Source organism: Notechis scutatus, chromosome 2, assembly GCF_049901735.1.
Source record: "Notechis scutatus isolate UNSWTSFEM ecotype Mainland chromosome 2, rNotScu1.2, whole genome shotgun sequence".
Classification (NCBI taxonomy): domain Eukaryota; kingdom Metazoa; phylum Chordata; class Lepidosauria; order Squamata; family Elapidae; genus Notechis; species Notechis scutatus.
In genome coordinates, this window is record NC_142010.1 from 129,742,755 (window position 1) to 129,811,895 (window position 69,141).

Sequence of the window (69,141 nt, forward strand, 5' to 3'; positions counted from 1 at the left end):
GATCCAAATTGTTTGCGAAATTGGCCATTGTAGTCCTACATTTTAAAGATAGAGCCATGTAGTTGATTAAGAATCTGCTCTCCTACAGATGGAAGCAAACCTGTGGCTCAGTTGTGAATACAACTGGAATGTCCTATTTTGGGTCCAATAGAATTTGCTTGTAAGCAAATAGGAATAGGATTGCAACTTTTAAATTACAACAAATGCTGTAATGGTCTGTGTCTAGAGAGATGTAAAATCAAGCCCCAGAAATTTCCTCTCAGAATATTATTGGCTTTCTCCAGATGAAGGAACAGTGGAGGTACATCATTGCATGAATAACCCCAACCCTTCTGTTAAAAATGTGCACATGGAAACAGTGTTCACAACTGAGACCCTAGCCTTCTAAAGTGCAAGCTGTGATTTAAATAGAGCAGCAGTTATACATATGGGAGGGGATGTTTAGACTCAGTATTTGTGTTGCTACACTCCACAGTTACCAGACACTATAATAAAATCACTTGCATCAGAGGAAAGCTGACCACACATTTTAGCACTTTTCATAGCTCGAACTTAATCACGGCAGGAAGCTTTCCTGCTACTGGGGGAACATATTGCGTCACTAGAACATCTGACACGGGTATCTTATGTCAATCACTTTGCTTAAGGTCATTAAAAATATTAGGGGGTGTTCTCTTACAATATAAAGCTGTGGCACAGAGTGACAATTAGCAGGACATACAGCAATGCTAAATCAGTGGACAGAGGATTTAAAAACCCACTATTATTCAGAATGAGGGCAGTGGTTAACATCTGCAAGGCAGAGGGGGTCAGTCCCATACTAAAGCAATAATTCTGATCAAGCTTCAACTAGGGAAACAAAGACAGCATGTTCTGGCTGTAATAAACTTTTTTTTTTCCCTGCTGGAATTTTGTTTAGCCCAGCAATTTGACTGGGTGTATTGTAAAATTCAGGTGCACTGAAACACCAGCCAACCATCTGAACGGCACGTGAGTATAGAAGACAGAAATAATTCTCCCAAGGATGATATTATAGAGTTAGCCTTTTTTTTTTTTTTGACCCAAACTTTCAGCTCAATATCATTCAAGGCTTTTTCAGGTTTGGATCAGGTTTCAAACTCTGAATGACATGGTGGGCCAAGGGTGATTGAACAAGAACCCTTATGCAGACATGTATAACAGACGGTAGCTCTTTTGCAATATGTATGTCCTGTTCATTGTCGCTCTGTGCCACAGCTTTATATTGTAAGAGCATACCCCTTAATATTTTAATGACCTTAAGCAAAGTGATCTCTTATTGGCCATTTATTTAGGCAAAATGAGTATAAGAAGCATAATTCAACAAAAAATGAATTAGGGAGGGATGATTGCTGGAAATGAAATAGCTTTCTATGCACTGGTGGGCTTGCTCAGGAAGAGCAAATGGGGGGATTTCTTTTTCAGATGTCCTTCAATTCTTTGTGAATGTTCCCTTGTTTGTTGACTTTAGTTTCATGGAGACATAATGAGTAAAGGGCAAAAATAACTACTTGGTGTATCTTTTGATTGGTTGGACTAGAGCTGTCAATCTGGAAATATTCCAACTGCGCACCTCAATGTGGCTATCATAGGAGTACTCCCAAAACAAATGATGGAGGGAATAACATCAACAATCCTTTAAAAGTATCCCCAAATTATACATTATTTATCCATGCTCAATTATTAATTTCTACGTCTACATCTCCATGTATACCAAATGATATTAACTTGTTTTCATATTGATTCTACTAGGATCTCTCTGGTTCAGTGCACAATTCACCAAATGGACAGAGCCATATACTATGAAGAAAAGTCCACCCTACTTCCATTCAGGAATCAAATACTCTAATACAGAATCTCCCCTGCATTGGATAAAGCTGGGTTATCAGAAAGATTTCCTCTACTCTCCTAAAACAATCAGAGATGAGCATTCCCACTCAGTTAGATTCCCTTTCTGTCTCAAGAGCTCACTTTGTGAATTAAATTAACAGCTTTCCTGGAAAACTGGCTCATGACATGATTTCCTTGTGAACTCCATCCACCTGTCATGTCAGAGCTTGGAAAGTTGCCAGAATTGGCAGGAAATAATAGGCAGCAGGATACTGGTGTGTGTCAATGGCCCTGACCCTCCCATTCCTGAACATGAATAAGTTTGATGCTTGCAAGGCGTCAGAGCCCATCAGCTTCTGGATTCACAGAAGCCTATGGGTGGGATGCACAGCTCTTGAAATAACATCCAGCCAGTAGAAAGCTTTGCAGCTTGGGAAGCAGAAGGGGCTGCATTCTCTTTGGCTGGAATTCCCATACATCCCTTTGTTCTTTGGCTTAATAAGATTCCAACTGGTTCTAATTGAAGAACGAAACACAATCCTAATGTGAGCGGTTGCTTGACAAGCTAAAATAAAAGTTCACTCAAGGGAAACATGAAAGCAGTGGTTCATAATTTTCCACCTTTCAAAACATTTCTTTAAAAGGAAATGCGGTCAGTTGGGATGCTGAAAAATACCCACATGGAAATTTATTTCCCATTGATCGGTGAGTGGGTTTAAAAAGAAAAAAACAAGTCATCAATTTGATTACATTTAGTGAATGAAATTCTTTACTAGGGTGAAGCATTTCCTGAGTACTACAGTTCACATATTGGGGTATCTATGCCTTCAGAATAAATATGGTATCTCGCATATGTTGTGGCAATAGATCATTGATAGTATTTATTGTAATTATGGTGCAATAGTCAATCCAAGGTTTCTGATGACATGTATCTGCAAAAAAGGTGTCATTCTTGTTTCTAACTAATGTATATCCCATGTTTACCTTACCCATTTTTACTCCACATAAGCAGTAGGCTGTTTCATATTGGAAATGCAATTATTTAAATGAATTTTAATGTTCATACTTGATAAAGTGACTTGATAGCCCAGTTTCCATAGTATATCAATTGGTTCTTGCAGTATCGATTAAAGTATTGAGTAATGGCTGCTGAATTTGCCACCTAAATACTGTATAATTTCAGGTATGAAGACATAGCATCTTCAAACAGACTGGAACCCATAAAGGGTAAGTGTTTGGCAGCATCCATTGATTGATTTATTTTTTACTTTGGAACTGATACCTTTGGAAACTTGCTTGTGCAAAAAGTGACCTTTCCTTTTCTAGGAAGGAATCCATATATTTACTGGCAATGGCATCCATCTCGCTATATAAACCAGATTAGCATTGAAAAATCTTTCAATAGTGCCAGTAAATAAGTCACGACTGAAAGATTGCTTCTTGTATATAGACTTTTTTATATATATATTGAAAGAATCAAGATTTAAATTACTGGGAAAATTTTCCTCTACTTTCCCAAGGTTATTATACTGCAAATGGAAAGTGCATTTCCTGGTTTACCTGGAAGGGCCTCATGCTTCCTGCTGGTGGGATAGATAGGGCTGCTCAGCCGAACAGGAGGGGCTGGGAAGCCCCCAACCACCCTATGGATCCGAGATGTCCAACCTTGGCAACTTTAAGACCTGTGGGAAAATGGCTGGCTGGGGAATTCTGGGAATTGAAGTCCTCAAGTCTTAAAATTGCCAAATGTTGGTATAAATTCCCTTGCTGTAGATTCTGCTGGTATTCTTCACATCAGGCTGCCAAGATTGGTGCTGGAGGGGCGGTGAGGGAGGGCTGGTAGCAAGAGAAACAGGTTGACCTGCCAGCATCTATCAGCCAGCCTGAGAAGCAGCTGACAGGCTGGATTAAGACTGATATGACGAAGTGAGTGAGGTCCTGCTTCACCACATAGACCCTGAAGGTATTTTTTTCAGCTCATTTTAGAACTGTTACTGTCAGCATTTTATATAATTTATCATTACTTGTACCATTCTAAAACAGAATACAATGGTGGGCCGATGTTAGTTGTGGTGGAAGAACTCCTTCCATTATCTCACTATAATTTTCCTTCTCCTGTGCCTTATGCTCTTTATTTCTAAAATTCTCTGGCTAATGAAGCCACGTTTATAATGAACCTGAACAAGGATCAAGATGAACCATGTTCAAAAGAAGGAGCTCTCCTACTCCATCCATTCCACAAAGTTTTCTGCTCGTTCTCCGTTTTTCTAGAATCTAGATATTTTTAGCCCCACCTTTAATATTTAGAAATAACTCCAGGCAGCAAACATACCTAATGCTCGTTCTTTCTCCCATTTCCCCCACATTCACACCTGTGAGGTGAATTGGGCTGAGAGCGACTGGTTCAGTGTCACCCAGATGGATTTTTATGCTTTAGGCAGAAACCAGAACTCAGTCTCTCAGTTTCTAGCCTGGTTGCCTTAACCATTAGAGGGCATCGATGGCGAAACCTTTGGGCCTAGGCCACTGTGAACAGCACTAGCAGCACCGAAGCTGGGCCTGAGGTTGACGCCAGGCCTCAACTTTGGTTCTAGCACCACCGCTGCCACTTAAAAAGGAAGCTTTGTGTGGTTCCCCAAGGTGTACAAGTCTTGAGGAGTGGTGCAATTGCGTCACAGTCTAGTGTTTCCCAAGATCTTCCACTGATGTACCTTCAGGCAATGTTCCCTGACAAGCCCTGCGGCCTACTTCTCCAGATACGTCACACAAGACCTTCTTTCTTAAAGCAGCTTCAGAGTATGCGCTTCTGCGGCCTCTGAAACCTGGAAAAATACATCCAATTCTCACACAATTCTCTGAGAACGGAGAGCACTTTCAAGAATAGTTGTTGCCAGATGTTGGTGAATGCTGGCATTGTAACATGTCATCTTTGACACACATGTCATAGGTTCATCACCACTGCTCTAAACCAAACTTTTCTAGAGCCCATCACAGTATTTTGTAAGTTGCTGATTTTGAGCGGGACTGGGTGGGGGGCAGAATCCATCCCCCAGTAGCAAAACAGTAAATCTGTGTTCTGATAAAGGAAAATACTCAGAGGTGCTATTTGACCGGTTCGCACCTATTCAGGCAAACCGGTAGCGGTTATTTGGCATGGGTCACCCAACCGTGGCAATCCCTGGCTGGCCATGCCCCCAACCCGGTCGCCCAGTCACTCACTTGTGATCGCTCTTCTAGCTTTCCGTTCCCCACGTCCTCTTTCTCCCCGGGGAAAAGGAAGAAAGGCACGGATGCTGTAAGTATCACTTTCCCCATGTGAGTTAAAGTGTCTGGAGTGAGAAAGAGTGCAGTCTGACAGAGGGGGTGGGGGTGAATCGAGCCTTGGAGCACTTTTGCAACGTAAAAGAAATGCATTTTGGAAGCAGGTCTTTTAAAAACTTCTCCAAGGATTCCCCATGGATGCTGCAAGCATCTCTTTCCCCTTGTGAGTTAAAGTGCTGGAGTGAGAAGGAGTGCGGTCTGACAGAGGGGGTGGGGGTGAATCGAGCCTTGGAGAAATTTAAAGGAGCTGCTTCCAAAATGCTTGTCTGTTAAATGCTCTGTGTGTGTGTGTGTGTGTGTGTGTGTGTGTGTATGAGAGAGAGAAAGAAAGAAAGGAAAGAGGAGAGAGAGAGAGAGAGAGAGAGAGAGAGAGAGAGAGAGAAAGAAAGAAAGAAAGAAAGAAAGAAAGAAAGAAAGAAAGAAAGAAAGAAAGAAAGAAAGAAAGAAAGAAAGAAAGAGGAAGGTAAAGAAAGAAAAAAAATAGGAAGAAACAGAGAGATAAAACTCTGTGCTATTATTTTTAATTGTTCCATTATTTATCATGTGTTAATATTTTACACCGTCCCTACACCTAGGGTGATTTTTCTGCCTTTCTTTTGCCCAGGGCTACTACATATTTTTCAGGGTTTACATGCATTCAATGTCAATAATCCAGAGCATAAAATACACATGTGTTTAACAAGAGTTGAAAGGGACCTTGGAGGTCTTCTAGTCCAACCCCCAGCTCAGGCAAGAAAACTGAGGATGCCAAACTCTGAGTAGAAATCCTGGGAAAGGTGTCAGAATAATACTTAGAAGGGACCTTGGGGTGAACCCTATACCATTTCAGAGAAATGGCTGTCCAGTCTTTAAAACTTCCAGTGATTGAGCACCCAGAACTTCTGGAGACAGGCAGTTCCACTGGGTAATTGTTCTCACTATCAAGAAGTTTCTCCTTAGTTTTAGGTTGCTTCTCTCTGTTCAGTTTCCATCCATTGCTTTTTGTTTGCATTCTGCTTCTTTGGAAAATACATTGTCCCCCTTTCTTTGTGGCAGCCCCTTAAAAGCCTGTTGCCTATCACACTCTTGAGTAAAGCATGTGAGCCATTTCCTCCTTTCAGTGGTCCATGAAAGTACATCTATAGTATGTAGATAATAAAGTCAAAAAAGGTGAACAACATTTTTACAGAACTATAGATAAGTTGAGGCTGGGTGACAAGGAATGGCTGGGAGGGCAGGGGCCAGGTGAGGCACCCCTTGATGTGAGTGACATTGAGTTGGCCACGCCCACCCAGTCACATGACCACCAAGCATGCCCACCCAGTCACATGACCACTAAGCCACACCCACCAAATAAGCCATGCCCACAGAACCGGTAGTAAAAAAAAATTCCACCACTGAAAATACTGTGATATAAAGTTATAAAGGTATATTATGACATATTTCACTTTCTTAATTTTTGACTTACTAGAGACTTTTCTACCAATGTTGGAAAAGACTTCAGCATTGCCACCCACTAGTTAATAAATAATGTTTATATAGCTATTATGACAATCTGAGTTTGAGACTCCTGAACTAGATGCATGCTGCCGTTATTATTACTTATTAGACTTTTTTCTGGGCAATTTTTTTGGAAGTGTTGGTTGCCATTGCCTTCTGTCTAGGGCTAAGAGAAAATAACTGGTTCCAAATCACTCAGCTGGTTTCATGCCCAAGGTGGACACATCGCCTCAGCCTTGAGTCGCTGTGAGTAGGTGAAAATATAAATGTTCCAAATAAAATCTCTTCATTTCTAGCCTAAAATGTATTGATTTTTTTATAGACTGGGACATAGAATCTTTAAAATGTTTATAAACTGCAGGAAGTAAATATACAGAAATAAAGCACAGTTATTTTGTCATATCAGCTACTATTAATTTGAAGGCAGGCTTCTGATGATTCGGTAAAACTCCTAAATTTTCCAACATTACAGTAAAACTCCTAAATCTTCTAACATTATGCTCTGCTGTGAATATAGTAGCCATCAAAAAGGGGAAATTAATAGATGAAACAATTAGGAGTGAGATCCAACTAGAAAAAAAAACAATTAGAAATAATGTTACTGAATATTATCAATTCTTTTTGTTCTAATATATCAGGGTTTTGTTTTGTTTTTGCAAAGGGGTCTGTTTAAAAGGCACATTGAGTAGAAAACAATTTCTTTTTCAGGAAGAAAAAACAGCCATACATGGGTTGAATTCGGAGCAACTAACACTGCATAAACAACATTGTTCACTCAAAACCACCTGTTACATAACACACAGCTTGCTTTTTAGTTTTTGGATCTTCATACATCATGGTTCTCTTTAAAGATGCTTCAGTTAGCTCAGCCCACCATCTGTATTTTATTCTCCAACAGTGTTCTTGATGAGCATTGCTCTTATTCTCCTTTACATTAATCACCCTCCAAATGTTCCTTATAATTTGGAAGCCTTTATTATGTACTATTCCTCGAGGAAGCTTAATCTTTATCAGTGAATTTATTTTGGATGGACCTGCATGAACCTATGATGATAAACTCATCACACATGAGTTTAAATATTATTGTCTCCTTGTTCAATGAGTCTTATAGGATAGACTAAGAATAGGAATACAATTTTGGAGTAATATGTGACAACATTTCCCATCAAAAACTGGAATGGATTTTATTTTTTATTTATTTATTTATTTTATTTGTCAATCGTTTACAAGATTATGGGTATAAGTATAATGAGTAAGAATACAGGAAATAGATACAAATAAATGGGGACAATGGGACAAGGACGAGAGGTATGATGGTGCACTTAGGCACGCCTCTTACAGACCTCTTAGGAATGGTTCTTAGGAATTTGCTTTGAATTCTGGAGGGGAGAAAGTTCTTCATTTTTTCCAGACCAAGACAAATAGCTCCAAGTTGGACATGCAAAGCATGCAATTGAAAAAGACCCCTTATTTCCGGGGCTAGTGGAAGAGAGCCAGAATATTTGGAATGGCATCTTGGGATTGCAGCTGAAAGGAAACTGTTTGTTTGTAAGCAAGTCATCCTCCCACTTTTACTCCTGCTGATAAAGAAAGCTTCATCTGCAATCCTTGTTCTGGGAAACCTCCTGAGGGTTTCTTTGAGAAAAAGTCAAAATGAACTCAGATTACTTCTGAGTAATAGTTATTTCAACTAGTTATTTTTCCTAAACTGCTTTTGCTTTTTGAACTGTGATAAATAGCAACCAATAGATATAAAATACATAAAATATTATAAAATATAAAAAGTATCCTTAAAATACATGTCATAAAAGTAATCCAGGGAAAATGTTGCGCTAAGTTCTTTAAACTTTCCTTGATGAACAAAAATGTATTTATTTTTATCCCGCTTTTATTATTTTTTATAAATAACTCAAGCCTCCCTGAACAGGCATCGTTCTTTCAAGATTACGTTTCTTGCCTTCCTGATGAAACTATAAATTCCCAATTGGATCAAACAAACCTTTGTAAGGCATTTTCAACTCTTCACACAATGTAATAAAAGTGTACAAATAATAGACAGAGTGCAGCCAACATTTCCTTAGTCCAGTTCAGCAGCACTCACTGGTTTTGATGGAAAAGTTAAATATTGGGTTACGGTTGCAATTTCATGTAGACTGATTTCAGGGAACCAAATTCCACTGAACACAGGAAACTTTCCTTTTAAACGATATGCAAAGGATGTGATGATTAATGTATCTTCCTAATATCGTGGTTCAATCTGTTTAGAAACCCTCTGAATCTTGGTATTTCATTTTGAAAGAAGTTACTTTTAAGTTATCTGTTTCCCATAATTTAAGGGCTTTGCCAGCTCCATTAACTTTAAGATCCAATGGTTACAACCCATTAAATCTTGAGCATCACTTTTTAAAAAATATATATTTTAGGTCCTTTCATATTTTCTATCAAATAAAACACCAATATTCCTCACTTCAGTTTAAAAGAAATAAACAATGGTAATTAAAAAAAATAGATGTCAATATGCTTTATGAAAAGCCTTCTCTGCATCCGGTGACAAGGCAGGCAGAAACTACTTGATAATGGTGTATATTTTTTATTAAAACTTTTAAATAAAAAGATAAAAACTAACACAAATTAACAAAGTAAGGAAGAAAAAAGAAAGGAAAAATCAAACAAAAGGGAAAAAGTGCAAGAAAAGAAAAGTTGAAGAAAAATAGAAAAGAAAGAAAGAAGTTCCAATATTCACCACAACAGTTATAAATTCAAGTATATTTTAACCTCTCTGCAATATTTCTAATCACCTCAACTTCTTCATCCCAGAATGAATAAGTTCCATCTTTAAGCATTGCAGCAGGTTTTTGTAACTGAATCTAAGTATTTCCCTGCAGAGATTACAACATTCATAAAATTATATATACATCAGTATATGCTTCAGTTTAAATGTTATTTCCACTGTTGCTCAGAGAGAAGAAAAGAATTGGAATGTCAAAATTAAATGAGAGGATTAAGCTTTTATTAAGTTTTTTAGACTTTTATAAAGAATTGCAAAGTAGGAATGGAGCAAATTACAACATGATATTATATTAATATATGTATTTAAAATATGGGGAAAATAGGTAAAATCCGGGCATATCAGCAATATGAGACTTTATTGCAGTAATTCAGGATTACCATAATATATTGCCTAAAGTCTTCATATTATTAGTGTTTAGTTATGGTTCTATCTTCTTATTCTATCTTCATATGTTTTGTACAAATTTCTGAAATTGTGGATTAGTGCGGGATTCTTGTGCTTTTGGTTTACATTACATATTTCTAAGAATTTGCTGAGCTAAAGAATATTTAAATCTATTAAAAGATACTCCAATCCATATCAACTTTACAACAAAATAGTTAATTACCCCAAAATAGATGTCTTTGCATAAAACTAATTAGGGGATTGAAAGGGAATATTAATTGTAGAATAAACATGCATTTATAATACATGCATCTTAAAAAAATTAAATGTAGCTTTGGACTGTCCCTACACACTACTTTTGGGAGTGATGTCTCAAAAATATCACTCAATGGCAAAGTTCAGTCTCTGGCCAAAGAAAAATGATGTATCTATACGGCCTTCCTAATTCATAGGCACTTCCACATTGGCACTGTTTTCACTTTCCAAATTCTCAGGATCAGTTTGAAGGAAGATAAAAGACATCCTTGACAAATTCCATGTCACATCTTAATTATAGTGGAAATATTTCCATCAGTATTTATGCAAGCAGGAGTAGCATAATAAATGTTCATCCATGAAAGAAAATGTGATGGAGATTCAAGGTTCTTTTTTTTTTTAATAGATTGTTCTAAAAACTTAATTGGCATCACATCAAGGACATCTAACAAAGCCGTTCCAGTTGTTTCATTACTATCCGAATACTCTGCCAACATGTTTACCAATAATATAATCCTGTCAGAGGCTTCACATCCTTTCATTAAAACCAGACTATGCTGGCTAAATTATGAAAAGTCATATTGCTATAAGCTTCATGCCAAAGTAGCTGTCAAAATCTTGGCAACTACATTTACCAAAGCTATCAGATTCTAACATACACTGTTTATGGGCTCCTCTCCCTTTTGAAAGTCACAGTTCTGTAAAGCTCAGAATACAATAAGATCAATAGCCTTTTTTTCAAAAGATTTGTTTGTTAGGTATCTCTAATAAGACAGGAGCTAGGCTTTCCTTGCTTTGTTGATTTCCTATCCCTTGGTAGGAATCCTATCCAGTCCAAGGATCTTTACAGGTTTCATTTCATTGCTTTAATATTACTAAATATGTAAGACAAATTTCAAGTTTCAGCAAAATTCCTCAACTGAGCATACAACATGATTGGAAGAAGTATTCATTTCAACAAGTCTTCTACGATTCAATGTCATGGGCCAGATTCCCAGGAGGGAAAAGGGCTGTCTTCCAGAGGAGTAAGAGACAGCTTAGTTCAGATAATTTGTGTGAGAAAAAGAGGGTGAAGTCCGTTCCTCCCTAATAGTTCACAGAATATTTATTTGCTTGTTTGTATCCCGCCTTTATTATTTTTAAAAATAATTTAACTTGGCAAATATATCCAACACATCTTCATATGCTTCATATAGATACTGATATGCTTCATTTTGACAAGATTCTTGCCTATAAGCATGGAACAATAAAGAAATATCCTTGTAAGAATCACTAGATGTCTTTCTTGGTTGTTGGAGCCTGATACCCTCCATCTGCTTAATAAATACCTCTGTATTTTGTTTATGACAAATTGATTTCTTTGCCCAGTTGATGTATACCAAGAAATAAAAAGAATGTCTTCTTTATTAGAAGAGGAGGAGGAGGAGGAGGAGGAGGAGGAGGAGGCGGGCTGGGTCTGTCCCCTCCTTTAAATTGAACTGGGCTCCTGATGACTTCAGGGTCATATCCATATATATTTTTGTGCCAGCAATATAGAAATGGTTTGGCAGTGAGTTCTAGAACATTATTTTGATCTCCAATATAGAACCATTGCCATAATCTTTCCTAGTAATAGCCAGTAATTCTGCTTACTTTTTAATCCAGATAAGTTCAGTGGAATACTGTCATCTGCTGATACACACAATATTAGGTGGGTTTCCTAGGTAGGAATTTGGGAACTATATCCCAAACACTTCTAGTGGATCGAGAATGGGGAGAGGCTGCCCAGTCTAGTTTCAGCTTTTAAAATATTTCCAGGCATTTGGTTGAAATGAAACTGATATTATAATAACATATCATTTCAAGACATCTGAAGGTAGCCACCTTACAATGGAAGTTCTTCCTAAAATACAGTTGGGCAATCAATAAGGAGGGAAAAAAACACAGTTTCATGGTCAAAAGAAGTAAAACTACCATTTCAACGAAGCTGAAGTAGCTGGTGCTAAAATGAATCATTGCAAGTTTCTGAAATACAGTGATAGTTTGAAGATTCAAGGTTTACTGCCAGCATGAAACATTCACAGGGTTGTTTAAAATCATATCTGAATTTTACTCCTAATATCAGGAAGTAGAATTTCAACTTCTGAACTAAAATGTCAACACTGACCTGTTTGGAATTGTTTTTTTTAATATGCATTTATAAGTCATCATTTGAAATAGATTTTATTTTCTTTAATTTTATTTATGTTAGCACAAATATTACGCCCATTATGTACCTCTTTTCTATCCAATCTTGTACTATACAATATTAGGAATGCAAGATATGGGAAGAAGGATTGGAGCTTGAATACTTGCTTCTTTACGCACTGTCAAGATCCTTGCAGATAGAAAAAAAAAATAGTAGAGAAAAGGGATGCATTTATTTTCTTTATGATAGCTTATAAAAGGCGCATTTAAAGAGAGTTTTGCTCAATTTTAGTCTAAAAAGAGATAGAAGGAATTATTACTTGACTACTGGTTGCATAAAGTGAATCTGCTTATTTAAAAATATATTCATAGAATAAACACCTTTTATAGCCTTGCATATTCTAGCAAAACCAGGGAGAGCCATGTTTCTTATCATAATTCCAACAGTGCTCTGTATGGGGAATCATAGACTTCTGGCAATTAATTAAGGTCTAGCGTCGATGTAAATACATTAGAGGACAAAAAATATGTTGGGCTGCCAATTATAAGCAGAATGGAAATAATATTAACTCACTAGCTGACCTTTTTTATTGTATGCATGTTAGCATAACAGAAAAATAGTTAATACATCCAGCTAACCCACTCTTCATTCTTCACTTTGCGTATTAGCCAAAAAGGATGGTGGCCAGACTTTCCAAGGGTAGACATGCTAAGATCACCAAAGGGTATGAGTAGCTGGCCTACTAAGGAATATTTGTTGTTCCTACTGTTACGAATAATGTAAGTATTGGCTAAGAAGTACAGTAATGCCTTCACCTTTCCAACTTTAGTTTAAATAGGGATATTTCAGTAAATTCTTTTGTGGCAGCTTTAAAAAGAAGTTTGTCCATCATTGCCAGAAGTGCATAGCAAACAGTGGTGATTATATAGTGAAGTAAATACAGGTCACAACAACAACACCCACACATATCAATTATTATTTTCTCATTGCGGTAATTAAACTATTCCTATTTAAAATTATGAGATGGAAGAATTAACGTTTCATTCAACCCTTGTACAAACAAGATGGGGCTTGCACTACAATGTACAACACTGCTTTAGCCATTTTGGCAAAAGCACAGGATAAATACCTCCGTTGCCACTGTAGCCAGCTGGGTATAGGCTGCTAGTTCTGCATCAGGCTTTTTGAGGTACCATTCCAGTGAAATCTTTTGCCTCTTGACTAGCCCCTTAGGAGGGGCCAGGGAACCATGATTTATTCCAGGTATTCCAGATGTGCCCACAGAGTAATTCTCAGTCATGTGCCAGCATGACATCACAGAGCACTGTTACCATCCCACCAAAGTGGTACCTATTTATCTACATGTATTTGCATGCTTTCAAATTATATATATACATCCTGACAATGTCAGGTAGCTAGTGCTGTTTGGGCAGCTGTGGAAAAACTTGAATAAAAGACATGATCATCTTATTATTTTCAGGCTTACTGGGTATGGTAAAATGTTTCATACAAGTGGTATGTGTGTGTGTAGTGGAACACAGTCTGGATTCCCAGGAGGGAAATGTTGGAGAACTCTTCTTGTGAAATATTTCTGGACTTTTTCAACTGTGTTTATATCAGATACATGATATGGGTTCCAGACTGATGAGCTGTATTCAAGTATAGGTCTAGCAAATGTTTTGAATGCTCTAGTTAGTAGTGTGATATTACCAGAGAAGAACCTACGTAGGATTCGATTAACAACTCTTAATGCCTTTTTGGCTATGTGGTTACAGTGGGCTCTAGCACTTAGATCAGGGGTCCCCAACCACCGGGCCGTGGACCGGTACCGGGCCGCGGAACAACTCCTACCGGGCCGCTGGCTTGCTGGGCGCCGCCATATTTTTTTCATGAAAAAGTGCTTCCGGTGAGCTTTTCCGGTAGAAAGCTCACCGGAAGCACGTTTCATCAAAAAGATGGCGCCAGCGCTTCCGTGAGCTTTTGCAGAAAGCCATTTCTACCCGGAAAGCTCACCGAGCGCTAGCGCCGCCATCTTTTTGATGAAACGTGCTTCCGTGAGGTCACCGGAAGCACTTTTCGTCAAAAGATGGCGGCGCCCAGCTGATGCCGGTACCGGGCCGTGGCGCCCAGCTGATGCCAGTACCGGGCCGCGGCGTCAAAAAGGTTGGGGATCACTGACTTAGATCATTAGAGATGAGTACTCCAAGGTCCTTGACAGAGTCTGGATCCTCATTTTAAGACTCTAGGGAACGGGGCAACCCCTGGATCATCTCACAGAGGACAGTAGAAGTTTACTGAGAAGGTTCTGAGAAGATTCTGAGAAGTTTACAAATTTTAAAACCCAAAATTAATCTCCAAACTTATCTGACTTACATAAAGTAAATGCCCAAATTCAACGGAGTTAGATTTTCAGGGGAAAAAAATCTTCTGAGACAGGCACTGACAGACTTTTCTGAACCAGGCACCTTTCCATAATCATAAACAACAATAAAATAAATAATAGAAAATTATCAACAGGATTTCAGCATTGTTTTACAAGATTATCAAAGGCTTATGACATTTGTAGATCTCATTTGGTCAGATTTCAACTAGTGGATCAACTAGTCTCTTTGAAGTGCTTTCTCCCCAGAATTCTCAGAACCTGTCCTGAATTGCTATATCTGAGATAAACTTGCTCTCAACTTCCCCAAAATCTCTGAAAAACATCAGTGTCCACATCTCTGGACAAATACAAGCTCTTCAATGTCTCTATGAAGACTAAGAAATTGGGGACATTCCCTTCTCAGAAGGAAAGTGTTCCAGAGGGTGAAGATAGCTCTTGAAAAGGTCCCATGGTGCTTTTTTTTTCAAAAGGCAACTGGACTTTGTTTTTCCTTGAAGATGTTGCACTTCTTCTCCAAGAAGCTTCTTCAGTTCTCAGAAGTGAAGAAGCTCCTTGGATGAGAAGCAAAACATCTTCAAGGAAAATAAAGAAAATCCAGTTGGCTTTTGAAAAAGGATCTTGGGACAACCATGACCTAGATGACTGAGGATCTCCAAAGACCCTTGAGAAGGTAGACTGCTCATTTTCTTCTTTCCCACAAAAAGACAGTGTGGTAATCCTTGGCATGTTCTCTTATCAGAAAAAATACCCAAACTAGACCGAACCTATCCCAGGAAAAGCATATATGTTTGCTGAGCCTTGTAGGATTTTAAACGTAACCACCTGTGAATAAACCCCACTGAATTCAATAGTGCAAATTTTTGAGTAGGAATATCTGTAATCTAGAAAGGAAAAGGTAGTAATCATATTAGTGGACCAATACTAGAAGAAAAGACATTAGGAGGTATCCATTTCATGGAAGTTATTAATCTGAAAATAAAACTGAAGAACATTTGCTTTTCTTTATTATCTCTATTTATGTATTTATTTGTATTTCATATTTCTTAATCGCCCAGAGAGGGCCTCTGGGCAGTGTGCAATATATAATCAAAATTAACACTAAAATCAGAATAATTTAAGATGAAAATTTTTTAAAATGATAAAAACAGCATTGTTATAATGGATAAAGAATAAAGAAAAGGTAAAGAATTATTCTATTCTATTCTATAATTCATGAAAACATAATTTCTTTCCAATATATTGGCACACTTCTGAAGCTTCCTCACAATATGCTTTTTTTCTCTTTAAAAAAACCTCCCCAAACCCTCTAAAAGCTGTGTTAAATTAAATCTCTGTTGGATATCAGTTGAAAGTGCATTAATCAGAAAAGACTCCTGGAAGCTTTGAGTCCCCCTCAGCTGCCTGTGAGGTCTGTCGTGCTGAATATAAACCATCCAGCAGCAGTCCCGATACCAGTCTTCTTTTCTGCACTGTGTGTGGGACCTCTCTGGTAGAAGAGGCCAGGAGACAAGGCATATGCCAGGAAAATTACAGCAAACAAGCCAAAATGTTGAAGCTGCTGGAAAGAACAATTGAAGCAGAGTTGTAAACTGAGCGTCCTCAAAACCCAGTAAATTGCTTGGTTCCATTCTGGACTTCCATTTTCTAAAGCCATTAATAAAGCAGGGTTGGATATATTTAAAGCAAAAGCAATCCAAAGGCAATGGATTAAAGCAGTGGTCCCCAACCTTTTTTGTACCAGGGACCAGTTTCACGATTATTCATTCTTTGCGGCCCGGTACAAAATGATCCACGGACCGGTACCGGCATCAGCACGCACGACCAAGGCAAGGCGAGCCGAGCGACCGGCCAGCCAGCCGTCCCCCGCTTCTCCCCGCCACCTTCAACTCCTCCTTTGTACCTTCTCGCGGTCAATGGGCTTTTCAGGCTCTTTCTTAATCTCCTCCTGAGTAACGCGAGACTCCACCGCCATTGGGACGGCTCTTCATTCGAAGCCGCCCCCCCTCGACGAAACTAAGGCGCGAGGATTCCTTCAGCACCCAAACGCCGCTTTCCAACCGACGACCGACAAGCTCACCCGGAAGCACTTTCTCAAGCGCCGTCGAAACAAGATGGCGGCACCCACTTCTTTGCGGCCCGGTACAAAATGATCGACGGACCGGTACCAGTCCAGGGCCCGGTAGTTGGGGACCCCTGGATTAAAGCAAATTCTGAAATCCATCCAGGTTACACTGGTGTTAAAACAACAACAACAACAACAACAACATCCCACTTACACAGCTTTCTCGCTTAGACATACCCAACTGTGACTAATTTACAAAGCCAAACTTTGGACTTATTGTTCCCAGGAATCCACACAATGATCTGCAAGAGGTCATGAACTAAGGCTTCATACCCCAGCTCACGTAACCAGAAGGAAACAAATGCGAATTATGGTGAGCAGATCTCATGTATTGAACTGATATGCAGAGCATGTATGCTTTTCTACATCAGAAAACCAGATTGAACCTTAATTGATTTAGATTATGGTGGATATCCCCATTGGACAAAAATAAGCTGTGATACCAAATGCATATTTCCTATTAGATTTTTTTTTTTAAAGTACTCATTAGGGTAAGGAGAATGTTGTTACAGTTACAGCATGCAAGGGAAGGTAGTTAACCATTTCCATCCCTATTTTTTTCTCCCTGGGAAAGAGCAGACTCGAGACAGGTTTTCTTTAAACGTCCTCCGCAGTGTGTAATCCCACCAACAGAAATTTGGCCTTACTCCTATTTTTGAGTGTAAAGTTTAAGAACAACTTCAAAGGAAGTCAGAGAAACCAGCTATTAAATGATTTGAAAGATTATTATATTCTAGAAGAAGGGAATGTGGTATGTCATTCCAGAAACAAAGTTTGGAATTGCACAGATTGGGTGGACAATCAGTAGAGTACATCAAAGTCCAATGGCAGAGTAATTAGAAGGAAGTCAGGAAGCAGTTAAGTAATACATTATTCACCAAGCATGGTGGATTTGGAGGAAGTTCATATCCTAATTTCAAATAGTGAGCTTCTCTGTTTACTTTCTTGTTTGTTAGAATATACTATCTCCTTGTTTCATAGAAAAAGAAAAGAAAATCCAACTGAAGAAAAGAAGATCCAGCCAAGAAGAGATTTCAAAACTTAAAGGTTTATCCTTTTACCAGTCTATGTCAAAGTTATCTTCTTTACAAGGAACCATCAAAAACACCCCCTCCAACACTGACAGGCCAAACAAACCACTAGTATATACATAGTGAGCAACCCCCACCCCCATCTAGCATTGATGATGTTATCTAGTTGGGTATCGAAATGTCTTCCAGAAAACCACCAAGCTCAGAAACACCTACAGCTTAACCCTGAGCCAGAAATATTATCTTCTGCTGGTATCTTTACATCTGCAAGTTAATAGAATGAACAAACTCATTGCACATGGACATGTGCAGGTTGATAATATAGTCAGCATATTCTGGACTGGAGCAGGCAGTTTTCCCCACATCTTGCTACCCCAGGCAGGAACAGAATCTGAGCTAAGGAATGTTTGTTTATTTTGAACCCATTTGCTCTGAAAAATCTCTTGAGTTGCTGCTCCAGAATTCAACCCATTTGGAAACAATGGTTGACAAGAATACATGCTATAGTTGCTGTAGCTGCTGGCAAGATGTCCCTGGGAGTCATACAACAGATAAAGTAAATTCTGGTCGATGTATGCACATCACCATTGCTTTAAATTCATGGAATCAAAATTATTTCTGAAGGAGACCTAGGTTTCCATGGCTCTTAAGCAAGACTCAGAGATTTAAATCTGTGTCTCTTAAGAGACTGAGAACAACTGAATTTTGACTTCTGTGATTGAAGACAATGAACTCTTTCATACAAAGGACATAATAACTTCCAGGTGTTTGGCAACCAATATCACCAAAGAGCAAATGCTTCCACGTTCTGAATATTCGTATTTGTAATTCAATGCAGCTTGTACATAAATACTATATTGCTTTAGCAGGAGACAGTAACTAGTGGGGAACAGACCAAGAATTGTTCTAAGTTCTAAACTAAAGGGTCTGGAGGCTGAATCGGGTGATGAACAGTTAAGGGAGCTAAGCATATCTAGCCTATTGAAAAGAAGGATTCCCTCCCAGCCCTATGATTCTATGTTCTAAGTTTGGTTAAATTATTGTACAAGGCAGGGAATGTGTAGGTTAGCAGTTGGTAACTGACCAGAAATACTCAGGAAGTAGCTATGTTAGTGCAACAGGTGGTGATAATTGGGCAACACTAGAAAGTTAAGAGTTTATGGGGTTTCTCAACCACAACTAATTTCCCTCAAAACATCGACCCAGTCTATATTAATTCCTCTGCAGTCCACTTCACTACACACTGTGGTTTGAAGAAAAAAAAACACATATGAAAGATAAAAATATTTATTATTGGAATTAGGAAGAAACAGAAACAGGTGAGTAAAATTTATACTGGAAGAGGACAACAAATGTTATTGGCAGAAGCAATCTAATCTTCTATAAAAGGAGCTGTGTAGAGTTTAGCAAGATAATGCAGAATAAGACACAAAATAGACAATGAGGGCTCACTGAATTAATGACTGAATCACAAGGCAAAACACAAAATCCAGTTCTTGTGGTTCTTGTATACTCCATGGTACTTTGAGTATTGAAATAGAGAGCTGGTTTGTTGTAGTGGTTTTCTGGTGCCTGATTTGGTTAAAGTCTATCATTCTATTCTTGAAGGCAGTTTTCCCAAGAAATGTGATAAGGTATAATTTCCAAAATTACCAGAGAAGGGCATACTGGCTGTAGATTATAGGATTTGTAGTCAAGGCAACCTAGCAAAGTACACTAGGCTTGCACTTACATACTCAGAAATGTATGGATGTTGTAATAATAGTTATGGGAATACATTATTTTTTTTAAAAAAGAGGGTTCATTGATACAATTAATTACTATTATCAATGAAAAATTGTTATCAAAGACTCAGCACAGTGTTTAATTCATTCATTCAATTTCTATAGCCGCCCAATTCAACCAAGTGACTCTGGGGTAGTTTACAAGTCTGGTACATATTGAAATGCAGGCTTGGGTGTGAAGTTTTTGCCTAAAAAACTTGCTTCAACAAAGTGAAATTTTCTAACAACTTATGTCACAAACAGCAGGTTTGTAGAAACAGTCCCTTGGACAGGATGGATGGATGGGGGGAAAATAAGGTGTGCCTGTCATATCTGACAACAAATGGTCATCAGAATAGATGACCATGATGTAATAGGAAATTTGATCATCTCCCTTGATCTAGATAAGAGAAGTGTGGTTTAGGGTTTTTTCTTTTCTTTTTTTGAGCATCCTTCCTATTTCAGTGGGTAAGACAAAAAGACTCATCAGTTCAGCATTTTGCATAAAAGGTTCTCACACCCATAGTTGGATAATGATATCTCAAAACATGAACTGGAAAACAAAAAGTGGGAAAGTCAACCCTGTCTTGAAAAAGAGACACACATTATCCTTTAATGAAGAAAATGATATCAAGACTGTAAAGTATGGTTTTAGGAACTAAGTGAAAAGTTAAACATTTCAAAATAATGTTTTGATATTAAGATCTGTTACTAAAATTATTGCAAGATTTTTTTCCCAACTAACTTTATGCTACAAAATTCACAAACACACATACACAAAAACACCCCAATAGAGACTAAGTTTTTCAACTTTAGGATTACCTTGTGAGATTGAGGCTCCCCACTAAATATAACAAATTTAACTTCGATTTTATACGAAGTCCTCTGAAGCTCTTGTTAAAGGATGTGCTTGTAAACATAAGCAGAAGGATGAATAAGGCCAAGGATGTAAGTGGTAGAATGTCTCATCAAAAACAATATCATGCTCACATAGAATTGTCTTGGACACAGAGAATAGATGTAGTTCAACTGTTAATAAATGCTACACACAATGTATTTGAAGAGCTATGTCTATTAGGAAAAAAATCCCTGTTCTTAGAAAATCCTCACTTTGTCTAAACTGCATGTTGACAACAGAAAAGCTCAAAAGAAAAAACAGAAAACTGAATATTCCCTCATATTTCTTAAACCCAGAGACTCATTTAACAATCGCTCTTGTGTTCCACAGGTACACAGGATTTCACGTCCCAACATCCTCCAGCCAATGAGAAACTACAAGTTCTGGATAAAGGATGGTAGGAACTGAAGTTTAAAATCTCTGAGTGCAGGATTTCAAATTCAGTCTCTGGGAGATTCAGAGGGTGTGGGACCAGGAACACAGGCAATCTCCACATCTGAAAGCAACTGCCTCTTTTTTACGATTAATGTAACTAACTACTAACCATGCAGTCACTGGAAAGACCAAGGTGCTGCAGACAGAGAGGTGCTCAGTTTGTGAGCTTATACAAAGTACCTGGTGGAGCTCAGGTCCAAAACACTGTGCAGCTGTACTTTCAACCAGTTCAACGAAAGCCTTGCATTTTCCCAACCAGGAATGTCAGGGATGGGATTCAACAATATAAAAATGTTGGGCTTGACCAGGCAATCTAACCATGATACCCCTTTCTAAACTGGGTCACATGTATCATGCCCATATAAGGGAGGTAGGCTTTAATTTATTTATTTTATTTTATTTATTTATTTTATTTATTTATTTGATTTGCCAATTGTTTACAAGATAATAAGTATAAGTGTATACATAGTTGTGAATACATGAAATGGGTACATATAAGAAAAATAAAAGAAGAATAAGAGAAACAATAGGACAGGGACGGTAGGCACGTTGGTGCGCTTATGCACGCCCCCTACAGACCTCTTAGGAAAGGGGTGAGGTCAATAGTAGACAGTCTAAGGTTAAAGTTTTTGGGGTTTGGGGAAGAAACTACAGAGTCGGGTAGAGTATTCCAGACATTGACCACTCTATTGCTGAAGTCGTATTTCCTGCAATCAAGTTTGGTGCGGTTAACTTTGAGTTTGTATCTATTGTGTGCTCTTGTGTTGTTATGGTTGAAGCTGAAGTATTCATTGACATGTAGGACATTGCAATGTATGATTTTATATACCATGCTTAAATCAGACCGAAGATGGCGTAATTCAAGGTTTTCTAGTTCTAGAATTTCAAGTCTAGAGGCATAAGGTATTCTACAACGAGTAGAGGAGTGGAGAACTCTTCTTGTGAAATATTTCTGGACTTTCTCAATTGTGCTAATATCAGATACGTAATGTGGGTTCCAGACTGATGAACTGTATTCGAGTATTGGTCTAGCAAATGTTTTGTATGCTCTGGTTAGTAGTGTGATATTTCCAGAGAAAAAGCTATGTAGGATTAGGTTAACAACTCTTAATGCCTTTTTGGCTATGTAGTTGCAGTGGGCTCTAGCACTTAGATCATTAGAGGTGAGTATTCCAAGGTCCTTTACAGAGCTTGGGTCATCAACAAGATCTTGACTATTCAGCTTGTATTTTATTTTCTGATTTTTTTGGCCAATATGTAAGACAGAGCATTTATTTGTTGAGATTTGAAGTTGCCATTTGTTTGACCATTCTGATACATAGTCAAGATCTTTTTGTAGGGTAGCAGTATTGTCTGTGGTATTGAACAGCTTTACATCATCAGCTAAAAGAACGCAATTGCTCTTAATATGATCACAGAGGTCATTTATGTAGAGTATGAAGAGAGTTGGTCCTAGAACACTGCCTTGGGGGACACCACTATTGACAGGTACAGAATTTGATAGGACGCTCCCAATTTTGACCATTTGTTGTCTGTTTGCCAGGAATGCTTCTATCCAGTTATGCAGTTGTCCAGAGATACCATAGGATTTTATTTTTAGGAGTAGTTTGTTGTGTACCACTGAATCAAAGGCTTTACAGAAGTCTATGTAGATTGCATCTATTGCTTTGCCCTGGTCGAGTTGTGTCGTCCATATGTTTTTGCAGTGTAAGAGTTGCAGATTACAGGATAGTTTTTTTCTAAAACCAAATTGTTTATTGGAGAGTAGGTTGTTTGTCTCTAAGTGGAGGATGATGGATTGGTTAATAATTGATTCCATGACTTTACAGGTGACGCAGCATAAGGAGATTGGTCTGTAATTTTCAACTAGGCTTGGGTCTCCCTTTTTGAAGATGGGGATGACTGTGGCTTGTGACCATAGGTTAGGCAAGGAGCTGGTCCTGAAAGATTTTTCAAAGATTATGCTTAGAGGTTTGGCTATGGCAGTGGATAGCTTTTTTAAGAAGTAGGCACATATTCCATCCAGTCCAATAGATAGAGATGGTTTTAGATTGCGTAGTGCTTTTTCAACATTGTCTTCTGTAAAATCGATATGTATTAGATCATTGTTGTTATCTGTGGTACGGCTAGGAAATACTGGGCATGATCCATTGCTGTTTACAAATACTGAGCCGAAGAATGTGTTAAAGATGTTGGCTTTAATGGTGTCGTCATTGCAGTCTTTACCATCAGGTCCTATCAGGGGTGGGATGGAGCTTGAGTCTTTTAGTTTGTTGTTTACAAAATTGTAAAAAGCACGGGTGGAATTGGTGCTTAGAAGGTTTTCCTCTTGTTTAATGTGATAATTGGTGCATTCGGTCTTTATCTGGTGGCATAAATTTTTGTATCGGCTTTTGAAATTGGCAACATGACCAGATTTGTTTTTCCGCCAGAGTGATCTCTTTTTGGATTGAAGTTTCCTTATTGTTATGGGTAATCTGCTTTTTTGTTTTGCACTAGCAACAGCACTTATACTTATATACTGCTTCACAGTGCTTTCCAGCCCTCTCTAAGCAATTTACAGAGCCAGCATATTGCCCCCAACAACCTGGCTCCTCATTTTACCCACCTCAGAAGGATGGAAGTCTGAGCCAACCTTGAGCCAGTAACTGCCCATACCCACCATTTTGATGCCATTGATTCCTCCTGTCAGTGCTCTTGTGTCCAAGTGAAAACTTGATAACAGAAAATCCCCAGAAATAGAAAAACTAAAACCAAATGGTCATTGAGATCATCAGAAAAGGCAATAAAAATAATATTGCCAACCCTGTAATTCCCTTATACAAATCTATGGTACAACTGTGCCGGGAGCCCTGAATACAGTTTTGAACTCAACATTGGGGTGCGGGGGGAGTGTAACTGAACTAGAACATGTGCAAAAGAAGGTGACCAAAATGATCAGTGGGGTTGGGCAACTTTCTTATTCTTCCTTTAGATTAGAAAAAAATAAAAGCAGCAGGAACATGATTGAGGTGTCTAAAATCAGGCACAGTGTTAAAAATTCTGTTTGTATAACCCTACAGAACAAAGAAAGTCCGTAGTCCACATGGGCCTTTCTGTTTAACTGTATAGATAATCCTTGAGTTACAAATGTAATGGAGCCTGCCCATTTGTGGGAGTGAATTCATGGGAGTGAGTCTTGTACCTTAAATGGGGTCACTCCCTCCTTTTGCCCATGCATTCGCTAATTGAATGTGAGGCTCATTAAGTGCACATTTCAGGGTGGGGAAAGCCATGGGGAGCCTAGTGATGGAACAGGCCACCTACCTAAGACCACCCAAGGCCTCCCCAACCCACTGAAATACCTCATGCTCCCCATAATTGCTTCCCTCCCCACCCAACCTACCATGCGGGTCACTTACCTTGTGAAGATCTAGCAAGCAGTCTCTTCTCCATCCTCTCAGCAGTGTGTGCCCCTCTGATGCAGATCCATCCCTCAGGAGCTCCGTTTTGGCCTGCAGCATGCTGGGGGAGATCTGCAGAGGCCTGAACAGAGTGTCGGATCCGCCCCTCCGAACCTCCATTTTGTCCGGCAACATGCAAGACAAATGTTGCAGAGCCTCTGCGGTTGTTCATAAGGGCGAACAACTGCCATGGTGCTGCAAGATTTGTAGTTTTGGGACTTGTTCATAAACGCAAGGGGGCGCTTATCATGTAACTTCGAATGTTCACTAATGGAACACTCATAACTTCGGGATTACCTGTAATAGGAAACAGGAAACTTTTTCTCAGAACATAAAGACATGGAGTATATACCAAAGATGCAAACTTATAAACACTGCCATCTACTGGTTCAAGAATACTGCTGTAGTTGTTGCATATAAAATTCAGGTAGTCCTCAACTTACAACAGTTCGTTTAGTAACTGTTCAAAGTTACAACAGCACTGAAAAAAGTGACGTATGACTGTTTTTCACACTTACAACCGCTGCAGCATCCCCATGATCACATGATTGAAATTTGGATGCTTGGCAATTGGTTCATATTTATGACAATTGCTTAGTCCCAGGGTCATGTGATCCCCTTTTGTGACCATCTGACAAGCAAAGTCAGTGGGGAAGCCAGATTTACTTAACAACCATGTTACTATCTTCGCAACTACAATGACTCACTGAACAACTGTGGCAAGAAAAGTCGTAAAATGGGGCAAACTTACTTAACAAATTTGTCACTTAGCAACCTAATTTTTGGACTCAATTATGGGCATAAGTCGAGGGCTAGCTATACAGAACATGGTATTCCAATACACAACATGGAGAATGTGAACAAGGAAAGCAGGGTTATTCAATGAAGGTTGATGGAAGAAGATTTATACCAAAGTTTTCTTCACTCAATGCATAATTAACTTGTAGAATTCATTCCAAAAGGTGTGTCATGGCTGTTAGCCTAAATGACTTACCTTCATGGAAGGCAAGGCTACTGAGAGCTAGTAATCTTAGAGAGACAAGTTACTTTTCACTTCAGGATTTTATGCTTCCAAATATTAGCTGCAAAGAAATAGTGGCAGGAGAGCAATATGTCTCCATCTCAGGGACTATCTAGTTAGCCGCTATGAGAAACAAAATGTTGGACTAGGGTTGGCTTTGGCCTGACACAGCAGGTTTATGGACATAGCAGTAGCAGTAGCAATAGTATTTAGGCTTATATATATAAGGCCCCATAGTGCCTTATAGCACTCTCTGGACTTTACCATGTAAGCATTATTTGCATATTTCCCCCAACAATCTTCATCCTTATTTTACCGATGTTAGAAGGAAGGAAAACTGAGTCAGCATTATGAATTATGTTATGTTCATAGGCTGACATTTATTGCAGCGAATAACTTCCATATTTGGTTGAGCCATTCCCAACATCACTTTCTTTGACATTCATTATGAAATAACTGCAAATCTGCGATCAAATGGAACAATGAAAGTGTCATACAATTTGTTCCTCCTTTCTACTTGGACTGGAAAAATGGAACTAGGAATGACTGTCTTCTGCACAATGGAAGGATTATATCATAAAGTCCAGTTACTCTTCACAGCTTGGTCAAGTGTTTGTTGTGGATGTTGCTAGAGGAATCTATATAGACAATTGGAGTTTCTCAGGCATGTTGATGAGTCATCTGATATGCAGACTGAAACCTACATATTCACCCTCTTGCCCTGTAGTTGATGCTGGATAATGGTTGTTATTTCAATCCACAATAGAAAGGTCAAGGTATCTGTGACATTTTAAAAGATGACTTGGGAAACTAGTAACTGATAAATGATTCTTCCATCCATCCCTGCTAATTTTGGATTTGCGCTGTTTGCAGATAGTTGCTGTAACATCCCCTGGTTCAATGGAAAAATGCACTCATGGAACGAAAGGAAGCTTGCGGAGAACATTTCCAAGAATTTGACAGCCTGGGTTTAAATAGAGGCAATTGGATAGGACCGGTCGTGTTCAACGCCTTCTTATGCATAGGTGAATGCTATATATATATGTAAACAGCGGACAAAGATAGAATGGGGCATCTTGGGATAATGATGAAGCACAGAACACAGACAAGCTTCTTTAACTGGTTTGAAGGAATGGTTCCATCCTAGGCAATGTTCACATTGTGTGGTCTTCAACTCTCAAAATTCCCAACTATGGCCAGTTGAGGTCTATGCATCTGGAATTTTCCTTCGTTGGAAAATACTAAAACAGAAATAGCATTCGTACATTAAAAGAAGATTTTTTTCCCCTTTGGAAATCTAAATGGATGAAAAGAAAGGAAAGTACATTCTCTTGTTGAAGAAGGTGAAGTTTAAAGCCATCCATTGGCAGTCCATTCATCTCTAAAAGCCAAGTTATTCAATGATAACCACATATCTGTCACTTGAAAGCTCTTTCTGAGAGTAAAAAAGCCATCCTTGGAAAGCAATTGGGAACAGAGAAGAATTGTGAAATAAGGGAATTTGTTTGTATTTAAATTCCTCCTCTTAGACAAGGCACTATCCTCTGAAAGACTCCTTAAACTCCCATTCTATCATTTGGATTCCATGTTTACCTTGACTCTTGGATGGTTTGGTAATAGAGTCTATCTGTAAATTCTGAGAAAATAAGATTAAATGTCCACATAAAAATTCAGGATGCAGTTCAGTTTTCAGAAATAAGACGTCATTTTAGTCCCCCTACACTTTTCCTTGGGGGAGCTAACGCAAGTAAGAATGAACAATTGGACAGGAATTTGGAATACAGGCCCAGGACACACACTATGCCCAAAAAACAGCTCATTTGGCAGAAGAGTGAGTAAGAATATAAAACATATTTCCCAAAGGATTACCTACTTGAAGCGTTGAGAGTTCAAAATGAAATTTAGTGGTAAATTTATACTTGTTTGGAATTCATAAACCAGTTCATTCTTTAAAACTGCTTTTAAGAGTAAAGGAAAGATGGAGCAGGATATGATGTAGGCTAAGAAACTTACAAAATTTGCAAAATGAGAATGAAATATATATGTGCATATTTCCAGTATGAAACAAAACATGTATGTTTGCAATAAACATATGGCTAAAAAAATAAAATAAAAGAAGTACTGACTGGGGTGCTATTTAAAAGAAGTACTACTAGGGTGCTATTTTGGGTGTGGAATATTGGAGGCAAAGGCAAGGAGATCTGTCCTGATGGGCCTCAGGCTAATACTTTCTCAACTATCCTGGGAAATCAGTTGTTAAGTGAGTTGTGCCTGATTTCATGACTCGTTAAGTGAATCACTGCAGTTGTTAAGGGACTTCCCTTATTCACTTTGCTTGTCAGAAACCAGTGGGGAAGGTCAATCAAATGACTGCAGGATGATGTAACCATTGTAAATATATGCAGTTACCAAGTACCCAAATTTTGATCATTAATTGCGGAGATGCTGCAATGGTCATAACTGTGAGGACCGGGTGTAAGACAATTTTTCAATGCAATTGTAACTTTGAACAGTCACTAAATGAATGGTTCTTAAGTCAAGGACTAACTATATGTCCACAGCATACTGTACCTACCAGTTACTCCCAAAAAGTTACCTGATCAAAAAATGAAATAAGATTAGTCTGATAAGACTTGTTCTTGACAAACGTGCTATCAATTAATGCTTTCAAAGTAATTACGGATTAATCTCTTGGTCTAAAATCTACCCTGGTATCGAAGTCTGGCATCTACTTTACTAAGTCTCCCATTTCCTATTTTTGGAGACAGCGTTGACACTTACCCTCTCCAGATCTGGAACTTAATAGAAATAGGTATTCCTGACAATATTTATCATTTTTTGGAAGACAAGTAAAGTACCAAATGATTGGAGAAGAACAAATGTCACTTGGTTGTAGTAGGTAATGGGCATTAACAGCAGTGCTAGTACTCCTTCTTCTACCGAGAAGCTTCCATTTGCCCAAACCTATTCAAAAAGCTACATAGCTGAATTTGGAATTGAACTGAACCTCCCTGGTCTAAGTCCCATAACTTAAGCACCACACTGTAATTAATATGAATATGAATGATATTCTTGATATGCATAACTGTCTATGGTTAAATAACTCCAGAAAGCATGTTTCCAAGAAGTCTGGCCAACTGTAAGCAACTTTACACTAGACCAGCAACAGCATTATTTCTGAGGCTTCTCTGTTACATTATTATTCCTATAATAATGTTTTTAAATGCTTTAAAGCAAAATATTTATCTTTGAGGCACTTCCAAAGAAAAGAAGAGGTTTTAATTCCTTGGATTTTTATTGGCAGAATCCTGTGGGGGAAAAAAAGCAATGAAAAATAAACATGATTCCCCATTTTAAGAGGACCAGAGCACTAAAATCTGCAATGCTACTCTTACTTTCCTTTAAGAATCTAGTTGTAACTATGCACTACACTTGGATTCATTATAATGAGAGAAAGAGACAAAATATTAGAAAAGGAAATCCTTTCCCAATATGCCTTTCTTACTAGATTTCAGCAATGCCATAAGCCAGATACACCATAAACTAAACTCCAGAAATATGTTAGTTTAAAGACAGCCATGTTTGTCAATGTGGGATTGGAAATTCATGCACATAAAGCAATACATTTATTAGAACCAATTGAAATGATACAGAAGCACACCCACACTGGACAAATGTACATCAGGCTCTCTAGAGCTCTTTATCAGGCAAAATATTACAAAAAGTCCCCTGCTTTTTTCTATAATCATATGATGAAGAGATATGAATATTTATTCCCTACTGATCTTGGTTCATTTTAGGTAAGACTGGAAAGTACTCAGCTTTGCCACCCTCCTTTCCATCTGCCATTGTAAATCAGGATGATTTTATCAGAGAATCTTCAGCCCTCCAGTTTTTCTAAGTACTTCCTAGAAGCAACTCCATGCAAGAATTGGCAGAAATAATTATTTCTGACTGCTTCCTATTGTCAGGATTCCAAGTAATAGATCTACAGCAAACAAAATTCCGAGGCAGATAGATCCCTCAAAGAATAGCTTTATTGGCTATATCATATTGTCACAGATCTGGTGAAAACTGACTCTGAAGTTTCCCGTGGTTTTTACTAATTAAAAGTAAAAGTCCTTTCCCCAAACAATCAGTCACTTGGTCCAATTGAGGCTCCGCCCAGTTGATGGGTAACAATACTCCTCTTCTCTCTGACCAGGTGTGAGAATGTCCTTGGTTCCCAAGAGAAATAATTTTGTTTTGGCTAAACAACCTCAGCTATCTCTATTCCCACCCTGCATCCCCTGGCTGTCAGCTCCAGTGTGGCAACACTGAAGCAGCAAAATGGTTTCAGTCAGGTCAGTTTCAGGTTGACACCTACTATCGTTCAGTGGCTAGTTTAAGAACATTTCCATAGGAATCATTTGTACTGCTCTTGTACCTTCATGGAACTCTTGTGAATCTGGCAATCATTTCTGTTTAATAGCTTGGGCTAATTTATCTTCAGCTCAGGACCAGCCCAAAACAAACTATTCCAAATATTTCATCTGGGAACCCTGGAGCACTGTGAATCTTCAAGCCAGGCCATCCTCCATGGGAGGGAATTCTAATCCATATCTTTGGTCTAGTTGGCCATGAAAAGAAAGTGATAGCCAGACAGCTTTAGAACTCCAGGGAAGTAAGCAGAGAAGAAAGTCATGTATTCATACAGTTTCTTGTTTCTTCTTTGGGTTCAGGGTTCAGCTCCCTGCAGAGTAATCGGATGCTTGTTTTTATTATTAATTTTTGTGAATAGAGAGAGTGGAGCTGAAGACCTGTGGTAACTCAAGCAAGGCATGTTTTTCTCATTCTCCCAGTTATTTATTTATTTAGCATATTTAGCCAGGGATCACCAAGGTGGCTGGTTGCCTCTGTGAAAGGAATCTTTTTGGGCAGTGTTATCTTTACCCATGGAACACCCAAATGCTGGTAGGCATTCAGGGGAGGCTCCTTTCTTGTCCCTGCATGGTTTATTCGCTCATGGAAATCGAACCACTGAACTGCCGCCCTCAGCAGTGCGCAAGCCCAGCATCTTGCCATGTGAGCCACTGTGGCCCCCATTCCCATATCTGCTGACCCCATTCTCCCAGTTTTTGGGGTCAGCAGATATAAAGACCAACTATGGATCATTTTCAGACTACTTTTGACAACTGTGAAATATGGAAATACTCCCTAAGAAAGATGATTAATTATGTGCCATTAAGTTGGTGTCAACTCTCAGAAACTACATAGATGACCTTCTCTAACCTGGTCCTTAAGTTCTTCCAATAATGCACTCATCACCACTGTATGGTAACTGAATCCACTCACCTTGCTGCTTCTCTATAAATGTTTTTTTTAAAAAAAAAAATACAAGTACTTTTTCTTGGATATCTGCTTCTCTTCTTTGCCTTCAGGAGCTGGTATAAAATTCTATTTCATAATGTAGTTGGGGAACTGCAGTATTTCACTGTTTTTCTGAAACTTTTCAACCAAATCACCCCTTTTAAATATTAGCAATTTTTATGACAGTTTATTTATTGACAAATATTACATGTAAATAATTTTTCTTTATGTCTTTTATTCCATTCACTTATTCTGCAAAGTAGCCAGATTTTTTTTAAAAAAATCTCCAATGATATTTATCTATTGAAGTTCAATGATAGGACAACTTTGCTTTTCTTTCATTCTTTATTTTTGAATGCATCAGCAGGGGGGAACACCTGGCCAACTTGCTTAATCTTGGAAGATAAACAAGTGAGTCTTGATTAGTACTTGAATAGGATACCTTTGGGAATTCCAGTGGTGTTAACTAGAACATATTACTGAGATGTTAACCAGGAATTGAGCTTGACTTGAGAGCATTCTTCCTTCTATCTTCTACCAAATCTCCAGATCATTCCTTTTTTTCTAGTTGTGAGAAGTGTCTCTCTTTTTAAAAACCAAGCAACAATTTTTGGACGAGGGATTGGAAATAAACAGGCTTTAACCCTCTCTCTTCAGCTTCAGGTTTAAGCTCAAATTTTCAGGAGGCAAGATTTTAAAATATCAAATTTGTTGTAAGAGTAATATATTCTCTAGAGGAACAGGAAGAATCTAACTAAGAACTGTTATAAGTTTATTTTTTCTCTTCCTGAGCATGGAAGTCTAATTTATTGACTTTCTAATCTAATTTAAATCTAAATTTAAATTAATTTTAAATTAATAAAATACAATTTTAATCTAATTTAAAGTTTAATTTAGTATGCTGCAGCTGCCAAAAAAGCCAACACAGATTGCATTAATAGAGGGATAGAATCAAGCTCACATGAAGTGTTAATACCACTTTATAATGCCTTAGTAAGACCACACTTGGAATATTGCATCCAGTTTTGGTCACCATGATATAAAAAAAGATGTTGAGACTCTAGAAAGAGTACAGAGAGGAGCACAGTGGTGGGATTCAAAAAATTTTTACTACCGGTTCTGTGGGCATGGGTCGGTGGGTGTGGCAGGGGAAGGATACTGTAAAATCTCCAGTCAGAGGTAGTATTTGCCGGTTCTCCGAACTACTCAAAATTTCAAATACTGATTCTCCAGAACTGGTCAGAACCTGCTGAATACCATCTCTACAAAGATGGTTAGACTGAAGGCTAAAACATGTTGAAGAACAGTTGCAGGAATTTGTCTAGTTTAATGAAAAGAAGGACCAGAGGTAACATGATAGTAGTGTTCTATAGCAAATATTGATCCAAGGTCAAATGCATCATTAGTCTGAAGTTTCTACACCCCGAAAGTGACCTAGGTCCAGCCCCTCCCTTGAAGTCTGTTGATTTTTTATCTGGCACTAATTTGCCTTGACAGATTCTTGTGTATAGATTGCATGGAATAAACTGGTTTTGAACTCTATCCTGGCTCCTGGTTGTCTGTGCCTGACAATTCCTTTTTATAGCAATCACAGGTGATGAGACACTAAAAGGGACTGACCCAAGACATCCCACAAGCTTCATGACAGTTTTGGGGTTTCAAGTAAATTTTCCCACATAAGGTTCAGTATTTTAACCTCAAGACCACACTGACTCTACAATAAGTGATGATGTTTTTTTGTTTTTTTCTATAACCATCTTTGACCTCAGTGATAATTTTCAGGGGGTTCTCTTGCCAAGTTGATTTTTCACCCACATAATCTCAGTCCCACAGCCCTACCCTCATGTGAGGATATGTTCCTTTCAAATCAGGGAGGGAGAGACTGGCAAAAAGCCAAACAGCTGCATTTGGTAAGAACAGATTGTAAATCACAAGGCAGTAGGAAGTCCAGAAGGGAAAGGGATTCCAGTAATTGTGCCTGGATATAATAAAACCAGAAAATAATTTCTCCAGATCCTTTTGTCCTTTCTGTACATCTTTGTGATTTTACAAGCAAATAGGAAATAATTCTTATGCAAATCACCCTTGCGTATGTGACAAGACAAAAAAAGGGAGGTGGAATATGTGTGAAAATTTAATAAGACCTTTTCTTCAATCTGCTTGTCAAGCAAGTGCAAATTTTGTTCTCTGAACCAAGTTTCCTTTTATGCTTTGATTTGTTTCTTACTTTCCAAATATCATCCCAAGACAGGCACCATCCAGATGTATGACTTCACTTCCCATAATTACTAGCCTGTAATTATAAAATAATTACTGGCTAGTAATTACTCCACACAACTGGAGAACAGGCTCCCACTGACTAATCTGTAAATAATTTGTCTGCCAGCGATGATTAGCAATGGTGGGTCTACATATCCTTCAGTGGCAGAGAGGGGGTCATCATGGAATTGGAGGAGCTGGAGAAAAGTGCAGAAGAAGAAGCTGTTACCCTCAAGCTCTGCTTGTCCATTTTCTGTAGTTACTGTAAATCAGGGGTGTCAAACTTGATGTCATTGAGGGCTGCATCCGGGTTGTGTTTGACCTGGAGGGACCAGGGTGGGCATGGCCAGGCTGGGTCTGGCTAGCTCAACGTCACTGGTGCCTATGATGGCCCAAGGACTCTGCCAGCAAAAACGGGCTCCCAAGCTCTGTTTTCAGTTGCAACCCTCTGCCAGCAAAAACTGAGCTCTGGAGGACTGCCTGAGGCTCTCCTAAGTTCTGTTTTCACAAGCAGAGGCACCGTGGGCTGGTCCTTTGATGTTTCCAGGGTGGCCCCGCAGGCCAGAGTTTGACCCCACTGCTGTAAACAGAAATTTAAAGTGTTATTTTATCTTCTCTTATTCAGCAAACATTAATATCCATTCATGCCACTTGTTGTATTCCAAGTGTAATTTTTCTAAATGCTAAAAATGTGTCACAGCAAAAGACTTTTGAGAAGAAAAAAGAGGAAGGACACTTTCTTCTTTATTTCAAGCCACAATCTTCTGGAGAATGCTGGTAGCACACACCTGGTCATCCTTCTCTGGGACATCACTATAAGCCTATATAATTTGTAGGGTTAACAAAGAGAAATTAGATACCTGTGACAAAACATTTGACAATTCATGAGTCTACTACAGTGCAAGTCGTTGTCATGCATCCTTTTTTTTCTATTGTTTCTTTCATTTTGCTTTCCCTCTTGAACCTCTGGTATTTTCTTCAATATATTATATTATTTCTCCTAATATATGCCCAGAATATTTTAATTCCTTTGTAGAAATATAGTAGTAGAATATCTTTCACTATTATGACTCAAAAGTGCATGTCAAGTAAAACATCCCTAGTGTTACCTACTCTATACTATGTTTGCCAAAGATAGTTTCAAAAGATTTCTGTTTGTACATTGGTATGATTCAATATTGGACTCTGAATAAGCAGAAAAGGAGGAGTATTCACACCCTTGAACTTTGGTGTTGGAGAAGACTCCTGAGAATACTATGTGGACAGCAAGAAAACAAATCAATAGAGTATCAAATAAATTAGAGTTCTTATGGGTTGTCACGGAGAAAAATCTATCAGTGTGGTTACTAGGAATTAAAAAAAGACTTGATGGCACATAATCAGTTAATCAAAATAGGCCACACAGTTACATATTAACTTTTTGAAAGTTATTTATAATTTGATAGAATCCATCTTCCTTTTTGGGGGTTGTCCATATGTCAAAGTTCAGCCTTTCCATTTCTGAGATAGAAGGGCATGGCCAAAAGGAAGATATTCCTGATTGCTGGCCTCCTGTTAGGGGAAAACTAAGGTAATTGCCTCAGATGGGGTTTTTTGTATGTGCTATGGAAAGGTATCAGATATGACACTGTCCCATTTATTATTACTGCATTTTTATTCTCATACAGAATTTTTGGATTCCCCCCCCCCCCTTCAAATACTAAATATCTCCATCAAGTTGGCTTTTGAAGTGCATGGATGTAAATGTGGGAGATCTTGCAAGTTTTCTTTGTTTCCTTTTCTTTTTGGAGGCCCGGGGGTGGGTCCTTCTGGTCCTGTAAAAGGGAGTGAGGCTCGTCAGAAAATTGGTTCTGATTGGGTTTGGGGGGAAGTATTGGAATAGGCATGTCAAGAAGGAATCTAAGTATATTGGTTGAAAGGCAGATTCTACAGTCTTGGCTACTATCTACTCTTGCACAATCAACTCTGCCTGGGGAAGTATACCCACAGGCAACGTTAAAGATAGAAAACCTCTTTAAATGCTTGTCATCTACACAGGAGATCCTAATTATCCAGGGATCTAAAACACAAGTGGCTGAAGGACCTGTCCATTGTATCAGGGCCAACAGATTCAAGCTTTTCCTAGATACCAAAGCAACTCCACAGGACTTGTACTGCCTGATTCTAAGATTTGTTATAGATTTCTCCAAGAGTATTGACCTCACCCCCTTCCTAAGAGGTCTATAGGGGGCGTGCATAAGCGCACCAACGTGCCTACCGTCCCTGTCCTATTGTTTCTTTTTTATTTTTATTTCTTTTATTTTTCTTATATGTATCCATTTCATGTATCCATAACTATGTTTATACTTATGCCTGTTATCTTATAATTGCTTGACAAAATAAATAAATAAATAAATAAATAAATAAATAAATAAATAAATAAATAAAATAAAAATAAGAGTAAGTTTTGAATTTTCATTGCATTTAAAAACTATATCATTTCTGTAATTGCTACTTTTTATGATGCACATGTAATTATGTCTCTGTGCGAAAGAGAGAAGCACAGAGGGGCCCAAAGCCCCATTGCATCTATGGTACCTTGAATTACGGTCTGTTAAATAAGTCATCATTAGCTGTATTTAGACCTCATGCAAAGCCTCAAGCCTTACTATCTACAATTATGGCTTAACTCACTTTGTGAATCTAAGCACTGTCAACGATTCGTAGTTATCAGAAGAACAGTGATCACAGTTGCATATCATTCTAAGTCGAAATTTTGAAAAACAAGGATTCCTTCTCATGGTTCCTGCTACTGAAAGCAACCAAAAAAGATGTACAAATCTCTAATTGTCAAATGAGCCAGGAACCAGAAAGAAACCAGAGGTTTTGATTCTCTTTTGTTCAGGGAGGAGCAACTTGGAGTTTTCCATTATTTATCATGACATGTTAATGTCATGATACTAACTTGATTGCTCTCAAAATGAGGAGAAATGTATCCTTGCTAAAGCAGAAGTTTTCAAAACTTCAGTTTAGTAAAAGGTGGTCATTTTTTAAAATTGTTCTACTTTGCTTTGTTTTGTTTTACTTTCACCCCATTGAAACAGCAGCATAAATATATGGTCTGTGTCAAAATAATTCCATAAGGAAATGAGCCAGAAGGTGAAAAGAGAAAGTTTGTTGTGCTGTTTAAACTGGCAGTTTCTCAATCAGATTAAACACTGAGGAGCCAAAATAAATAAATATAATCTTAGCTGTTACAGTGTGACCTGTAGCTCATTAGTCCTAATGGAGAAAAAATACAATAGTGTATTTTTTAATGCATGAAATAAAGGGGAATCCTAATGAAATTAATTGGGTTGAAATCAGTTTCTGACTTTGTTAAACTTGCCTGTTTGAGCAGGCATTGTATATACACAGTATATAGAATTAATAACTTATGGTTATTGTCGAAACCAAACACCACAAGCTAGTCCTGATAAGTTTTGCAGACTTAAAGCTTCTTGGGTCAACAGGATTTCATCATGCATTAAAAACTTGGGAGGACAACTGTTTTTTCTAGAACAAATGTTTCTAGAGCAATTTCCACAATTAATTTTACTTACCAATCCACATAAGCAAGTGGATTATAAGGACATAAGAAATGGGATATAGTTGGATGCTCCTTAATGGCAAAACTGAAGCAAGCAAACAGGCAAGGCCTCTGTTGTAGTTCCTAAGTCATGGGTATGCTCATACTTAAAGTTTTGTTTTCCTTCTGTTCAACCATGTCTAACAACAACTTGCAGTTTTCTTGGCTTTTCAGAAGCAATTTGCCATTGCCTACTTCCTAGGGCTGAAAGAAAATGACTGGCCCATGGCCACCCAACTGGTTTCGTGCTTAAGGCAGGACTAGAACTTGGGCGTTTTGGTTTCTAGTCTGGTGCCTTAACTATCACAACAAACTAGTTCTATAGCACAAGAACAACTAGAGTTCAAACCCCTGCCCAGCAATTTGGCCCTGGCTTTTTACTGAAGCCAATGTCCACCTCGATAAGAAAACCAGTACTTTTGCATAACAAATCCTGGCACATACCTGAAATGCTATATAAATAAATACACACATAATAATAAAAAGGTTTTTCCACATTAAAAAGCTTGATCTCGGGATAACCTAAGAGAAAGGGTTTGTTTTTAATGCTGGAAGTCAAGACTGATTGAAGCCATAAATGATTACCTCTTTTTGAAATGTTGAATCAGTCCTGAAGATGGAAATTCATAGTCATTTCATTTGGCTTTTCAATCAGTTTGGATTTAGTGTGGGCACACTAGACGTGATAAAGGCATGTTAGCTGATGTTCTAGAAGGCAAGTCTAGATCATCAGCCAACTTCCAAAAATCCAGTCCTGATTTCTGTGCAATAGCAATGTGCTCAGGCTGGTGCCTAGTACAGACTAGAGGCAAGATAGGAGCTGATAGGTCAATCCCTTGCTTCTTGTTCTTCCCCTCTCCGCAGAAAATCAGTGGTTATTGAATGGCTGTAATGTGGGAAGGTCTTCCTGTACCTGTTTTTTTCCTTTTAGGAGTAGGCTTCGCCACATCAATCCTGTAAGTTAACTTTACCTCATGGATGCCCTTTTTCTGCTTTCCTATATTCATCTGGTTTAGCCCAATGAAATTTCTTTCTTTCTCTTTCTTTCCTTCTTTCCTTCTTTCCTTTCTTTCTTCCTTCCTTCTTTTCTTTTTTTTCTCCACACAGCCCTGATAAACTAAACCTATGGACTGATCCTTTGAAGAAACAATATAGTTGCTCAACTTCCTTGCAAATGGTAGATTTTGTTAAGGAACTTTGATGCAGTGTTTCCATTTTGCAGAGAGCTTGATTTTCATTCCTGTTTGATGATTGTATTGTTTTTCTATGTACTCCACTTTAATATTGCTATGACAATCGTTGTCATGCAATTTCTCTTTATGATTGCCTTGTTTAGCAACCACTTAAAGTTATAACTGTGCTGAAAAAGTAACCTTATGACCAGTCCTTGCACTTAATGATCATCACATCATCCCTGCTGTCTTTTGATTGATATATGGGCACTCACAACCTGCAGGTGTTATGACTTTCACAGCATCCTGCTGTCACATAATCACCATTTGCACACTTTACTACCAGCAAAATCAAGGGAGAAGTAGCAGTAAAATTGCAAGTCACAGACATGTGATGTCTTGCTTAATAATCCATTGTAAATCAACAATTGAATGGCAAGTGACATCAAAAGTCTTTCATGATCACGTGATGTTTTGTTTAGCAACCATGTCACTTAGCAACTGAGTTATTGGTCCTAATTTTGGTCACTAAATGAAGACTAGTTGTATATACATACATATAGAGGTGGGATTCTACCGGTTCAGACCAGTTTGGGCGAACCAGTAGTTTCGGTGAGCATTTGACCCCTCCCACTGCCCCTGATCTTTCCAATGCTTTATTTCCTGGTTTTTTAGCATAGCTGATTCACGCAGCAGAGCGGTTTGCTGTGCATCAACTGTTTTACTCACCGGGGATGCAGCAGAAGGTAAGTAATTGAGTTGAAAATGGGCTTTTTGAAATGTAGAGCATGCACGCGAAGCGCACGCTCACTGAACCGGTTGTTACACCGGTTGAATCGCACCATTGCATACATACATACATACATACATACATATTATTGGTTTTAAAATATTTGTAATTAAAGCTACCATGGTAGTTGCAGTTGTCTTAAGGTGGGGCACCCTTAGATCTGGTTGAAGGAAGGCCATCAGGTTTCTGAATGGAAGCTAAGATGGCTTGACAAGAGAAGACTTACTGCTCTTTCAACTATCACTTAAGAGGAAAATGGAAACAGGTCCCTGTTGGAACAGTCTCAAGAGAAGGGATAGAGCTGGCTTTCCTCTCTGCAAGGAAATAGACTATGCTTCTCAAAAAAAACCCGATCCTGACTCGTGTGGCAGCCATTCTGCATACAGCCTCCAATTAGTAAACAAAACCTGTAGACTTCAGAACCACAAGATGCAACAGAGAAATGTTGCAGAAAATGTTTTTGGTGGCATTACTGAGCACCACCCAGGCAGACTAAAACTATTGTCTCAAGCAACAGAGGCTAAGGTGCCTCAAGGCAACCCCCCTTGTTAAGCTTTCTGAACCTCCCAACTGTTCCTTGCCATTGAGAGAATCGGATGACTGTCTTCTTCAGAAGACTGGCAGGCTGACCTTAGGTGTAAGGAAATCATTTTAGGCCAAAGCCATCTTACCTTTTTGATCCAATCTGTGATACCCCGATCCTTCGATCTAGAAAACCTTGAATTACGCCGTCTTCGGTCTGACCTAAGCATGGTATATAAAATCATACATTGCAATGTCCTACCTGTCAATGAATACTTCAGCTTCAACCATAACAACACAAGAGCACACAATAGATACAAACTCAAAGTAAACCGCACCAAAATTGATTGCAGGAAATACGACTTCAGCAATAGAGTGGTCAATGTCTGGAATACTCTACCCGACTCTGTAGTCTCTTCCCCAAACCCCAAAAACTTTAACCTTAGACTGTCTACTATTGACCTCACCCCTTTCCTAAGAGGTCTGTAGGGGCGTGCATAAGCGCACCATCGTGCCTACCGTCCCTGTCCTATTGTTTCTCTTATTCTTTTATTTTTCTTATATGTACCCATTTCATGTATCACAACTATGTATACACTTATACTTATTATCTTGTAAACAATTGGCAAATCAAATAAATAAATAAATAAATAAATAAATAAATAAATAAATAAATGTTGTGTAGTAGCTTTGAAGCCTAACCAACTTCTAGCTTCTAGTTTAGAAAAAAGTATTTGTACATCTTGTCTTTTTGTGTTGGGCATACACTTTTTTGGGTTGCCTGACACATTATTGAACAAATGCACCCATTTTCTCTTTGCCTTGAGGTAGCTTTTGCAGTATATGATGATGATTATTATTAGCACTAACATTGCAACTCTGAAGTGTAGAGCTAGAGAAATACACAAAATTCTATTTTTAAAAATATTTTTTTAATTAGGGAATTTATATTGCCACCTATTTGCACATATTTGCACATATTTACACATATTTGCACACTCAAGGCAGCTTACAGAATATATAAAACCTCATATAAAAACCATAAAACTAATAAAGAAGAGTCATATAATAAAGTAACATAATAAAATCACCCTCCCCCCTCCTAAAATGTCAAGGTATATCATTTGTAATGTTCTTGCCATGGCTTGGCCATCTCTGATCAATTGGGTTTTACGTAAGTAGGCTTTCCATGCGTTTTTGGTCTCCTGCCAGTGAATGAAGCTTAAACAATAAAAACCACTTTTAAAAAAGACTTTATAGCAAACAAGGGAAGGCATATCCCATCCCCAGGTTTTGGGTGTGGTACACAATTTGTTGTCTGCAGACTGTGCAGGATGTTTAAGGAGGAGAGGCTCTCCATGGAGCTGACCAATGATATCATTGTAAAAACAAACAAACATACAGGCCTCCCCCCCCCTCCAAAAAAAGGCCTTGAGAAGCTCTCTCGCTCTCTTGCTTCACTCTTTCCTTGCGCACAAAGCTAAGTGTGCAATAGTTGCATTCTTGGATCTGTAATCTTTTTTTTTTTTTTTTTTGAAATACTGGGGTGGGGGGGGGGCAGTGGCGTAAGAGGCATTGTCTTGAAAGGGGCTTAAAATGAGGAAATTAGGAGTTAGGTCAGCAATTGTAAATATCCTCCGGGTAATTCAATGTGTTTGTTCTGAAGCACACTTCCAGAAGTCCCTGACTTATCATCGGGACACCCTGGCACCAGGGTTTTCAGTGGGAAAGATCAGCTCTCCTGATAACGCTGAGAGCAAAATCTCCACCTACGTCCCCAAACAGAGAGTGGATGGGTTCATTCATTGCTTAATAGGGAGAATGAGAAGACAATGATGGAACTCAAGGCAACAGAAAACTACTTTTATCATCAGAAAGCAGGGGTTTGCCTTTGCTTTCTCATTAAAATGATAAATCTTGGATAAAATTAAATTGATTTTTTTTAAAAAAAAAAACTTGTCCTATGTACTCTACAGGTACAATAATATATCTTGGGAGTAGGTAATAATACAAAGGTGTAAAATCTGCTTACTACTCCCACATTTTCTGGTTTGTGCCAATATAATTCTAACAGTACATATATCATTTAACTTCCATATGTAACTTTTTCTAATGAGCTACTGTATGCAGATATCCCTAGAGATCCCCAGATATCTAACCTGCAAAGACAGAAACAAAGTTCAGAATAATGTTGACAAATGGATAACCATTTGTCTGAAATGATATAGGGTTTCCTGCCTATGCAGGGGGTTGGGCTACAAGACCTCCAAGGTCCCTTCCAACTCTGACTATTCTGTTCTGTTCTGTTCTGTTCTGTTCTGAGAAATTGGCTGAAAGTAATGAAATGAAATATGAGGCCACTGCATATTTGAAATGCCAGCTTCATGTAGTGGTTAAGCACCTGACTAGAAACCGTGAGATGGTGAGATCTAATCCTTCCGTAAGTGTTAAGCCATCTGGGTGTACTTGGACCAGTCATACCTCTCGGCCCTAAAAAGAAGACAAGGGCAAACTACCTTGAGAGAACTGATCAATTCAGTCAGGAGTCCACTATGATTCAAAGAAACACATGCACAGTGTGTGCTTATTTACACTAATGGAGGGTGCCTAGCACGGACATATTGTGTGAAATATTGTGGAACAGGAGCCAATTGCAAACTGAATATAAGTAAGCAGTAAAATGTCACTGCAAAAAATTGGAATGTTATATATATCACTTCCATAATCTAACTATGAAATCACAGGAAGTAATAGAACTCCACTTTATGGTATTTTGCACTAGTTTGATATTTTAGATGAGGCCAGTTCTGGATCCCACAGAAAAGATTAAAGAGTGGCAAAAATGTACAGAGGACTAAATACTCAAGCTCAGTCCAGTCAAGAAAGGTTATACGATCTGGGAATGTTTTGCATTCCTACAGACCTACAGATCTACAGAATGTGGCACAAGTACATCACTAGACTGATAGAGACAATGAGGCCAAGGCCAAATGTTCTGGCCATGGATACTTCAGCCCAGGCCTGCATAGTTGTGTTACTGCCAGACTCACTTTTGCTCTGCTTGGACAATTTGACAGCCATTCCTCCTCATATTTGCATGAGCATTCCTCCCCACAAGGATTGTGACCCACAATTTGAGAACTCCTATGTAAATCTTTAGACATTTAGAATCACAGAAGATGAGACACGACCACGGACCAGAAGCCATACCGCAGCTGCATCACTACCCGCTTCAAACCCCTCCGACCCATACATGAAGTGAACTGACGCCCACCATGAAGATGTGGCACGACCACGAACGTGAAGCCAAACAGCAGGATCACAGCTCACCAGCTCAAATCCCCCAGCAACTAAGACTAACCTGAGCACAACCAAGCCCCCACTTGAACAGAACACACCCCCAGCCAATCAGAACACAGCCAACCCTCCAACCAATCAGAACACAGCCAAACCCCCAACCAATGAGAACACACCCCCACCCAATCAGAACACAGCCAAGCCCCCACCCAATCAAGTCACACCCCATTAGCAGTTAAAAGGAAGAAGCAGCTGCAAGCTCACATTACTCCGAGAAGCACAAAGCCGAAGACACAAGCCTGAAGATGACAAATGAGACTTCATTGAAACGTCGCCTAGATACTTCCAATTTTACGCGGAGGAAAACCCGAATAACCAAAGATCCACATACAAATACCCACGAAAACCTCAGAAAACATTATATATATATATATATATATATATATATATATATATATATATATATATATATATATATGTGTGTGTGTGTGTGTGTGTGTGTGTGTGTGTGTGTGTATATGTGTGTGTGTGTGTGTGTGTGTTGTGTGTGTGTGTGTGTGTGTGTGTATGTATCTTTGGTTATTCGGGTTTTCTCCCGCGTAAGATTGGAAGTATCTAGGCAACGTTTCGATGAAGTCTCATTCATCATCTTCAGGCTTGTGTCTTCAGCTCTGTGCTTCTCAGAGTATATTAATGGTCTTAGACCATTTATTATTATTTATAGACAGAGATTCAGTAACTGAAGATATTGTAATTGTGACAGGAGAGAAACTGAAATTCTATTCTAGTTATTTACTTTACCATAATAACTGGGTTCTATTGCACTGAAGCATAATGCAGCTTGTTTGGTTTTAGCTTAAAATGTTGTATAAAACCAGTCACTGTGCCTTATTCCACAAACCATGAAAAAGGAAACTGTGGTTTACTCAGTCCAAAAGTTGATAGTACAAGAAAATTTGAAAGGGTGGATTTTCTTGCTGACCACCCACCCAGTGAGTTCTTTAGACAATTCAAAGCACATCTGGTAAGCATATGTAAAAAAAGGCAGGATGGCTTAAAAGAATTTTGGACCATTCCATTTCCTCTTCTTTCAATTGCCTACATAGTTGGTTCTTTGAAGTGGGTAATAGTCCATGTATAAACACTTCATTTGTGGCTAAATATCAATTTAAGATAGCTGTCACCCTACTACTACTGTACTATTTCACTCTCAGACAATGGGAGTTGGCTACCAAAACTGGTAGACTTTAAATAACTGGGCATAAACAAATCCTGGCTTTAAGACATAGTCACTAAGATCCCCCAGCACCATGCATTGGACTGAATATTACTCAATGCAAGTTGAAAGCCTAAAGGAATTTTCTCAGTGACCAAAAGCAGTTTCCATTTTTCATTCCCCGGTTCAGACACCAAGAAAGCTGACCCATTTTTATCATGGAGATAGATATACATAGATATCCATCTGTGATTAATACAGCTGGTAATGACCATTGATGGTAACCAGTCCAATTTCAGCATGTTCCATCCAGGGTGATAGAAGCTCGGGGGTAGAACTGAAGGCCACAGGACCTTTATAGTTAAACTGAGCACAATTCAATCAAATAATGTATTTGTCTCAAGTGCAGAGCCTTTCCCCAGAGGATATCCTGTCTGAGATGATTAGATGCCAGCCTGCCCTTTATATTCTAAAGGGAAAGCCTAGCCAACATTAAAAACACAAAGTAACATAACAAACAACATTGATTTATCTCAAAATATGTCAGGAATGTGGAAACTAGGCCACTTGCATATCCCTGAAACCCAGGTTCACATTTGCAGAGCAAAAAGGGTTTAGCAAAGAATATATATATATATATATTTATAATTTACCCTTAAGTTATCCTAAAGCTTCAGGCAGTAGTAGTTCCAGGTAAAACATAGTTCAATATGCTACATTTACACGTCATGATAAACCATGATTTTAACTATGGTTTGTTCAGCATACCATAAGGACCTGGTTGACAATAACATTAAGCCATCACTTGGTTAACAGCCTCTGTGTGGATTCATACAGCATCTTGAACCAAAACTCAGCAAAATTCATTATGATTGAGCAGAGTCTCAACTAAGGTTGTTACTAGTTCCTTCTGAAATTGAGGTGATGTGAAGGTCTGGGTATTCTAACAAGGACAATACAATCTGTGCTGGAAGTTTCACACTGTTCTGACTGCATTGCTTCAATGTAAGAGTGTTGCGTTTCATGTATATACTAGCATGTCTACGTCTTGAAAGGTTTAGAATAAATTAACCTTACGACTATGTGCTTTTTAAATGCCTTGTTCAAGTGAATTGTGACTCCTGCGATAACATGAACAAGTCCATGCAGTTCTCTTGGCAACATTTTTGGATGCTTGCCAGTTGCCAAATGCTGAACAAGAGTGATTGGGCCAAACTCACATAGCTTTTAGGCTTCCCTACTTCTAGTCTTGCACCTTAATGAAGCCAAGTGTTACCTCAATGTTAATTTCTTACCTGGAAAATCCTGGCTCCCATCTCTTCCTGTTGAAACTTAGAGCAACTATTGAAATTTAGGCTTGGAGTAACTATTCCTCTTTCTAGAGTGGGAGACCCGATAGAAAGGAAGATCGGACTCATAGATATGTCCAATGGAAATTAGAAGTTTCTGATTTTCTGACAAAGATAGTGTTTACTCCTGATAAAGCCATGATCACTATGACATATGGAGGTTACCCAAATAATTGACACAATTCTCCTGTTCACTTTCACTGTCCAGAACTCCTTCAGTTCTTTATTATACAACCAACTAAGAGTAATAAGCAAAGTGTGAGATAATTCTAAAGCAGGTAAAGAAAAGCTCTTATGATTTAACGCCAGTAAAGAATTTGAGTTTACTTTGCATGGAGGCAAAGAAATATTTTTTCTGCTTTAGTGTTGCATCCTTTCAATATCTTCCCACGGAACCTTCCTAAAATCTTCAGAGATTTGGCCAAGAATGAGATCATATAACAGGGGTACCCAACCTCCAGTCCATGGCCTGGTACCTGTCCTCAGCCCATTTGGAACCGGGCCACGGGAGTGATGGGCAAGAACACACAATCGCACAAAGCTACATTTGTGAAAGCATGCACCCACATGAAACTATCCACACACACCCAACCCACCAACGCTGCCACTGCTGGTCTGCTGAGCCAGAAAGGTTGGGGATCTCTGTCATATAGAACTCTAGTTGCTAGCTATTAATTAGATACTGAAGATAAAATCAATCCTATATGTTATCATTTAGATTCTACAGTTTAGTCTGCAGAGATCCCCATGTCGCTATCTAATCAGATTATTTTAGATAGCTTTTATTTAAAGTTCAAGGGTGCTGGTCCCTTCTGATAAAATATGTTTGCTTAGCCTTATTATCATTTAATAGGATTTAGTAGGATCTCTCTCTCTTTCTCTGTGTGTGTGTGTGTGTGTGTGTGTGTGTGTGTGTGTGTGTGTTTCAGCCTTGTTGAAGGAGGCCATAGTGGGATTATTTCTGAAACTTTGCAGTGGTTCCATCATACCAGGATGGCTGTTTCCTGAAGACAGCACTGGAGAATTCTGGTCAACCCACGATGTTTATACTATTTGGATGTTCAAGGTTCAATTTGTTAACATGAAATCATTGGGTGAAATGTACAGTGTGGTTTTATCAGTTTGTTGATTAGACATGTTGGAGCTCTCTTTTTCATCATATCAAGAGAAGCAATAGAAATGCAGAATCAATGCCTGGGCATCATTGAATGGATGAGGGTCATCAAACTGTAGCTCAGTCAAGACAAGGAAGAGGTGCTAGGCTTGTATTCCTAAAATGATTAACTTCATCACTTGGCAGTGCTTCTAGATTCTTTTCATTAGAGATACTATGGTTCTCTGTGGCATGATGTAGAGAACAATGGAGACAGCCTTGAAGAAAGTATGTGGCAGATACTCTAAAAACATTAACTTAGCCTGAAAAGATAGGAACAGATAAGGAATAAATTCAAAATTGACTTGCCTTGACTATTTTGGGTATAAAAAGGAGGGGAAAACAAACTTTAACTGTCTTTCAATATTTGTTTATTATAATTTATCTTAATACAGATATAGGACTGAATATTTCTGGTGGTATCTTTTTAGTGGTCTGGCCCACCCAGAAGAAATGAGACAAGAAGCTTTTTCTACTAACTTAGCCTCTTGTTTCCATTACTGCCTTTCCTGGAATAAAGATAGCCTTGTTATGGTAATCATTCCACCATAATTTAATAAATCATCATAAATAAGAGTTGGTCCCTTCTAACTCTGTTGTTCTGTACTCAGTATTCTCATTTAGATATCTGCACAGTATTATGCCAGACATAGCATTACCCTTGAAGATGCTGTAGAAATGTCAGTTAATACTAATATCACAGAGAAGGTGTTGACTGGAACAAAATGTTATGAAGATGTTTCACCAGTTTTATACAATCTTCAGTGACTCTCAATTCATCTTTAACACAAATTCGGGATCCTGGTCTTAGACTAAATTCATCCAGTAACTAAAGCAACACCTGTTCTTCTGACACCCTGAGGTAGTTCTCTGAGGCGTGGGTCAGAATACTTTCCCAAACTGTGTTGTGGCAAATAGCTATTCTGAAGAAGGTCTTCTCAGTAGGAGCTCTCACTATGTTTGAGACAAGTTTCATTATCTTTTCGGCACTAAAGATGCTTTCATTCCTCTAGTCAGTTGAGTCAATTGAAGCATGGTTGGAAACACATTTGCTGCTTAACTACGTGGTCTGCTACTTTTAAGTTTTATAAAGAAAATAAATGCAAGTGAATTGGGAGTAAATAGGAAAATCTCGTGGGGCCATTAAAAAGGGCCATGTGATGTCTCTGTGAGCTTCTGATTTTGCAAGGGCATAACCTGTGGGAATTCGAGGAAAACTAATGAACTCCATGTCTATGGAGATCCTCAGTCATCCAGGTCATGGTTGCCCAAAGTTGCTTTCTCAAAAGGCAGCTGGATTTTGTTTTTCCTTGAAGACATTTCGCTTCTCATCCAAGAAGCTTCTTCAATTCTGACTGAAAGAATTAGTGGGTTTCTTGTTAAGCAAAGTAGTCTGAGCTTGATCAAGTTTGAGAGCACAAAAGATGTGAAGGAGGGTTATCTTTCCTGGACTATGTTCCTCACAACACATATACACACACACAGGAGCTTTTATTTCATGCAGCACCAGAGTTAACCTAACAACAACTTTGGAGAAAGCAAGTCTGGCAACAATGACACACACATGCTATGGCCCTGTGTCTAGTAACTGACTCAATATGTAGCCACGGGGCAAGATTTCACATTTTTAAAAATGTGAGTTTAGCACTGAGTATGCAAGAACTCAAGCTACAACAAGTGCTCTCCTCTGAAAAGGATCAGATGCCTTGCACAAAAGATTGATTACTCTTTTATAAACCTCCCTGGAAAAGTATTAAAACCTCTGGAACAATGGAAACTCAAGAAGACCCTTGCCTGTCAGTCTTGTTTCTTTCAGAGGACAATAGGATGGGCATACTCTTTTACAAGGCACTATGCTTCCTTGAGAGATAAATTTAGACTGAAGGCCAAGCTGTTTCTTTCAACTAGATTATGGCTTAAAGAGAAGGCTTTGGCCCATTGTTATAGATACACTCTTAATGAAAAGGAGGAAGCAGTAATGGTGCAGCATTTACAGAATATTATTTTGCAAGACCCGAAACATGCAGGTTAATTCCACCCATATGGTATTTACCAGTGACATTTACTCCTTTCAGAGGGGCTTATCCCTGGGCAAGAGTTGAGAAGACAATTAAATTCACTTGCGTGGACTAAGTTTGCACAATAGGCTAAGCTAAAACTAAGCTAAATTGACTAAGTGTACACTAATGTGTTGTGCAAACATAGACTTTTTATGAAGTGCTTTCATTAAAAAATGCCTTGCCAAGCCACTCTTGGCACACCAATAGGCCCAACTCACAGCTATGCAGTGAGGAGATCAAGGAAGATATGGTACTATTACCGGGGCGGGGAGGGACAGAGGGGGAGAAAATAGATTTCAGCAAGTTTATAAAAAAGGGGAAACAAAAGACAGAAATAAAAGGCAGGGCTTATCAGGATTTAGGGCAAAGAATGGGTTTGAGGAATAATCTGGCTGAAGGAAATGAACACATCAAAGGAAGAGAATAAAAACAAATGGATCTGGTTATGTTGAAGAAGTCTATATATAGCAGCAGCCTCTTTCTAATTCACGGAGTTTTTCAGAAAGTTGGAATTAACAAAAAACAGGGAAACTGAAGTGAACTTGGATAGGCTTGCAATCCAAGATATGGTAGGACAAAGGAATTGTTCCAAATCTATGGTTGATCTCTGTAAACACAATGTCCTGATGTCATGCTTAACATGACAAAATAATAACATAGAACGAGCCCCATAAGATACCAGTCTGTCTAAACATAGCTTCATTTCCATACCTAAGAAGGGAATGAATGCTCCTGGAAGTCTATGCACTTAGGCTTCCACTCAACTAGAAACATATGGGAAACCTGCACGCTCACACTTTGTAGACATTGCTTCATATATTGTTCTAAACTATAATATGGTTTGCTTAGACTATTGTCTGAATCCAGCTACAGGAATTTATGTCAGGATTATAGCATTGTGTGTTATATGAACTTAACCAATGATGGCTTATTCCACAAATATCTAAGCAAACATAGTTTAATATGATGCATTAATCAGACTTGCATCCAAGATGAGAAATCCAAGAGCAAAGGCTAACAGAGCATACGTAAGGAGAGGGCAGAAATATAGTCTTAACTTCCTTCTCTGCAAATAGACGCTTCCCAATGATGGGTGAATGGAGGTGTATTACTTCATATTGTCTGAAAAGGCAGAAACAAGAGCTATTTACATAGTTGTCAACCTTACTGCCAAATAAGTCATTTCCTGGAAATTTTATTTGGAAAATGTGTGATTTCCATAAAAGCAGCATGGTCAGCCTTACATAGGTTGTGCAGACAGTTGCATTTTAGATTTCCATTTGGCTTTTGCAAAATTTGTCCCATTTTTGGGGAACACATGTTAGAGATAGATGCAAACAGTACAAGAGGAATTCATCTAAAAATTGGAAGGCTAAAACCTTCCCAAGACAAATGTTTTGCACCGAAGAATGTCTGTGGATCTTCACATTGGTTGTATAGCAGAGAAGTAAAATGCAGAAACTATGTATGTAGCTATTTTCCCGCTTTGCTTCTCAAGATGGGGTCTAACAGGTCTGGTTTTCTTCACCGTTCAGTTTGATATAAACATAAACCCATGATAAAATATTTTGATCCAAGAACTAAAAGGGATCTATGCAATTGTAGAAAATTAAGATAAAATGGACACTCACAGGCCTATGTGTTGTTGACCAAACTGCTAAAAAAATAAAATAAAACTGTATCTTGTTATGCAACATTTTGGCTCTAAGATAGATTGGAAAGACACAATCAGACATTTTTGCGAAATTCAGACATCATATTAATACTTCTTCTCTTATATAAGGGAAAATAAAAGAGAATTTGGGAAATATTTCAGTGACGTTATGATTTTATCTTACAGATGATAAAAACAGCTGAACAGTTACCAGTAGAAAGTTCTTTTGAAAGAAATGGAGGTGTTACACATGTCCAATAAAGATTGGATCTGCATTGTGGATTAAGCCATGAAATGGTTTCTTTGGTTTCACTTTAGTGTGTTGTGGAATTCCAGCCATTATAGTGAGCTGGAATAATTTACAACTTCATGCTCCTTTCTGCTTCAGCATGCATTGTCTGGTTTTCTGGCAATTTGATATATTTTATAAAATCTAGAAAGTAGTAATTGATTGTGCCTTCTCCTCTTGGGCAAGAAAAAGTCTGCTTGCTTAAGAGCATACATTTAGAAATGTTTATGCTTCATTTCTTCATTTTATTCTTCAAGTCATTCATGTAGCAATGTTTCATATGTTCTCTTCCATGAGATCTGCAATGCCTGCTCTTTGCCCATCCGCACCCCCAATAAGTTTTTTCCCCAGTATATGAATGTATGTATTTAATTCCTTGAGACTTCTGTGCTGCTCTAATCACATATATCGTTGTGGGACGGTATCCATTATTTTCTTCCTACACTGCTTATTTTGGTCTTGAGTTCATCATTCATTCAACATACTTAATAATTTAAAAAATTGGTTGCATTAATGAATATAAGTGGAATTGCTCTTTTTACTAATTGTAGCTGTTTTGACAGTTTTGAAAAAAACTTTCTGAGAATTAAGGAATTATGGTGTAATTTAGAGGTTAAAAGATAGCAAATAATCTTCCACCACCCAGTACCAAAAACTGAACCTTGATTTGAATCTTAATAATGTATTAACATCAAAGGAATATAATTAGGATATATCTTCTTTCTGACCTTCTCTCTTTGGGATTCCAGATTTTTGTTTTGAGGTATTCCCATCACCTCCCCGCCCCCGCTCTTGTTGGGCTGCTGCTTTTCTAGACTGAACAAATAATTCTAGAGTATCTCTCTTTTCTAGATCCTTTTCCTTCTCCTATCCGTCTCAAGAAAAGAAATATCTCAATTAATGGCAAGTTTAGATCATTCTAATTACTCTGGTCCTTCTATAATATCAGCTCAGCTTCTACCAAAGTTTTTATCATGACTTCTGTCCACAAAATACACTTTGTACAATATAATCAAGCAGCTTTCTTGAATATGATGCTTTCTAGATGTATTGGGCACTGATCTTCTACCAGGATAGCCATTGATAGCCATTATCATTGGTGAGATAATCCAACCCCTCTGGAAAGCTGAATAATCTCAGTTTATTCTTCCACAATTCTTGGCTTTGTCATCTTTCAAGATGAGAATTGCAAGAGGAAAACAAGAAAGTGATGAAGGTAAGCTTCATAAACCAAAGATGCTTACCTTTCCTGGACAATTCAATGGGGTTTTTGTTGTTGTTGTTGTTGTTTCCTTAACTGATGCCGTGCACTCCACCTCTGAGTAATCTTATCTGCAAATGTATTTATAATCTAAGAAGCACTCTTAAAGGAAAGTTATATGTTATTTTCTTTTGTAAATAGTAAGTAAATAATGGGTATCAGCAAGAAAAAAAGAGGGGAAATCATGTATGTTTGTGCTTCAAAATAACATGTGTTCTGTATTACTGCTGCTTTCCCACTCCTATGTACATATATGTGAGAATGTTGTATCTAGCTTTCTCAGTGTTGTCCACCTCCCCATCCTTCTCATTTTATTATGCATTGTTGACTGTTTGAAGGCTGGCGATGTTGTGCTCATTTCTTTATCTAGATGTATTGGGCACTGATCTTCTACCAGGATAGCCATTGATAGCCATTATCATTAGTGAGATAATCCAACACATCTGGAAAGCTGAATAATCTCAGTTTATTCTTACACAGGGGTCAAGCTATTTTCTAAAGCTCCTGTAGGCCAGACAAGGAATAATGGATGGAAACTGAACAAGGAGAGATTTAACCTGGAAACAAGGAGAAACTTTCTGACAGTGGGAACAATCAACCAATGGAACAGCTTGCCCTCAGAAGTTGTGGGAGTGCCATCAGTTGAGACCTTCAAGAAGAGATTGGACTGCCATTTGTCAGAAATGGTGTAGGGTCTCCCGCTTGGGCAGAGGGTTGGACTAGATGACCTACAAGGTCCCTTCCAACTCTGATTATCTGTATCTTTATGTATGTCAACAACATTTAATAGATGGTTTTGGGCAGGGGTGGATGTCAGGTAGTGCTCCATCCAAAATCCAAGAAAGAAATACTTAGACTCTTTTGAGTAGAGAAAAGATATCTTTTACTGGAAATGAAGTGGTAGCAACCATAGAATTCTGAATCTGAGGAATTAGGCACGCAAATCACACATACAAAGTGATGGAAATGTTCCCACCCCCAATAGTTCAAATGATTCTTCCAATTAAAAGTTGTGAATATGATCATGTGGACATCTTCAGGTGGTGATGAGGCCTCTGTCCATTGACCTTGGCATATTTTGATAAAGGTTTGCAGCTGCGCAGAGAAAAGAAAGCTAAGCGAGAAATAGAAACCTAAGCAAGAATGTATACTCCTCCCTCTTCATTTTATACAACACTGGAATGTAACACCTCCAGCTCGCTTCCCATACTTTCCCCCTTCTCCCCCCGTTACTTATGGCAGCCAAAAGATGCAAAGCAATAGTAGAAGATCTTGAAGGCTGACAGTGGGTTTCAATTTTTTTAACAACCAGTTCTGTGGGTGTGGCTAAATGGGCGTGGCCATGTGACTGGGTGGACATGGCTTCTTTTTTTCCCAGCACACCCTCCTGGTTTTTTTTGGTTTTTTTTGCCTCCTGGGCCTCAGGCAAGCCTCCTGGGGGGGGTTTGCTCCCAGAAGGCTTCCCTGGGGCCCAGGTAGGAAAAAAATGGAACATAGGAGGGGTGCACAGCGCCCCCTATGCTCCATTTTGGGGCCTTCTGGGCCTCAGGCAAACCTGTTGGGGGCATTTTTGCTCCCAGGAAGCTTCCCGAGAGCCCAGGAAAGCAAAAAATGGAGCGCGGGGCAGCATCCCCCCCACGTGCTCCTTTTTGCCTTCCTGGGCCTCAGGGAAGCCTCATGGGTAAGCAATAAGATAGCGAGGGGATCCCAGCACAACTAATCATTGGAACAGCTGATTGTTGGGAGGAAAAAAAGAAATACCTTAAGGAGTGACTGGGCGGGGGGACGCAGTCAGCGATGTTGAGCATGCACAATAAGGGCTGACTGGGCAGGGAGGAGAGGGACGGGCAGAGAGAGGTGGGACCAACCAGGGGCACGATTTGCCATTTCTCCGAACTGGGCAGAATCATAACAACCGGTTCTATAGAACCGGTCTGAACCGGTAGAATCCCACCCCTGGTTTTGGGGTTAGTTCTCATGTTTTCTACTTTCTCAGGACTCAAATATTTTTTTCTCTAACAATTCAGTATCTTCCTTCCCTTTCTCTGAATCACTTTGTCTGTCTGTCTGTGTGCATAAAAGTAAACTGTGACAAAATATCTGGATTTGCAGAAGCTATTTTAATGTATCAATGAAAAATAAGTGGAAATTTTTTGAACAGCCTCTGTGAGGATGTGAAAATGCAATATGAGTAAGGCAATCAAAGTAGTGGAGAGGATCACAGAGAGAAGTCATGATATGTATAAAGGATCTAAATATGTAGAAATAAATATGTTGACCAGAAATTATAAATATGTTGTTTTGAGGCATGTTTTTTTCATTTTTTTCATTTTCTGCTATTTTTATCAATTATAAATAATAAGGAAAAAAAGAAAATTTAGTACAACATTATCCTTTATATGCTTAATTGGAATATTCTGATTTATTCCCATTCCATTCCATTGTTCTTGGAACAAGATATAGAACAAAAGGTATTTTATTTTCTGGACTGTATACTATAAAAGAAATCTTTGGACTATACTAGGATGAAAATTGTGCTCTGATAAAGACCCATGAATATTGGATTTTCTGGGGGGAAAATACTTTAAAAATAGATGGTAAAATCTTATAGGGGGAAGCCAGGATAACTTTAAATAAAATATTGTGTAATCATTATTTTAATTATTTCTACCAATTTCAAAGTGGATTCACCTTTACAGTTCTCAAGAATGACAGTATGCAAGGTCATTTTTTTTCTTTTCCTTTATTAATCATTTTTCTTTTTTGGATTTTTTAGTTTAATTTTATTATTATTCTGTATCTTGGTATTCTACTTATATTTTATAATCTTTCAAAATGAATACATGAAATAAAAATAAATAAAATAAATGGAGATACAAAAATGAAACATATAGAAGCACAAAATATGATGTCAAATAAATCTCAGTCATCACCATTACTGGAAGACACGAAGGAACAAATTTAGGGAGAGACTGTCAAGGAGAAAATCTATTTATTTGGTTGCTGACTTGATGGTCCATAATAAATCATCATCAACATCATCATCATTGCTTGCCCTTGGCAATAAAAGAGACCTTGAGGAAAGAGCATGACATCTTAAATATATGATCTATATGGACAGAACAAATTTCTGTGAAAGCATATAAAAAGAATGTCAGGGTTCCAATCGATGCCCTGATTAAATCATGAGACTCAGACCAAGCTTCAAAAGAAATCCAGTTATTTATTAGGAGCTTCATGTCGGCATGGACCAAGTGGATCCAACTCTGACCTCACTTAATTCACGCTTGGGCTCTGACCCTGTTTCCCCTTTCCCCCAAGATGTGTCATCAGTCACATTCCCCAACAAAGCAATTTTGTAGGTTGTAGAAGTCACTCCCTCCAGCCACTGTGTGTTTCTGCGGAGATGACCTTGTGTCGAGCCCAGTTTGGACTCACCATTACATGAGGGAGGCAACATATCATGGACAAATGGAGAAACGGAGACATGGTTAAGCTGACAGAGTTGGAATGTGGATGCCAGCTGATCGCAGCGGGAAAATGTGTCACTGAGACTCACAGCTGATAAGAAATGTGGTAGCTTGCCAAAAGCAGCATGAAGAGGCTTGGAGCTATTCAGAATTTGTGGCCATAGGAAGAAGGCTAGCAACTCAGAGGCAATAGACGGAAGGGAAGGACAGACAGGGAGTGGGCCGTTAGAGGAGGAGCTACCAGATGTCTGGCTAGTTAGCTGGCCGAGGTATGAAGTTAGTGCTGGAAGGCAGAGCTCCCAATGCTAACTTTACATGGGATTACTCAACTCACCATGGTTTGTATTTCTCCGTGCTGTAAAGGGACTGATATAAATCCTGCAGATTCTTTGTGGAGAGCTGATTTGTGCTGTCTTGCTTTAACTTCGTTGGAGAGAGGGTCCAGGCTGAGACCCTGTCATTGCCGGCTGGAATGTGCTTTGTTTTGACTGAAATACAAGTTCCTTGATGCAGCTGTGAAATTCAATTCCCCATCCCCCTTGCCTGTGACAACTCAAGAGCAGGCCAGGGATGCTTCACAAGTTGACAAAGAATAGATGAACAACAAAAGGAGACCACAATTGATAGAAAGAACTTTACCTTGAGGCAGGCAAACAACAGTGTGGCTTCTCCTTTTTCTCTAGAAGTCATTATCATGCTCGGCATGAGAAAGTAACATCGAACTTACATTTATTCAAAGTCATCTTTCAAATGAAGCAACAGGGCTGTACACATCTGAAAATAATACCGAAAAAAACTTGTTTTGGATCTGATATGAGCACAGAATTTCTGTGCTATCACTTAAAACAGTCATGTCTTTCTTTTCAAATTTGAAAAATGGTGCAGTTGCATTAAGAGATGCATTAAATATATGCTGCTCTGATGATTTGATTCATTAATGCAGCCACATCTTTTGCCAGGCTTGTGGAGATTCTGAAAAAGGTGTAGATGCTTCCATGAACATCAGAGATGTGTCACACCTATATCAGGTCCAAAGCACTTCTTCAGTATCATTTACAAAGTAGGCTGGGTCCTCAGAGGTGGTATTCAGCAGGTTCTGACCAGTTCTGGAGAGCCGGTAGCAGAAATTTTGAGTAGTTCAGAGAACTAGCAAACACTACCTCTAACTGGAGATTTTACAGTATCCTTACCCTGCCACGCCCACCAACCCACACCCACAGAACCGGTAGTAAAAAAATTTGAATCCCACTACTGTGGGTCCTATAACACTATTTTCTATCTATCATAAAACAGAATAATAGAGCTGGAAGAGATATTGGAAATCTTCTCGTCCAATCCCCTGCTCAAGCAAGGAGACCCTATACGATTTCAGACAAATGGTTGTCCAGCCTCTTTTTGAAAGCCTCCAGTGATGGAGCACCCACAACTCCTGAAGGCAAGCCATTTCATTGGCTAATTGTTCTCACTGTTAGGAAATTTATCTTTGGTTCTAGGTTGCTTCTCTCCTTGATTAGTTTCCACCCATTCTTTCTTGAATTGCCTTCTGGTGCTTTGGAAACTAGGTTGACTCCTCTTCTTTGTGGCATTTGAATATTGACATCATGTCACCCCAGTCCTTCTTTTCTTTAGATTAGACATATTCAGTCCTGTAACTATTCTTTGTATGTTTTAGCCTCCAGCCCCCTGATTATTGTTGTTGCTCTTCTTTGTACTCTTTTCAGAGTCTCAACATATTTTTATATTGTGATAATGAGAACTGGATGCAATATTCCAAGTATGTTCTTACTATGGTTTTATGTCTAGGGTGTGTCAATTTTTTCAACTTTCAATTTCCAAACATTAAGGGTGCTCAAAGGGTGCGACATGCCTTGGGGATTGTAATCATATTTTGGTTACTTTAATATCAGAGATGATGTTCAGCAGGTTCTGACCAGTTCTGGAGAACCAGTAGCGGAAATTTTGAGTAGTTCGGAAAACTGGCAAATACCACCTCTGACTGGAGATTTTACTGTATCCTTCCCCTGCCACGCCCACCAAGCCACGCCCACAGAACCAGTAGTAAAAACATTTGAATCCCACCACTGTTTAATATAATTTAGATGGGTTTGGTAAGTAACTACATAAGTATTATAACCTTTTAACATTTTGTTTGTTTCATTTGAATGTTGTGCCTTTTTGTTCAATAATCCTTGCCAAAAAATCTCCCAGAGCAACCGTGAGCTCCATTTTGTTCAGGGAATAAAATCACTTAAATAAAATTGTGTACTTCTTCCTCAGCTCCCTAACATTCATGTTGAAAATACTTCCCTGTTTAATAAAATAATTCAAAATGTACTGCTAGTTCCTGAACTGTGGATCATTTCCTCGGTTTTGAGAGTGGGTGGGGTGGAACTAATAATCTCAGACAAAAACCGGCCAAATAATCTTTCAAACTCTCACTGGACCTCTGCAATTGCAATAAGAATCTCCTTTTGGTCAATGAATATGCTTTGTCCTTGATCTTCCCAAGCTTTTGTGAGCAGATTTCTAAGAATCATTGTTGTACAGGTGTTTTTCCAAGGGCTACATGTTTAAGCAGTCTAAGGAGCTCAGGCTGCTTCTCAATTTTATCTTTAACTGATGGGGGGGAAGAATGTAGTAGAAACATGGTAAATATTGTATCAACAACATTCCTTTCTTGGTGGTTCTTGATATCAGTTTATCACAAAAGTTCAATTCCAATGTTAATTTTCTGAATTTAGAAATTTCTATATGAGCTACAATATCTCCACCTGAATTGGAATCCATCTTTTAAATCACATTTAATCATTGCTGTAACCCAGGTTACTCAAAGTGGTCAATAGCATTCTTTAAATGTTGGTGGGACTATCCAAGGGTTTATTATTATGATGATTGGTTGTAGTCACCCAGATACAGGAGTGGGATGCTACCAGTTCGGCCCGGTTCTATAGAACCAGTAGCTCTGAAGAACAGCAGTCACCAAACCAGTTCACTGTGACGACCTTTTGATCATCTGTTTGGCCTACCCGCCTGCGTGGGCTCTTGGCTGTCCTTTATTTCCTGCTTTTTCAACCTCAGCTGCTTTGCACAGCACAGCTGAGATCGTAAAAGCAGGAAAGGAGAGGATTTTCAAATGCTGTGCTGTCAGCTGTCTGGGCGGCACAGCTGATATTTTTTTGCAAATGCTGTACATGCATGCACAGCGCAAAACACACTCTTACCAAACCGATAGTAACACCGGTTGAATCCCACCCCTGCCCAGATACCAGATTTGGCATTTTTATTCCTCTATTGAGTCCTTCCCAAGGACTTAGGATAGGCAAATGTTGCTTGATGGAGTTAAAAGGAATAGACATAGGATGTAAGCTGTTCCAGGTAATCTTTTGCAATTGACTGATGCTGATCTTATCAATGCCAATGGTGTTCAAATACGGTAGAATTCCAGATGTTTTGGGATTGCACCCAAGGTACCTATTATTATGGCACTATCTTTGATTTCTTTTTGCCACAGTCAAAAGCCAATCCAATCATGTGGAAAGGAGATGAATGTCTTCATGTAATCAATCTAAGCTACATTCAACAATTCATTTTTTTCAAAAATATATTTTCAATTAAGAGATTATCTTTTGTTCTTCTGCTGTTAGAACAGCAGACTGTCAAACAAACAACTTGTTTTCAACTAGACACTTTTGGACTGCACCAGTTAGCAATTTGAAAGTTGTTGGTAAGCACAGTGACAGATTAAGGCTCACTGGTGCCCTAAACACTTGGTGCCTCCCCACTTTGTACATACAATATTTTTTACAAATCTTCATTGGGGTTTTTTTTTTTCCTTTCTCAATTTTGTGGTGTCCCCTTTTGGCCTGGTGCTCTAAGCATGTGCTTAGTCTGCTTAATGATTAATACACCACTGGCCTGTAATTGTTTAGTGCTGAGGGATTGTTATTATTATTCGTAGTACTACCGGTAGTTAAAGTAATATTTTTAAAATTATTTTCATATAATAACTGCTTGGGGAGTTGATTAAATATTTAAACTTCATAAAGGGATTGATGAGCTGAGGAGTCCGCAGACCCTGTTGTAACCAAACAAATACTGAGATTTTTTACAGATTCTTTGTGACCTGTTGACTTTTGAAATCTCCATTGGTAAGAAGCTTAGATAGCAGTATGGGGCCCATGAGTTTCACCCCCTGAGCCAAACAGAACTAGAGCTACTACAAAAACCCATATAAGCCATTTATTTAAAAAGAAACATAATGAATATCTTGGAGAGATTTAGCAAATAGTTTTTGCCTTCTTTAATTTAAGGATTTTACTAAAAATGAATGTTGGAGACTGTTGATGGTTACTTAAGTCTCTCTCTCTCTCTCTCTCTCTCTCTCTCTCACACACACACACACACACACACACACACACAATTCTTAGTAATTGGAGAGCAGTAAGAACTAAGGAGAGTGCCAGTACATGTGCGGGAAAACAGCTTGCTTACTCGTTGATTGTCCCTAAAACATACAATTCAAACAACTGAGCCTGCTTTCACATGGGATGCCAAGGAGGTTGGAGACATCTGGCTGGAGCTCACCCAAATGAAGTGTGAACAGTTCAATTGAGTGCGTTGATTCCTCCAAACACCCTTAATTTCTCCTGAAATGTTCCTGAGTTCTGTGGCCGACAATCAAGTGTTCTTTGGCAGGATGAATCAATATCAAAACTATTCTTGAATAGAATATTGAATTGAATAGAGCATTGAATATTGAATTGAATAGAGCATTGAAACAAGCAGACAATTGCAGTCATTCTTCATTGTAGCACTTCAGAACAAGCTAGATTATTTGGGAGGAGTGATAGTGCTAAGGGCAGCAGAAATTCGCAATCCTCCTGTCAACCATCTGAAGTATTCAAGGATCTCATTCAGTTTACAGAATGAGATCCCTGAATAATTACACTCTCTCTCGGGGGCGGGGTGGGGGGAACAGTGGGGAAACAGGACTCTTAAAAGGAAAAAGGGTTTTGTCAGATCTCATTGCAAATTTTTGCTCTTCATGCTCTCTCTCTCTCTCTCTCTCTCTCTCTCTCTCTCTCTCTCTCTGTGTGTGTGTGTGTGTGTATAAGCCTGGACAATGAGTGGAACATCTGGTAGAGGTTTAGGGTCAAACGTATAAATGAGGGAAGCTCAGCACATTTCACCGAAACCCTCAGCATCAGTGACGTCAATTGAATGGATTGGCCTTTTCTACGTGGCATTTAAGAGAGCTATTAACTGGAGCCAGTGGTGGGAGTGTTTATATGGAAAATCTGAAGCCAGGAAGTTTTTTTCCTGATTGTGATATTGAGGCTATCAAGTAGCTTGTGTTCTGAAGTGCCTTTTCTTCTGTGTAAAGTCAGCCACACCACGCAATCAGCACCTTTAGCACAGTCAGACTTATTCCAGAAAAAGGCCTTTACTCCTTGGCATGTTTAATATCCCAGAAGCCTCTGGAGCTAAACTAACTATCAGGAGACCAACTTTGTTTTTTATCTGTAAAAGGGCTGGGAGAAAGGAAAAGGTTTAGCTGGATTCAACCTGATCCAGAGGTCTCTCTCTCTCTCTCTCTGTCTCCTTAAATAGCAATAGCACTTATATGCCACTTTACAGTGCTTTGCAGCCCTCTCTAAGCAGTTTACAGAGCTGGCATATTGCCCCCAATGATATGGGTCCCCACTTTACCAACCTTGGAAAGAATGGAAGACTGAGTCAACTTTGAGCTGGTGAGAATTGAACTGCCGAACTGCTATAGGCAAGAGCTCTCCACACTATCTTGTGAACCACGGTTTCTTTCAATTGTTATAGGTTCAACTTTGCATCAGATTTGATGTTATCAAGCCAGGGTATTTGTCCACTAACCATTTTTAGCATCATTGCCTTCTCCAATGAATTTGCATGCATAACATGGCCAAAGTCGTTCCAAGCTTTTTGAAGTGTTCTGACACTGTTCCAATTATTCCACAAAAGGGTTGAGCTTGCAATACTTCCAAAGTGGCCGGGACATTTCTGATAAAATGGGAGCCACCCATTTTGAATTCAGTTGGAAATGTTTTGCATACTTCTACATATGCAACTCTAAAAAGACCATAGAAATACATATGTCTTAGGGATGTGGTGGCTCAGTGGCTAAGATGCTGAGCTTGTCGATCAGAAAAGTTGTTAGTTCGGTGGTTCGAATCCCTAGCATGGCATAACGGAGTGAGCTCCTGTTACTTGTCCCAGCTTTTGCCAACCTAGCAGTTCGAAAGCATGTAAAAAGGCAAGTAGAAAAATAGGGACCACTTCGGTGGGAAGGTAATAGTGGTCTGTGTGCCTTCGGCATTTAGTCATGCCGGCCACATGACGTCTTCAGACAGCGCTGGCTCTTTGGCTTTGTAATGGAGATGAGCACCACCCCCTAGAGCGGAAATGACTAGCATGGATGTGCGAGGTGAACCTTTACCTTTACATATCTCTTAAATTGGGTTGAGACTAGGAAATCAGCACCTTGCTATTCTTAATACAGAATACATGCACCCTCACCTCTTCTTGCTATCTGCTCTTTCTTTTTTTCATTCAATATTTTTATTACATTTTTATCCTGCCTTTATTATTTTATAAGTAATTCAAGGCACCAAACAGACCTAATACTCCTTCTTCCTCCACCTTTCCTCCACAACAGTAACCTTGTGAGGTGGGTTGGGCTGAGAGTGAGTGACTGGCCCAGAGTGACCTATGCCTAAGGCAGGACTAGAACTCACAGTTTCCTGTTTTCAAGGCCTGCACCTTAACCACTACACCAAAGTGCCTCATACAATATGCCTGTTGTTGTTGTTGTTTCTTTCTCCTTGGCCCTTATTTCCGTTTGCATTGTAGAACACCCAATGACTGGAAGGCTCAAGCACCACTATGTCTGGGCAACATCCAGAAAGCTCTGCTATTTCTCAGCATTTTTGCAGGTACTCTAGCAGGCTGTGGAAAGTAATATATGTCTGTTTGTCTTTAGAATTATTATTTATCTATCTATCTGGACAGTTCCAGGTACATATCAATAGCTGAATCTGAAATCATGTATGTATACATGTTCTCTGTAGCATTTGTCTAAGCTATACATTTCCTAGCTTAAGGAAATCATTTCTGCTTGCTGAAATAAACTACCAAACCAAAAGGAAAGTTGAGATGCCAGATGCATGTGTCCATGTTTGACTACAATATAAATTCCATCACCTTTTGCAACATAAGAATATGGAGGTTGAGAGCCAGTTCCTTTAGGATGGATTTATTGTATTTGTTTATTTTATTTATTTTATTTGTCAATCGCTTACAAGATAATAGGTATAAGTATAAACATGAGTAAGAATACTGGAAATAGGTACAAATAAATGGAGACAATAGGACAGGGATGGTAGGCACGAATGTGCACTTATGCTCACCCCTTACAGACCTCTTAGGAATGGGGTGAGGTCAGTAGTGGATAGTTTAAGGTTAAAGGAGTGGGAGTTAGAGGATGTAACAACTGAGTCGGGTAGGGCATTCCAGGCATTGACCACTCTGTTGCTGAAGTTGTACTTTCTGTAATCATGTTTGGAGTGGTTAACATTGAGTTTGTGTGCTCTTGTATTGTTGTGGTTGAAGCTGAAGTAGTCATTGACTGGTAGGACATTGTAGCAGATAATTTTGTATGTTAAGTCCAATCACAGGTAAGGTAGTTCAAGGTTGTCCAAGCTCAAAATCTCAAGCCTGGTAATATAGGGTATTCTGTTGCGAGCATCTCTCTCTCTCTCTCTCTCTCTCTCTCTCTCTCTCTCTCTCTCCCTCCCTCCCTCCTCCCTCTCCTCTCTCTCTCTCTCTCTCTCTCTCTCTCTCTCTCCCTGAAATGTTATTTATTCCACACTTGGGGCTAGCTAGATATCATTTTTAAAGACAGAAGATTTAAATTGAGGTAAGACTGAGAGCCTGGCAAGTATCAAAAATAGATGTCAATGATTCCCGATTGCCTGTTTTGTGACCTACACCTCTTGGTCCTAGAACAAAAGATTCAAGCTGCGAAGGCTGCTTTTCCAGCTGAATTTTAAGGGCCCTGCAAGCCTTACTTTAGCATGGTGTGAATGTTGTTTTGAATTGCGAAAAGCATAAGTCCAGAGCTATCATATCTCATGGGTCTGCAAATGGAAAATTTCCAAGGAAGTTCAACACAGTCACACTAGATTTCAAAAGAATAAACTTGAATGAGTAGGTTGGGTAAAAAGGAACCTTGAAGGAGAAACATCTCTACACATTGTTCAGGGTTTATTCAAAACTATAGTAGTGAAAAAGTCCAGTTAGAATAAGAGAAAGATAATTTTTTAAATAAAAAAACTAACTTGTGGAACATATTTTTTTTCCTGTTCTCCATACCCATTAAAGAAAGAAAATCTTGGGAAATGCTTCTTTTTCTTCCTCTACCCAAGATATTTTTCTCCTCAGGCTGCTAACAGCAAGAGCTCTCATTATTCATATTCAGATTTTGAAGAGTTTGTTTGGTTTCTTAAAACCATTTTTGGCTTTTAGCTACCTCTATTCAGGCACACTAAACAGCTGGGAAAACATGAGAGGTTTGAAAGCAGCAGCAACTGCACAAAGGCCAGGTTAGAAAGTAAAAAGAGATGGTGAGTAGGGGGAGGTAATTTCATGCTTTGTGTCTGGGTGGTCTATCAGTATTGGAGAACCTTACAAAATTTAGCTTTTTTTTTTTTCCAAAACAGCTCATGGGTAGCTCTCTGCATGTCACATATTTGCAACTATTGCACAGACTAGTTTTAACTCAAGTACATCAGTTCACATGTGCACATAGCATGAAGTCATTTGTGTAATTGCTTAAAGGGAAGTACTAAATATCAGCACAGATATACCAATGGTTAAATATTTTTCTTCAAAGGGTCTTTCATTTGCCCAAATCATCTGCTCTTTATACCATTCTCCATATATGTGAATAATTCCAGTTTGCCCATGAGCTGCAATTTGCTTAAAGTACTGTATCAATTAATTGGTACAATCCACAAACATGCATGGATAAATATAAAGATACATTTACATCTTTCTATTCTTGGAAACCATCGCCTCACCTTAGTGAAGTCTTAGTGAAGGAGTACAACAAAATTTTGAGAAACTCACTTGTCCCTGTGCATGCTGATCTTCCTCATCTATCAATTGGCAAGCTTCAATCCAGGAAGACCTCTCTGGCACTTGCTCAACAGCGGTCTAACAGCTTTGACATCAACACATAGTGGAAAGCCGAATGGGCCGCTGAATGCCCAGATACAGGCAGTTACGTAGATGACCCTACACAATAGGCAGGGGTGGGATTCTACCAGTTTGCACCTATTCGCTAGAACCGGTTGTTAACATTCTAAGCAGTTCGGAGAACCGGTTGTTAGAAAAAATTACTGGCCTAATCCTGTAAGGAAGGCAGGAAGGAAACATTCTGGTGTTGCTTATAAAAACTGCCTCTCATTAACCCTTATTACGTTCTTGACAGGACTAGACTTCCTGTCTCAGGAACGTCTCTGGAGTTTCCCCCCCCCTCCTTTGCTGGTACTTTGCTTGCATGGAGTGACCATTCAAAGTTACAATGGCACTGAAAAAAGTGACTTATGACCATTTTTCACACTTATGACTGTTGCAGCATCCCCAGTCATGAGAGGCCAGGCGAGGAGATGCATGCCTCAATGTGAGTGATATCGCCCAGCCAGTCACATGACCCCCAAGCCACACCCACCAACTAAGCCACCCCTGACAATAGGTGCCAGGTTTTGACCTTCCTCGCCAGCATTGGTTAATTCTGAACAGGATCTGTACCCAACATGGTATCTGCCAGGACTCATTGTTTAAATGGGGTCTTGTCTTTATTCCTCAGTGTAACTGTAATGCTCCCCAACAAAATATTCATCACATTATGTTCGAATGTCCATCAAGAGCTTACACTGGCCCAATATCTGATTTTTTTCAACATAGACCACCCTGTTCTTGAATGGGTGGGTGGACTGGACATTAACATTTGAACCACTATAAGTCCATGCATTTGCCATATGCTAAATAAGTAAATCTCCTCCCCTCCCCTCCTCTTCTCTCCTCTCCTCTCCTTTCCTCCCCTTGTCGAGTTAATACACAGCTTCATCCATTGCCTAAATTTCTCACAACTCAGTCACAACTTTCTTAGTCTTCCCAATCTTCTCAATCCATTTACAAAATTCTTAAATACTCCTTTCAGCATTCCCATATTACAACTCATCCTAAATAATGTCTTCATTTTACTTTTAATTCTGTTCATTTGGCTGGTCTTTCTTCTTTTTAGCTACTTTCAAAACTTTTTTCTAAAAAAAAATCCATCAAAACCATTCTGCTTTTTCTCTGCTTCTTCTATGCTCAACTGTTCCTTGATCTCTTTGACTGCATCTTTGAAACTATCTTTATCTCTCAATCAATACAGACAAGCATTAATTGTTTCTCATCCTCATTTTTTCAGCATTGTATAGTATACATTTTTTTTCTCTTCCACAGTCACTTTCCCTTTATTGTCCCATCAAACAACAAACATTCCACTGATAACTTTCCATTAACACAACTCCACACATATCCATGGCTTTCTATAATTTAATTCTTTCCAATCTATTTCAAGCCACTTCCACATGCTTTCCTTTCATCCTTGTTCCATTCCTTCTGTTGAGGTATTAATCTATCTTTGTACTATTCTTCTTTCACTCGTTCCTTTAACTTCCATGTCCATTTTTTCCCCATAAGGCCTACAAGTCAGTGGTGGGATTCAAATTTTTTTTACTACTGGTTCTGTGGGCGTGGCTTGGTAGGCATGGCAGGGGAAGGATACTGTAAAATCTCCAGTCAGAGGTGGGATTTGCCTGTTCTCTGAACTACTCAAAATTTCTGCTACCGGTTCTCTAGAACTGGTCAGAACCTGCTGAATACCACCTCTGCTACAAGTGCATGTGATGTGCTTTTGCTTCTTTCAAAGAGGATGGCGCCAAGATATAATATGTCATTATGTTGCCACCCAATTCTGCACTAAAATCGGACTCAGGGATGACTGTCCTAAATAATGAACGGTAACATGGATTAAGGCTGCTCCCACATTGCTTGCAGAAAACACTGCCCATACTCTCTCTGACTAGAAGAAACATTCAAGGCATAAATCTGATTGTCAACCTCACTGGCTCCATTGTGTCTGGTGTTGTGTTCTGTTTTCTTCTTTGGTGGATGAATCAGTAACCCCACTCCTTATTTCATTTCCCCTCTGCTCTGGAGTGGCAAGTGATCCTCCTTTTTAGTGTCACCTGCTAGAAGCAAACATGCAAATATCAGGGGGATAAAAGAAGGAAGAGTAGTGATGCTAGGAAGCCTCTATAAAATAACACTATTTTAGTTTGTTGCCGTTTGCTTTTGCCCAAATCATTCTATGTCCTGCCTCCTTGTAATCTTGCCTATAGTCTTCCTGCTTTCCCTTCTTCCTCCATTTATTTTTAGGTTCTGATGGAGATCTCTGTGCAGCCCAAATATCAGGAAACCATGAACAATAATATTATACTAACGACATTTGTTAAAATTAATGAGGTGTCTTGGGGTGTTTGGAAATATTCAACTCTCCTGGACTCCCAAACTCCATATCCCCATGCTGGATAAAGCCGAGCATATATATTTTTAATGTTGTGCTTAGGGGACTATACTGTGAGTGGATTTGGAGGGGAGGAAGAAAGAGAAGTTAGAGGAGAAGATGATAAAGACATGATTGTCTTTATGTTTAGCTTCAAAGTATGTCATAATTGGGGAAGTCCAGCCTTGCTCCCATCAAATCTGGACAATCATGGCATACTTTGGGAAGATTTGCCCACCTTTTCCACCTAGGTGCTTTCCAGAAATGTGAAGTTCAGATCTCAGGATTTCCCAGTCTGCATGGCCTTCTAGAGAAACCATTTTCAACTAGAAGGGCACATATCCCAGGAGAAGCATGAGACTATCCTGTTGAATATAGGAAAAAAATATTAGAATCTGTTGATGGGTGGATGGATGGGTGGGTGGGTGGGTGGGTGGATGGATGGATGGATGGATGGATGGATGGATGGACGGATGGACAGACGGACAGACGGACGACAGACAGACAGACAGACAGATTCTAATAGAATTAACCTTGAATCCTTGCACAGCCTGCAAAAGAACACACATTCTTAAGCTCAATAGAACTTTATCTATTGCCAAGGGAGAACTGGCAGTCTGGAGAGATTCCTATATTATAAGCAGAATAATGTTAAGTAGTTAGCTTTCACTCTACACATATGAATCTAGTTGCTTGTGCCTGACACTATCTTATCCTTTAACTTAAAATTTCCATTGGAGAGGGTATGTTTTATTTATTTCTTAAATTTATATGCCGCACATCTTGCTATCCAAAATAACTCTGATTCTCTTACAATACAATAGAAAATATAAATATAAAAACAATTTAAAATTACAAGACATTTCATAATGTATATTATGGAATGATACACATGATTTATAAATAAACATTCACACATGGGGAACATATTTAGAATGTTGTTACTAATAAGGTATATAACCAAAAAGTTGGGGGAATCCCCCATCTAGAAGGTAGATTGGGAATAAATAATAGAGAATTTTAGTTTGGGTGAATCATGTCTGGTCCATGTAGAATGACTTCTCCTTCCTCATCCTCAGAACAATAAAAGTTTCTCATTCTCTTTACTGGGGTAGAAATGAAGCAAAGACCTAATTTGGTTGAGCAATGCCCCTTCTACTCCCCTTTTCATTCTGAAGATACATTTTCCAAAGAGCTTCAATGTTTTCTCCTGAAAAACAATCAAGAAAACATGATATTCTGCAGCCAAACTGTGACCTCATTATTAGGAGGAAGCAATCACTCCACCTCTCTGTACCCAGCTGCCTCTAAGTGAAATCCTCTTGAACCTTTCAGAGAGAATTAATCAATTTTACCATAATTACACATAGTTGGCCACCTTAAAAATACATTATCTCATTTCCCTTGATTTTTTTCCCCTTATGTTTTTTATCACTTGCAGGCCAAGCATTTCAAATACAGAACATGTGTATATGTCTTAAAAGACCTCCGCCTGAAATTCTCTTCCAGTAACACATTTCTATTATTTTGCAAAAGAGAAAAAACAACAACTCTTATTCGTGTGCATCTCTATCAAGGATGCCTTGTCTGGGCTTCAGAAATCCAGACCAAAATTAAGTGCTCTTACACCATCTCCAATAGAAGCTTTTTTAAAACACGAAGTGACAAACCCTTCAGTGTTTTATTGTTCATATGCAATATCCGGTGTCATTAGTCTGAATTTAGTTAGCAACTTTTACTAAAATATAGGCTGAAGCCACTGTGGGACATCTTGAAGCTTGCAGGCCATGTGGGTTCCAAGTGCAACTCAGTATAGCATTGGAGGTAAAGTCATAGGGCAGAACCTCTAAATTTTCTCATGTCTAAAACCCACCCTTCCAAAGGTCCTCTAGGAGAAGACAGGGGTGGGCTGCTAGGGGTTTGCAGGGGTTCGGGAGAGCCCCTAGCTAAGATTCTGCACAGTTCAGATAATCCCCAAATCCCACTCCTGGCTAGCCCTGCCCCGTCCACCTTGCCCTTCCCAGGAGTCCCCACGCGGCCTGTTTTGGATGCAGGTAGGTGCAGGGTGTACACAGAAGCTCAGGGAGGGCAAAAAAAAAAAGGCCTCCCGGAAGTTCAGGAAGGCTGGAAACAGGCCCGTTTCTGGCCTCCAGAGAGCCTCCAGAGCCCAGGGAGAGCATTTTCGCCTTCTGGAGGCTTGAGGAAAGCCACCGGAGCCAGGGAAGTGCAAAAACGCCCCCACCCCCCACTGTGGTGCAGGAAGCCGACTAAGCCACGCCCATCATGGCCACGCCCACCCAGCAACTAGGCAGAGAACCCATTGCTAAAAAAATTTGAAGCCAACCCCTGGGAGAAGATATCTGAAGTGGCATTGCTAAACGGTCTCAGGGTTTCCTGTGCACAGTGAAAGGAAGAAAGTCAAAGGATGCCTTTAAAAAGGTATTCAACTAAACTTTACTCAACTAAAGTTTAATTTCTTATTTAGAATCTTAAACAGGCGTCAACTAAAGTTTAATTTCTTGTTTAGAGACTTAAAAATTGTGTGGATCACTCAGGGTGAACATCTGAGCACCCATACTGTATAGATTTTGCTTAGCAACTGTGCCAAACCCCAGAAGTATGCTATAAGAGAAAGCAGTTTGTTTTGAGTCAAACTTGGTTTTCTCTACTGGACTATGAAGCAATTCTCTTAAAAAATTCAA

The 69,141-nt window shown here is 38.9% G+C and overlaps 1 long non-coding RNA gene across 2 annotated transcripts; it reads left to right on the forward strand.

The window, feature by feature from the left end:
* The first annotated feature begins 712 nt into the window (after positions 1 to 712).
* Positions 713 to 29,224, forward strand: LOC148132243 (uncharacterized). Of its 2 annotated transcripts, none has more exons than XR_015747768.1 (4): positions 713 to 990; positions 3,032 to 3,075; positions 20,773 to 20,839; positions 26,215 to 27,456. It is a non-coding gene; the product is annotated as an uncharacterized LOC148132243 (long non-coding RNA). The 2 variants fall into 2 exon arrangements; XR_015747769.1 differs by lacking the exon at positions 26,215 to 27,456 and adding an exon at positions 29,142 to 29,224 and having other exon boundaries at positions 735 to 990.
* Positions 29,225 to 69,141: the final 39,917 nt, after the last annotated feature.